General features: G+C 38.5%; 1 protein-coding gene across 1 annotated transcript; it reads left to right on the forward strand.

The window, feature by feature from the left end:
- Positions 1 to 39910: 39910 nt before the first annotated feature.
- LOC107779238 (uncharacterized) lies at positions 39911 to 41229 on the forward strand. The gene is made up of 3 exons (XM_016599615.1): positions 39911 to 40095; positions 40169 to 40262; positions 40789 to 41229. The coding sequence occupies exons 1-3, from the start codon at positions 39911 to 39913 to the stop codon at positions 41227 to 41229; spliced, it is 720 nt and encodes a 239-aa protein (XP_016455101.1).
- The last annotated feature ends 19719 nt before the right edge of the window (positions 41230 to 60948 follow it).

The following is a 60948-nucleotide window of genomic DNA, read 5'->3' on the forward strand; positions in this document are numbered from 1 at the left end:
CTTCTTTCTGAGTCTTCTAAATTTATGGTGCACACGTGCGCGTGGCCCACCTTTCTGTTAAAGGTCATACCAAATAAGACGAAGTTGGGACAAGTAACTAGACCGGGTAGACTTTCGTGCTCCCGGTACGTTGCCTCCACTTCGGCTCAAACTGTCCGTTTGGGTGAGCCAGGTTTAGAACAATATGCCTCAGGTTTTTCACCTAGAATAACTCAGTCATGTACCGGATCCCTAGTAGGAACGTCTATTTGCATCATGTACATTTGGCCTTGGAGACTCAACACAGGGGTTGGGTCTATCTAGGACAGGTGAACCCAAAATGAAAAGACTATCCTGATGCATCCTACTTGCTACCTGTGCATTCATTTGCCTCGGATTTGCTTGTTGACCAGTTTAGTTGAAATCATTGTGAGAGTCGAGGAATAAAATGGGTTGTTTTAGAAAATTCCCAAAAATAGTTTTAAATCTTGAAAAAAAAAGTGTTAAATAAATAAAAATGATTTTTTTGTGTGTATATTTTCAAAATGAGTCTTGATTTTGTTAAAATTAAATTTCAGATACAAAATGAGCACCACACAAAACCCCCCGTCCACGAATACAGAAGAGTTTCTATTTCAGCTTCAAATGTGGTGGTATGAGTTAGGCGAAGATAGTAAAAAATGGGTCATTAAGCATTTGGGAAATATCACAGATATTATGAAAGTTAAACCACGTGATGATCTGATTGCGGCGTTAGTAATTTTTTGGGACCCTGTTCAAAATGTCTTTTGTTTCTCTGATTTTGAGCTTACTCCTACATTAGAAGAGATAGCTGGATATGCTGGTTTTGATGGAAGTCTAAGAAATCAAAACCTGATATTCACAAAGGCTCCCTCGGTACATCGATTCTTCGGTCTTCTGAACATCAGTAATCAAATCAGGAAAAGCAATGTCATCAACGGATGTTGTTCTTTCAACTTCTTGTATTCAAGGTTCGGAAAGCCAGATGGATTTGAAATTCATGAGAAAGGCCTTACTAACAAGCAAAACAAAGACACCTGGCAGATTCACCGTCGCTTCGCCTTCATGGTGGCTTTTCTAGGAATCATGGTCTTCCCAAACAAAGAGCGAACAATTGATATTCGCACAACGAAAGTTGTACAGGTCCTCACCACCAAGGAAAATCACACCCTTGTCCCTATCATTCTCTCAGACATTTATCGGGCGTTGACTTTATGTAAATCAGGGGCAAAAGTCTTCGAAGGATGCAAAATTTTGTTGCAAATGTGGGTGATTGAACATCTCCAACATCAGCCCAAGATCATACAGTATGGGCCAAGCAATGATAATTTCATCGAGAGTTATGAGGAAAGAATAAAAGATTATAAGTCCCCAGAAGGGATAGAAGCCTGGGTATCTCATCTAAGGGCTTTAACGGCGAATCAAATTGAGTGGACTTTGGGATGGCTCCCGATGAGGGAAGTGATACACATGTCAACCTAAAATAGTTATTTGCTACTATTGGGATTGAGAAGCATCCAGCCATATGCGCCACTAAGAGTTCTAAGACAACTAGGGAGATACCAAGTAGTTCCTGATGATGAAGATTTGAGTATGCAAGTAATCGAATTACACCCTGAAGCCACTATTCCCGAGGCTCTAATTCAGCAGATGTGGAATGGATGTCGATACTTGAAAAGTGATACTCAAGTCCCAGACACTACAAGGGGCGAGATAAATCCAGGATATGCAAGGTGGTTTGAGAAACGGTCTCGCGTGGATGATGTACCAGAACCCGAGCTAAGAAGGCCAACAAAAAGACCCCATGTTCAAACCTTTAATGATAAAATCCAAGAGTGGTTGATTTGGGGAGAAAAGGAAAAAGGGTACAAAGCAACTATCCATGCCCTAAAGGAAAATCTGAGGAGCCTCAGTCTTGAGAAAGATTTGCAAGAACAAGAAGCCGAAGGCGAGAAGAAGAGTTTAGCTTGTGAGAATGAAAATCTTCACGCTCGATTTCAAAAAATGAAAAAAGCTTCTGAAACACCAATGAGGAGTTGGAAGGATCAAAAAACCATCGCCAATCTTTTTGAAAGAATGCAAGATTATGATTCCATTCTTGCAAAAAACGAAAGGGCGTTGAGCAAAGCTAAAGAAAGAATCCAACAATTAAACGAAGAAGCCAGATCTAATAAGGAACGCCAAGTAAGGCAATCCGAAGAAGACATGGCACAATTCGAGAAGGAAAAAGACCATTGGATACGTTAAGAAGACCAACTTCGTGCACAACTGGAAGAGGCGAGAAGATACAACAGAGAACATCAACATGCGGACATCGACAGAGAAAGGGCACAGGCAAGACTCGATCTGACCAGACTCCGAGCTCAGTTAGAGTCAGCTTTAGATCGTGAGGACCGTATCAGAGATATAGCCACCTCTCGCCAGCAGAAATTGCAGAACCAAGACCAACGTCTCCAAGATTTCAGGGCACAAATCCATGACTTGGCGGTCTACACCTCTCAAAGTTATGTAAACTGTCAAGGAATGGATTATGAAAGGTTTACAGAGCATGCACCTATTTTTGCCCGTCATCTGGCAATGGAGTTAGAAAGGATGTATCGTACGCTGGGAGGTCGTCCAGGTCAAGCCCCACATTAAGCAGATAATCCGATGATTGACAACAAAAGTGGAAAGTGGAGCATGATAAGAGATGTTAAGAGTTGTGTCTTTTATTTTGATTTGGGTGTGTGTGTTTCAAACCATTTTCTTATAAGGTTTTCAAATGTAATGTCTGTTCTATCTTTGTATTATTTTCAAGAATAAATAAAAGTGTTTGCCTTACGTCCGAACTACGTAAGGCCTGATTCATGCGGGGGCATGATACGTAGGCAATCTCTATAAGATTCGACCACAATAAAAAATATATATAAGAAAATAAAATAAAATAAGAGTGAACAACAATAAAAGACCAAGAAAAGCTGGGATGACACAAGCAGCCAAGGAAATGCATAATAGAAATGGGTTATTTGTCTAGGAGCATTGCATCTCAACGTGTAATTATATATGTGTTAAAACTAACAAGTTTGCTCATTTCCAGAATTCAAGCAGTTAGTTTCTCTAAAGAGTATACTGGCATATTATCATTATCACACGAGATCAAAAGGACCAATACCCGAAAGTATGTCTATCCCAGATGTTGACACAGGTATTGAGATAGAGGAGATGGATGTCGGGAAAATGAAAGAAGAGATGTTTAAACTCAAGCAGCAAATGGCTGAGATGTACCAGGCCTGGTCTACAGGGCAGTCACCCCCATCTTACCCAACTAACCCTGCTCCATCAATGGCCCAAACTCAGGATAATCTTACCACTGAATTATCCCCAAATTTCCCCATCTACCAACACTACCGAGGCACCACCTCTCAGACACCGCAGTCTCCCCCTCCTAAACCAGTTCCATACTTTCCTCCACCTGTAACTCCTGTCTTTGTGACACCTCCCACAGCTACACTCCACAAATCTCCTAGTGAGCCTACATTCCAGGCCCAGGACAACCAATATTACCCCCCGGAACCCACCCTCAAAGCCTCTGAAATCCATTCAACTACTCCTCGTTTTGACCTCCCAACCGAAATTGACAAGCCAGCCAGAAATACTGAACAAGAAGAGATGTTCAGGAAGGTCAAAAGCCTAGAACAATCGTTCCGTGACATGCGAGGGTTAGGTGGTCAAGTCAGTGTAGCATACAAAGATTTGTGCTTATTCCCAAATGTACAATTACCAGTTGGCTTCAAGATGCCTAAATTTGACCTATACAATGGGCACGGCGACCCAGTAGCCCACTTAAGAGGTTTCTGCAGCAAGATGCGAGGAGCTGGGGGAAAGGACGAATTATTGATGGCTTACTTCAGTCAAAGTTTAAGCGGATCAGCTTTGGAGTGGTATACACGCCAGGACCATGGGAGATGGTACACCTGGGATGACCTGGCACAGGCATTTGCATACCATTTCCAATACAATCTGGAAATCATCCCAGATCGACTATCTTTGACAAAATTTGAGAAAAAACACAATGAAAGTTTCAGAGAGTATGGCTTCCGGTGGAGAGAACATGCAGCAAGAGTGGATCCTCCTATGAAAGAGAGTGAAATGGTAGACTACTTCCTTCAAGCCTTGGAACCAACTTACTATGCCCATTTGGTTTCAGCGGTAGGAAAATCATTCAACGAAGTAGTGAAGATGGGAGGTATGGTGGAAGAAGGCCTCAAGACAAATAAAATTATGAGCTATTCGGCTATTAAGGCGACTACTCAAGCTATTCAAGGCGGGGTAGGAGGAATCGGAAGAAATAAGAGGGAGGAAGCAGCGGTAGTTGATTCAGGAACTTGGTCGGGATCCAGAGGTTCACCTCCTTACTATAATCAACATCGACCTGACCAATCAACTCACCACTACAATTCACCTCAACACTACTATCACCCTTCGGAACCTCATTTTTCCATCAACCATGCACAAGCATACAATCATCCACCTGCTCACGCTAATTGGCGTGCTCCTGTCATACCAAGTACCTACCCTTATCCGCGAGCCCACTCCGGACCAGGTTTCAGACCTAGTCCAGTATTCAGGGGTGAAAGGGGGCAGAAAAAGAAAACCTACACTCCGTTGGGAGAATCCTACACCAGTCTGTTCCACAGGCTGAGACAGTTGGACATGCTAAGACCAATACAATCTAAGTTACCCAATCCTCCTCCAAAGAATCTGGACTACACCATTAGCTGTGAGTATTGTTCCGGTACACCAGGCCATGATACGGAAAAATGCTGGCATTTAAAAAATGCAATACAAGAGTTGATTGATACTAATAAAATCGAGGTTCAAACCCCCGAAGCTCCCAATATCAACAAAAATCCAATGCCAGCCCATCAGGAGGCTAATATGATAGAAATAGTACAGGTTGATGGGGAGACAAAGAAGCCGTCACAAACTGTCATGATGATTAGGTCTCATGAAGCCAAGCCAGATAAGCAGTTAACAGAGGAGAAGCCGGTACCTAAGCAGAACAGAAATGGTGATGAACCATCTGTGGTAGTCGAGAAGGGGTCTTCGAGCAAAGTTGCCACAAAGCAAGAAAGGTCGAAAGTGATAGTACCAGGGGTTGCCAGCAAACCCATTGTATTCGTGGAAGGAGCCCGTATAGATCGAGTTGTTATCAAACCTGTAACCCAGCTACTAGTGATCAATAACAAGGCCATTCCATGGAACTATGAACGGGTGACTGTAATGTACAAGGGAAAAGAAGTCAAGGAAGAAGTCTGTGAGGTGCAAGGCTTGACTCGTTGGGGAAGATGTTTTACTCCCGAAGAGTTAAGAAAAACTAAAAATAATCCAACACCAATAAAGAAAGCTGTGACGGAAGAAGAAGCGGAAGAGTTTTTAAGAAAAATGAAGCTCCATGACTATTCTGTTGTGGATCAACTGAAGAAGATGCCCGCTCAAATTTCATTATTGTCATTACTAATCCATTCAGAGGAGCACCGTCTGGCTTTGATGAAAATCCTGAATGAGGCTCACGTTCCTGATAAAATCTCTATAAATCATTTGGGAAGAATAGCCAACAGAATCTTTGAGGCGAATAGAATTACATTTTCTGATGATGAATTGCCTGTGGAAGGGACTGAGCACAACAGAGCTCTTTACCTCACCGTGGAATGTGAAAACTCCGTAGTAACCCGGGTATTGGTTGACAACGGGTCGAGTGCAAACATCTGCCCTCTCTCCACTTTAAGAAAATTGAAAATCAAAGAGGAGAGGATCCAGAAGAATAGCATTTGCGTACGGGGGTTTGACGGTGGAAGCAGAGATTCATTTGGCGACATAGTGTTGGAACTCACAATAGGGCCAGTTGAATTCACGATGGAGTTTCAAGTACTGGACATAACTGTTTCTTATAATTTGTTGTTGGGTCGACCATGGATCCATGCCGCTAAAGCAGTCCCGTCAACACTACACCAGGCGGTCAAGTTTGAATGGGATCATCAAGAAATAGTTGTGCATGAGGAAGAAAGTTTAAATGCTCACAGCAGTGCCATTGTACCGGTCGAGGGAATAGAAAATGACCAGGGACCATGGGTATACCAAGTATCCGACACAGTGTCGGTAGAGAAAATTCCAGAGGGGAAGTACCTTCCGAATCCAAAGATAACCTCGGCATCAGTCATGGTAGCCTATGAAATGTTAAAAAATGGTTTTATACCCGGCAAAGGTTTGGGCTCATCTTTGCAAGGAATTATACAACCAGTATCTCTCCCCGAGAACTTGGGAACATTTGGTTTGGGATTCATACCCACTGTCACCGACGTGAGAAAGGCCAGAAAGCTGAAACAAAAGGCATGGGTTCTTCCAAAACCAGTCCCACATCTATCACAGTCTTTTGTCAAGACCGGTGCTAAAAATCGCCCGATAACAACAATTCTTAAATCCATGGTCAATCTTGAGAAGGAATTAATTGAAAGATTCGAGAAATTGTTTGACGATGTGAATATGGTGGAAAGCGGGGAAGGTTGTAGCAACGCAGAAGTTCAATTTGTTGGGCCAGAAACAAAGCTTAATAATTGGAAAGCCACTCCTCTCCCCATTCGAAAGGAGTCTTGGTAGTTTATTTTTGATTTTCCTTCAGTTTGTTTGGGTTACCTCAGGGTTGTAATCCCAATGCTTATCTTACAGTTTGTTTGAAGTGTGCAAACCTTGTTATCTTTCATCATCCAATAAAATACAGTTTCCTTTTTCATTATCATTCCTGATAGTTTTCTTTTCCTTTTCTTCTTTTTCTGTACAGTTCTTTTTACGCTGGCTCTAGTGATATGGCATGCATGAGGAATCCTCAGCCCAGTCTTAAAAATCAATCTGGTTCCGAAATAATAATTCAAGAAATATATTGTGATTATGAATCAGAATATGATGAAGATGAGGCTTTTGAAGAGATTAGTAAAGAGTTAATTCACTTTGAGGAAAAAACCAAACCTAACCTGAGTGATACTGAAGACATCAACATAGGGGACACGAATAATATCCGGGAAACTAAAATAAGTGTCCATCTCGAACCAAGGATCCGAGAAGAGTTAATTAAAGCACTCATAGTATTCAAAGATGTTTTTGCATGGTCATATGACGACATGCCGGGCTTGAGCACTGATTTAGTGGTTTACAAATTGCCCACCGATCCCATGGTGCCTCCTGTCAAGCAAAGGTTGAGAAAATTCAAGCCTGATATGAGTGTGAGAATTAAGGAAGAAATCACCAAACAGTTGGAAGCAAAGGTCATTCGAGTCACTCGATATCCTGTTTGGTTAGCTAATATCATTCCTGTACCAAAGAAAGACGACAAAATTAGAGTATGCGTCGACTACCGCAATCTCAACAAAGCAAGTCCAAAGGATAATTTCCCATTACCCAATATCCATATTTTGATCGATAATTACGCCAAGCATGAGATAGGATCTTTCGTGGATTGTTATGCCGGGTATCATCAAATTCTAATGGATGAAGAAGATGCAGAAAAGACAGCATTCATCACATCATGGGGAACTTATTGCTACCGGGTAATGCCATTCGGTTTAAAGAACGTCGGGGCAACTTACATGAGAGCAATGACCACAGTATTTCATGATATGATACACAAGGAGATTGAGGTATACGTGGACGATGTGATCATAAAATCAAAGCATCAGGCCGACCACGTTGGGGATTTGAGGAAATTCTTCTTAAGACTTCGCAGGTACAACCTCAAGCTTAACCCTGCCAAATGCGCATTTGGAGTTCCATCTGGAAAGTTGCTGGGATTCATAGTCAGTCGGCGAGGCATCGAGCTAGACCCATCAAAAATCAAAGCCATCCAAGAATTGCCACCTCCAAGGAACAAAACTGAAGTAATGAGTTTGTTGGGAAGGTTGAATTACATCAGCAGGTTTATTGCTCAGCTTACGACAACCTGTGAGCCTATTTTCAAATTGTTGAAAAAGGATGCTGCGGTCAAATGGACCGATGAGTGTCAAGAGGCGTTTGATAAGATAAAAGGATACCTGTCGAACCCACCCGTGCTGGTCCCGCCGGAGCCAGGAAGACCTCTGATTCTTTACTTAACGGTCTTGGAAAATTCATTTGGTTGTGTATTGGGGCAACATGACCTCACCGGTAGAAAAGAACAGGCCATCTACTACCTTAGCAAGAAATTCACAGCTTATGAGGTTAAGTATACTCATCTGGAGAAGACATGTTGCGCCTTAACGTGGGTAGCTCAGAAGTTGAAACACTATTTGTCGTCCTACACTACTTACCTCATTTCGCGTCTGGATCCATTGAAATATATTTTTCAAAATCCTATGCCAACAGGGAGACTTGCAAAGTGGCAGATATTGCTTACAAAATTTGACATTATCTATGTGACTCGGACTGCAATGAAAGCCCAAGCGTTGGCCGATCATTTAGCTGAAAACCCGGTCGATGAAGAGTACGAGCCATTGAAAACCTATTTTCCCGATGAAGGAATAATGCATATCGATGAGATGGAGCAAATTGAAAAACCTGGCTGGAAACTTTTCTTTGATGGGGCCGCTAACATGAAAGGAGTCGGGATAGGAGCTGTAATCATTTCTGAAACAGGGCATCACTATCCTGTTACGGCTCAACTACGATTTTATTGCACCAATAATATGGCTGAATATGAAGCTTGTATTTTGGGGTTAAGGCTAGCCGCAGACATGGGTATCCAGGAAATCTTAGTCATGGGAGATTCAGATCTTCTGGTACATCAAATTCAAGGAGAATGGGAACCCCGAGACTTGAAGCTCATACCATACCGACAATGTCTACATGATCTTTGTCAGCGGTTTCAATCAGTGGAGTTCCGACATATTCCAAGGATCCATAATGAGGTTGTCGATGCATTGGCTACCCTGGCATCAATGTTGCACCATCCGGACAAAGCTTACGTGGATCCACTACATATTCAAGTCCACGATCAGCACGCTTACTACAATATGGTTGAAGAGGAATTTGACGGTGAACCATGGTTCCACGACATCAAGGAATATATCAAAATGGGGATATATCCAGCACAAGCCACAGGGGATCAAAAGAGAACCATTAGGCGATTGGCAAATGGATTCTTCTTGAGCGGAGGAGTTTTGTATAAAAGAACACCAGACCTTGGATTATTAAGATGCATAGATGCCCAACAAGCTACGGCTGTCATGTCTGAAGTACATTCGGGAGTTTGCGGACCCCACATGAGTGGATATGTGTTGGCAAAGAAAATCCTCCGAGCTGGTTACTATTGGCTTACCATGGAGCGAGATTGTATCAGTTTTGTGCGCAAGTGTCATCAATGCCAGATATACAGAGATTTGATTCATTCTCCACCATCCGAGTTTCACACAATGTCGGCACCATGGCCCTTCGTCGCCTGGGGCATAGATGTGATTGGACCAATTGAGCCGGCAACATCCAATGGGCACATGTTCATTCTAGTAGCCATTGATTATTTTACCAAATGGGTTGAGGCCAAAACATTCAACTCAGTGACCAAGAAAGTTGTGGTCGATTTTGTCCACTCAAATATCATATGTCGATTCGGAATCCCAAAGGTGATCATCACAGATAACGGTGCTAATCTTAACAGTAACTTAATGATGGAAGTATGTCAACAGTTTAAGATTATACATCGCAACTCTACCCCATATCGGCCCAAGGCGAATGGAGCAGTCGAGGCAGCCAACAAAAACATAAAGAAAATACTTCGGAAAATGGTAGAAGGTTCAAGGCAATGGCACGAAAAATTACCATTTGCGTTGTTGGGATATCGCACTACTGTTCGCACTTCAGTAGGAGCAACTCCTTATTTGTTGGTATATGGCACTGAGGCAGTAATTCCTGCAGAAGTTGAAATTCCTTCCCTTCGGATCATCGCCGAAGCTAAGATTGATGATGATGAATGGGTCAAAACCCATCTGGAACAGTTAAACTTGATTGATGAAAAACGATTGGCCGCAGTATGTCATGGCCAATTGTATCAAAGAAGAATAACAAGAGCATACAACAAAAAGGTGCGTCCCCGAAAGTTTGAAGTGGGTCAACATGTGCTGAAACGTATTCTTCCACATCAGGTTGAGGCAAAAGGCAAATTTGCCCCGAATTGGCATGGACCATTCATTGTGACCAGAGTATTATCGAATGGTGCACTATGTTTAACAGATATCGAAGGAAAATGCATAGACATGGCTATCAATTCTGATGCGGTAAAGAGATATTATGCATAACTTTTTGAATGTTTGTATTTGGCATTATTTCGAAGATTGGAATGACAAAGGAAATTTGTTCTGCTATCCAAACACTATACCCTTTGCTTCCCCTTTGAGCCACATTTGTTTTTTTTTCCTACCCTCTCTTGGAATCAATGAAAATCAAATATGAAAAATAAAAGGGAGAAAAATAGAAAATCACTATTATTGTAGTGAACTACGTTTGACCTGATTCCTCAAAGAAGGATACGTAGGCGCCTCACGGCTCGGTCATAGGGTGTACGATATGCATAATGTGCACAAAAAGAAACATCAAGAGACCCCAATCAAGAAACTGGGGCAGGAATTGTATTGGTAATAAGAAAAAGATTCCAAGAGTTGTAATTTTAAACCCATATCAAAACTGTTTAACTTTTGATACCTTTCCATTCCAACCACATACCAAAAAGACCTTTCGATCAATCTTAGAAAAATGCCGAATCGAGCAAATGAAGATGGTTCATAACACTCTGGTCCAAACAAGAAAAGAAAGTAAAATGAGAGAGTCTTATTGGTGAAAACCTTCGTGGGCACCATAAGGCGAAAAGGGATGAAGAAATAAACAAATGAGGAAGGTTTGCCGGTGAAAACTCTTTTAGATACAGCAACCCAAATAAGGTTTGTAAATTGGCAAAAGAAAATTGGGTTATGGAAATTTTGGGAAAACAAAATGAAACAATTGAAAAGAGATTGATTAAAAGACTGGGTTGATTAATCCAAAATGCATACCATAATCATTGGTGCCAGTGACTCCAATGAGATAAGTCCTTTATTCTTTCTCCAACAGTCATCCAAATTTGGATTTTTCTTTTCATTTTAGATTGTCGAAATTGTCATGTTTTCGTCACTAATAATCTTACTTCTAAAGCTTTTGAGATGAGTTTTATTCCAAACAAATAAGAAGGAATGTCAAGGTATACTACCAAAATTCAGGATTGCATAGGACAAAAATATGGCCATGATGGACAGGAGGTAATAGGATAAAAATAAGATATGGGTGTAAGAAGAGTGGAATCAAAAGTGGTTCAGCAATGTCAAGAGAGACATATGATTACGGTTGAAAGGGTTTGAAGTGAAAACAACAGTTGGGGATCCCATAGTCAAGGATCAATTACAAGGATAAAACAGTCTTCTCAACCATTCCAAGGCAATAAAACAAGACGAAGAGAAACCCCACCGTCGGCAAGAATGCCCCAGTTAACCACCCTGCTTTAAACTAACAAAATTTTCTTTGATTTAAAACAGGGGCAAAAACAATATTTGTGTCAGGCGTCCACCTGAAGAATAAGGATGAAGAATTAAAGAAGAAATTAGGCGTCCACCTGGAGAATGGGGATGAAGAATTTAAGAAGAAAATCAGGCGTCCACCTGGAGAATGAGGATGAAGAATTAAAGAAGAAATCAGGCATCCACCTGGAGAATGAGGATGAAGAATTTAAGAAGAAAATCAGGCGTCCACCTGGAGAATGAGGATGAATAATTAAAGAAGAAATCAGGCGTCCACCTGGAGAATGAGGATGAAGAATTTAAGAAGAAGTCAGGCGTCCACCTGGAGAATGAGGATGAAGAATTAAAGAAGAAGTCAGGCGTCCACCTGGAGAATGAGGATGAAGAATTAAAGAAGAAATCAGGCGTCCACCTGGAGAATGAGGATGAAGAATTAAAGAAGAAATCAGGCGTCCACCTGGAGAATGAGGATGAAGAATTAAAGAAGAAATCAGGCGTCCACCTGGAGAATGAGGATGAAAAATTTAAGAAGAAGTCAGGCGTCCACCTGGAGAATGAGGATGAAGAATTTAAGAAGAAGTCAGGCGTCCACCTGGAGAATGAGGATGAAGAATTAAAGAAGAAATCAGGCGTCCACCTGGAGAATGAGGATGAAGAATTTAAGAAGAAGTCAGGCGTCCACCTGGAGAATGAGGATGAAAAATTTAAGAAGAAGTCAGGCGTCCACCTGGAGAATGAGGATGAGGAATTAAAGAAGAAATCAGGCGTCCACCTGGAGAATGAGGATGAAGAATTTAAGAAGAAAATTAGGCGTCCACCTGGAGAATGAGGATGAAGAATTAAAGAAGAAATCAGGCGTCCACCTGGAGAATGAGGATGAAGAATTTAAGAAGAAGTCAGGCGTCCACCTGGAGAATGAGGATGAATAAATGGAAGAAGAAATCAGGCGTCCACCTAGAAAATGAGGATGAAGAATTGAAGAAGAAATCAGGCGTCCACCTGGAGAATGAGGATGAAGAATCGAAGAGGCAATCAGGCGTCCACCTGGAGAATAAGGGAATACAATTGAAGGATCACCAGTCAGGCGCCCACCTGAAGAATGAGGATGAAGAATTTAAGAAGAAGTCAGGCGTCCACCTGAAGAATGAGGATGAAAAATTTAAGAAGAAGTCAGGCGTCCACCTGGAGAATGAGGATGAAGAATTTAAGAAGAAGTCAGGCGTCCACCTGGAGAATGAGGATGAAAAATTTAAGAAGAAGTCAGGCGTCCACCTGGAGAATAAGGATGAAGAATTTAAGAAGAAGTCAGGCGTCCACCTGGAGAATGAGGATGAAGAATTTAAGAAGAAATCAGGCGTCCACCTGGAGAATGAGGATGAAGATTAAAGAAGAAGTCAGGCGTCCACCTGGAGAATAAGGATGAAGAATTTAAGAAGAAGTCAGGCGTCCACCTGGAGAATAAGGATGAAGAATTTAAGAAGAAGTCAGGCGTCCACCTGGAGAATGAGGATGAAAAATTTAAGAAGAAGTCAGGCGTCCACCTGGAGAATGAGGATGAAAAATTTAAGAAGAAGTCAGGCGTCCACCTGGAGAATGAGGATGAAGAATTAAAGAAGAAATCAGGCGTCCACCTGGAGAATGAGGATGAAGAATTTAAGAAGAAATCAGGCGTCCACCTGGAGAATGAGGATGAAGAATTAAAGAAGAAATCAGGCGTCCACCTGGAGAATGAGGATGAAGAATTTATGAAGAAGTCAGGCGTCCACCTGGAGAATGAGGATGAATAAATGGAAGAAGAAATCAGGCGTCCACCTAGAAAATGAGGATGAAGAATTGAAGAAGAAATCAGGCGTCCACCTGGAGAATGAGGATGAAGAATCGAAGAGGCAATCAGGCGTCCACCTGGAGAATAAGGGAATACAATTGAAGGATCACCAGTCAGGCGCCCACCTGAAGAACAGAATGGCAATGTAGTTTGACATTACGGGTTGAAGTCAAAAGCCCGCCCATATGAGAAAGGAGCACACGTAAAGTCAATAAAGCAGAGGAATCCAACCAAATCCCCAGCAAGAAACAACAAGAGTCCCAAACAAATAAAGGAAATACGAGGCACAATGAAAGGAAATGCGGAACAAGTCAGAAGCAAAAGATGCCCGAGAGTCACTGAGACATCAAGACAACAAGAAACGCAAGAGCATCATCTAGATAAGATCTTGTAATTCATATACCATAGTCTAGTTTAGCTTTTGTTTTACCTTTAAAGCAGGGGGTAATAAGGAGGTCAGCAAGCAGTAAAAGCAGCACGAAACAGCAGTAGCATCACAGTCCCATGGTAGTCCCAGCTACCCAAAACTTCCCGAACTACATTGACCTGATTCCTTTATAGCCAAGGATATGTAGGAAACCTTTGAAGCAGAGGTTCGGTCAAATCTTTCAAAAAATGCTTCCCACAGAGTATTTGAACAGGCAAAAAATCGCTCGTATCCGCTCACTTTATCTTTGCACGCAAACTCTTCGAGTTTTCGCACAAAGAGGGGCAGCTGTGAGCACGTAATTTTGGCCTCACGAAAACTACTTTAAAATAAATCAAAAATAAAAATTCTCTTAATATGCAGTTTTTAGAATTTATGTGGCGTATTAATTATTTGTGTTTTGTTCGTAAATGTTTAATTTGTTATAGTTAAATAATAATAAATAAAACAAAAAATACATGCATTTAAAAGATAATTAAAAGAAAATCACAAAAATATGCATTTACCTTATTTTGGTCATTTAATTATGTCATTGTGTGATTAATGTTTTGTCTATGTGTTAACATTTGTTAAAAAGTAATTAATATTTTGTAAGAGTAATTTTGTTTTTATAATTTTAATTAGGATTTTAATAATTAAGGAATAAAATTGGAAATTGAGAAGAGTTAATTAAATAGGCAAAACAGATCTGGGCCAAAATCTTAAACAAAATCAGGCCCAAACAAATCAAACCCCTCAGCCCAATCCAAACCCCCATGTCCGGTCCAATTTAATCAAACCAAACGACGGCGTTTCGTCGCGTTTCATCAAGGACCGTTGGATCAAATCCATCCAACGGCTGAGATCTCACACCTCTTACCCGTAACCCTTACCCGACCCACTGCCCCGATCTAGCCTGACCCCAACATTTAACCAAACGACATCGTTTGGTTAAATGAATTAATCTCAACCGTACATCTTAATTGATCCAACGGATGTGATCAATCCACCCCATCCCTATATAAATCCAAATCCCTACCCCGGCCCCCTAACTAAACACCCCCCCTCCTCTCTACTGTTCATCGTCCTCTTTGAAATCACACCCCTAACCCTAGCCGCCTTAACTCTCCATCGCCTGAAACCCGGCGGCAACAACGCCGTCGGTCACCACCTGAACACCCTCGACTCCTCACAACCCCCTCTTCACGGATCTGGTGTCAGTTTCCTTCGAATCAGGCCCCAACTCTTCGAATCTTAAATCGAAGGTTGGTCTGAAAACCCAACCTTCTCCGATGACTTCCTAACTAAAACCATAGCACCTCTTAACCTGCCTCGTTATGGATCTGGTGTTTGTTTGGCTCGAATCACCTCAGAGTTCTTCGAATCTTCTTTTGAAGGTTCGAGCCAAACATGAACTCACTCAGATTCGTTCCAAACTAACACCAAATGACCCCTAGGCCTCCCTCACCCTTGTGTCATCTTTGGTTCCCTTCGAATCTGCCCAGAATTGGTTGAACCCTAAATCAAAGAATCTGAAACCCTAAAAAATTTCCAATCGTGGAATTTTTCCAATTCAAGTGAAGGATTGAGGTCTAAGAGACTTTAATCGAGGTATTCTCAATTGAGAATACTTCGAATAAAGTCTGTTCAGCCTCAAAAGGGTCCGAATCCAAGTTGAGTCTGAGTCCGGGTAAAATTAAAGATTCAGAGGTATTTTTCCTATTTCTTTTGTTTCCTACATATATTGTTGCCTATTTTAGTTGTCTTTGTAATTTTTCATATTTTTGTTTGTTTAATTCTGCGATTCTGTCGCATACCCGCTTACTTGATCAAAATGTGAATTGTTTTTGCTGGTTATGTTTGTTTACAATGTGTGTAATCGACTCGATTAAGTTCGTCGATTAGTTATATTATAAAATTCTGTTTCTGAAAATGCTGATTGAAACAATCTGTTTACCTATTGTTTGTTGACAATTGTTGTAGATAATCAGTTTGATTAATACTCGTCAATTAAATCATCCTTGTTTATAGTTCAATAAGTTCATCAAAAGGATGCTGTGTGTGTGTGTGTTGATTTCTGAGCATTAAGTTTCAGGACATTGTTAGTATATTGACAATGCTCCTGCATTTGTTGCTCTTTGTTCAGTTTTGAATTTAAGTTGAAATGATCTGTTGAGTTCTGTACAGTGTTAACATGTTTATATGCAAGTTCAGTGTTCAATCTGAATTTAGCTTTTGTCCAGTAGCTATTAGACATTGGGTTTGTTAGATCAATTAGCTATCAGTGAAAGGACAGAATGTTTGTTTGATTTAGGAATTGGTTATTAACTGCTAAACAGTTTAATTCAGATAATTTTGTTAAGGTTTAGGCAGTTTTGGTCTGGGGCAGTAATAACAGTAATACTAAAGGATTTTCAGGGGTATTTCTGGAATGAAACAGTGGAGGGTAATATGATAATAGTTGTGTGCTGATAGTGGAGTGTTAATGGCTCTTATTTAATGTAATAATGGGAAACAAAGGGTAATGGGAATGCTGAAAATCAGGAAAAGATCACTTAATGGTATTTAAAGTAGTAAAAGCAGATTTTAATGGGATTTTATGATTTTTAAAAGAAGAAGGGGGTCCAGGCAGCACTAAAAAGAAAAGGGGCAGACCTGTATAAGATAGAAGGGATTGGGACTGATTGAAGGATCCAGTTTAATACACACAGATATAGACATTAAGAGATACACAGAAAGAGACAGAGAGAAATTCTGGAGAGAAATTAAGAGAGGAAAAACACACAGAAGCAGAAACAGAAATCTGAAAAGAAAGAAGAAAAAATAGAAAAAGAAACAGAAAATAGAGCACTCATATATACATAGAGTCTGAAACAGATAATAGAAAAGGAAAAGGAAAATCTGAAACATTGTTTTCTGGAATCTGTCCGGGTCTGTTTGTTGATACTGCTTGGTTTTAAAATCTGAAATTCTTTAAGAAGCTTTGCTCCTGTGCATCTGGGTTCCTCGGGTCCTGTTTGTTGCTCAAATCTGTGGAAATACTGGTATATTTTGCTATTTTGTTGCTGCTGTCACTGCTGAAATTTACTTCTTCTACCCTTATTTCCAGGTACATATTTTTAAGACTCATGTTGTGAAAAGAACATTGGAAGAAAATGAAGTTTGGGATTATAATTATGTCTTTTACTCGTTTAAAGCTATTAGTTTAAATTTCAGTTTTGTTTTAGTTATTTAACATGGTAGTATGCTTGACATAACGACTATAGTTAATCATTCCCATTGGAAGTTCGCATAAGTGTTGTAATAATGTTATATATTTCAGAATTTCATTATGTATAGTTGTGATTGAATTATCAAAAAATAGGAAATATGGTATAAAATTGGCCATTAATTAAGTCTTGTGGCATTGTTAGTTAAGTAAAGAGTAGTATGGAAATGGCAAAAACTATATCGCTAGCCTATTTTGTCAACCATCCGATTTAGTTGTAGATCAGATGATGTTAGTTTTATTCTGTTCATATATGGCACAATAATGGTTATGTTTATAATCAATAGTTGAAAGATGCATTAGTACAATCCGCCGTTATGTTCATAATGTTGAAATATGGTGAATAATGTTATATATAATGTCATCTTATTAAGTCAACAAGTAGATTTATTCTCTTTCTTAATAACAAATGGACTAGGAATTTATACAATGCGAAAGTTAGTGTTTAGCATTAGCTCACATAGATTGAGAATCAAATTGGTTTGATTATATATATATATATATATACCAAACTCAATTATAAGCAGAATTAATCAAAAATAATTTCGCCTATTGGATTAAGAATAAACGATGTAGAAGTAGATTAGATTTATAATGTGTAACAATTTTAAGAGTGCAAAAAATAGTATTCGTTACAAATAGAATAATGAAAATTCTTCAAAAATAGCACCCCCTGTCATGAGTCGATTTTTAGTTTCATATACATTCGCATTTGAATATACATATACCGTATTTACGAGAAAAATGGTAGTATTAATCATCACGTTGTTTATTTTATTCTTTAAATTAGAAGGGCTTGGAGGAATATAATTTATACGCGAAAAAAAATATATAATTTGCGATCAACGAGGAATTTAGAGACTAGAAAAAAAAAATATTGATTTCTCATGACTTTCACATAAAAATACATGGACGTAATAAACAATTTTGTGGAAAATCTATACTACTATTAAGAATATTTTGCGTGATTAGGGATGCATTCGCGTAACCTGATTATATTTCTAAAAGCAATTCGGATTATGCGTTCGCGCAACTTCGAGCAAATATTTAATAAAAAGGGATTTTTCGGAAAATATCAAATTAATTTCATAAAAACCCGAGATGTGCGGTTCACTATTTAATCAATACAAGAGCGACAAACGTCCTTAATTTTATTCTAAGCACGATTTCAAACATATGATTTTTATAATAAAAATATAAAAAAATATATATTGTCAACCTTATTGTGTACACGTATGCGTGGCACGATGCTCTACATTTATAAAAAGTACATAATATGAATATACGTACGCGTGATTCGTTTATATAATTGTAAACAATCTAAATAAAAAGCGGTAATAAAATCAAGCAACAAGAAAAAGGTATTTAGTGAATCAAGATAATTAAGCCAAATATAGAAATGGTTAAGCGACCGTGCTAGAACCACAGAATTCGGGAATGCCTAACACCTTCTCCCGAATTAACAGAATTCCTTACTCAGGATTTCTGGTTCGCAGAATAACAAACAGAGTCATATTCTCCTCGATTCAGGGATTAAAATCGGTGACTTGGGACGCCTTAAAATTCCCAGGTGGCGACTCTGAAACAAACAAACAAATCCCGTTTCGACTGTCCTTTAATTGGAGAAAACTCCCACGCGCCCCCGCGTTCGCGGTAAAAAGGAGGTGTGACACCCCCCAAACCCTCTTATTTCTCACCGGTAGCCGCCCCTGGATTCCCCCCCCCCCAAATTCTCTCTCATAAACCCCAGTTGTCTCCCTCTATTTTCACCCTAAAACCACCGGAATCTATGGCTTCCAAGGTAACTGAAGTCTTATACCGACCTCCTATAACTCCTACACGCTGGGTTATTGAAGATTCAAGGCCTGACCACGAAGAAGCTTGGTCCAAGCTTCATTTGATTCGAATTCTATGGACATCTCCGGCCTTGCTCCGGCAAGCCATGGCTGTTCGAACCTGATCTCGACTTCTCCTGCTCAGATCAACAACTTTCCAAGCCTTTCTCACCATTTGGGTTCCTTTGAAACCCTAGCTTTTGAGGTTTTTCTTGATTTCTTTAGATCCGTTTTAGATCCATGTTTTCCTTGAGATTTTAAATGGTTTCTCGAGATTTCTTTCAAAAACTATGCTTTCAAACCTTTATCTTTCCGATTTAGGGTTTTATCGAGATGCTTCTCTGATTTTCATTAAGTTCTTGTGTGTTTATTTTACTATTAGTTTCTTCTACTGTGTTTCTCTCCTACTGTGTTCTTACGAGTTCTTCTACTGTGTTTCCTATGTGTTTCTTCTACCAGTTCTTATGAATTCTTCTACTGTATTTCGCATGTTGTTCTCTTACTATGTTTCTCATGAGTTTCTTTTACTGGAAGATGCATGTTAAAGGTGTCAGTTCCTTTCTAAGATTTCTGAACTTATTTCATTAGTATTTCTGCCTGATTTACTTGTTTTCGTCTCTACACTAGATTAATGGTAAAACCCCTAGAATTTGGGGGTTCATCCGAGTTTTGAGACCTTTGGCTATGTATTTACCCCTAATTTCCTACTTTGCACAAGATGCTTATTTGATTTCTTTCCTTAAATAACTTTTGCTCATTACCATTTAAGTATGAATTCCTTAATTAAAGGAAGTCTGATACTAATTGATTTTAATTGATACCCAGTTCCTTAATTATTTTCTTACCTTCTTTTCGCCTATTTTCACACAATAAATACTTGCTCTTCGTTGACACAGAAAAAACACTCGTAGCTTTTTCTGAACTCACACTCACACTTAAAAGTATTCTCTCTTGTTACTTGTGGCCTGTTTGCAAATCCTGCTGCTTGCTTCTCTCTCTATTTGTTTTCTTTAAATTGGTATGTTCTAATTAAGATTCAGCGCAACAACAATGTGTTTGTTTTACATTTTTCCTCCTGTCTGCTTAGTGCTTGTGTTTAGTTCAATACTTATTTAGCATTCTCTTTCTGTCTGTGCTGCCTCTACTATGTATTCTAAGTGTGTTTGACAATGATGGTTGTTTGAGGCATGACAACATTAAAATATTGTTGTCAATGACTCAAACTTGATCCCCTAAGATCATAACCTCATGCTACCATTGTATGTTAAATATTCTGTTGGCATAACAGCATTTCCTATTATTGCGTATGCCCAGAATCAATTAATGCCCAGGCACAAGGGCCCTCTGCAATCTGTTCCCAAACCCTGAATCCCTTTTGTGTGAAGTTATTATTTCTGTAGCACTCCTTTCCCTTTTCCCTTTACTCCCCTAGTTCTTCAAGTTCTGTTTCTGCACTTGCACTCTCTCTTAGCCTTTAAGTTCTGCCCCCTTTTGTGAGCCTTTCCTTGGGACCCATTGAGCTCCCTCTGAACTTGGACACTTGAGGGCTGGCCCTTCCACACTGCACTGACCTCCATTCTAATAATGCAATTTGGGTATGAGCATTACCCGAGTCCCATTGAGGCTCTTAGGGAACTTTGACACACTCAAATGGGAGAAAGGCTTTGGATCATGGTCTCTTTGAGTTGGTCTATCTCATAACTCAGAGAGGAAGTCAAGAAGCAGGCTTCCTCTGGTTGTATTGTTCTTTATAGTTTCTGATGTAATTTTATTTCTTCTGGGCTGTAATAATTTGTAATAAACTCTTGGGGATGGTTAGTGAAAAGAGTGGGTAACTATGTATGCAAAGGGTAGATACCATGTCTATAGGTATTTTGAATTCTGCATACTCAAATGCATATAGAAATCATGCCTATAGGTCATTTTGAATTCTGCATATCCCAATCTCACGTAGATACCATGTCTATAGGTATTTTGAATTCTGCATACTCAAACTCACATAGAAAATATACCTATAGGATGTTCTGAATTCTGCATGTTCAAACTTCACTTTGAAATCATGTTTATAGGGTTCTGCATATTTAACTTCATATAGAAATTATGCTTATAGGATTGTCCAATTCTGTATATTCCATTACATCTAGATGCCATGCTCATAGGTTTAAAAACAAATTCTGCATCTAGATACCATGTCTATAAGGTTTGAAAAATCAGCAATGTATAGAAAGCATGCCTATAGGGGTTTCTAATAAAAAATCTGATTCACCCAGTAATAATGGCTGCTATCAGCCACAGGACTTCTAATCAATTCATCATATCCTTCCTCTCTTTTAACAATCTGATTCTATCACTTAGCAAGTTTTACGAGTATGCATTCAAAACAGTTTACTTCGAGCCTTGTTGTTTCATTGTTTTCTGAATCCAGTAGATACCATGCCTATAGGATCCTTGTCCAACACTTAGGCAAGCCTTAGGCTGATAATTATAAGTCGAATCTGTTTCTGTTAATGATTACAACCAGCATGCAGGCCTAATTCGGACTTCTTATCTAAGTTATGTGATAAGCTAAAACTGTCTCAACAATTTCCTCTCCCTCGTCTTTAATATTTTTTTCAGACCTAAAAGAGTATGTGTATGTCATGTTAATTATGTGCTTCTTTGTTCAAGGAGGTATATCTGAGCCTCTGCTTGTTATGTTCTTTCCCCAACTTGCAATACGTGTTTTGTATGTCGCCTTAGAGTTTTTACCTTTGAAACTACAAATAAGCCCAATATCCCTCCCTTTTAGGATTAGTAGTCCTACATGCCTTCGGGACTGGTAAGATTGAGACAGGTAATAGTATGCAATAAGTAAACGAGACCAACCCGTGCTTTAAATACCTTAATGGGGAGGGAAGGGTAGATATGGATATGATGACCATGCGATAACGTCACATGTAGACCCTCATTGAGGAGTGATTACCGGACGTTGTGTGGGGTGATCCATATTTTTAGTAAACCTAGGACCCCCCCTTTCCTTTATTCTTATTTCTTTAACATTTTCATTCTAGAATCCGCTTCCTCAAATTGCTCTTTTAAACTTTGTCTATTTTCAAATCCTTATATGTGAAATCCCCTCCTATTTGAGCTTTATTTGTCTATATGTTAATTGTACCCTAAACTCACAATAATTGTCTGGCCGGGAACCACACTAGTGGATTTTGAGGGGTGCCTAACACCTTTCCCTTGGAATAATTTTAAGCCCTTACCCAATATCTGGTTACTCAAATCAAACCCTATTGGTGTCCTAATGCACCCTAATCATTAGGTGGCTACTCTTCAAATTCAAACCCAATTCCCAAAAGGAATGAGTTGTCCCTCCAAATGCCATAAACCCGATTTCGTGAGGAAAAATAGGGTGCGACAACATGGTGACTCTGCTGGGGATTTTTAGGCTTTTAACATTTCAGACTATTATTGTGAATTTATGCTTCTTTATGTGCAATTATCTGTTTATTTCTTTCAAGCATTCAATTTTCTTTTCGATTGCAAAACTGACTTGTCTTTTTGTTTCTTTGCTTTATTACTTTCCTTTACTGCTTTCCTTTACTACCACTTTAAGTTATGAAATTTTTTTATATTTACTGCTTTCCTAACATGAAAATATGTGACAACCTGCTTTAATTGTTGCATAAGCATGCTCAACATCATATTTTTGTCGTACCAAACAAAATATCATAGCAACGCTTATAATGAGTGGTTGCGCTCTTCCGATATTATCACCTCCTAAATCCGAAAAAGGCGTATTTACGGTAAAACTAGTCGATCAACGGTGTAGTCGACGGTTCTGTGACTTTCCCCCTTGAGTTGTCCGCTCAAGTGTACCAGCCGAGTCAGTTATGTTGTCCGCATAATGACTCTTTAAGATAGCTTTGTCCAAAGTTCACTGGGTTCCCCCAAAACCCAAACGGACACTACCACGTTCTGTGCATTTATTTGGAGAACTAAAGGCTTTATGCTTATTGTTGATGTTAAATTGTCTAGTCTGGCGGGGTAAGGGCCTAACCTTGTTTGTCTTGCAGAAAATGAAGAGCAAGGTCCCCAGTTTCGGTATGGTTAGCACGTCCACACTCTTGCTAGAATGGTGGATGAGTCTTCCATCAGATGACCAAATCAACGAGTGGAAAGAGAGGGCCGCCAGAGCTAGCGAAAAGTTGGAATATCTGGAATACAGTCTGCTGGAATTAGAAGGAAAAGTGAGGAAGAAAGTCACTGACTGCCAGAACGCTGAGGGAAACGAAGGAGAATACCTGGCAAAGGCATTTTTACTGGTGAACCTACGCGAACTGGAGGATTTGATCAATGAGAGCATTCAACCTGAGGAAGGTCCTTCTGGGACCAAATAGATAGGAGTTTTTCTCTTGCTTTAAGAAATGTAATAAGGCCAATGGCCACTAGTGACTTTTATTTCCTATTATTTAGTGTCGATTTGGGATTCGTCTATTTTTCATCAATGAAATGAGGCATTTAGCATTCCAAGTTCTCCAAATCAACTTGCCGCTAGGCCTACCTCGGGCACAAAGAGGTTCCCAAATAGGGCACGATTTACATTCTTGCACTACGTGTTTAATATCGCAACATTTTCTTATAATCCTCACTAACTTGTTACCTATTGTTTTTACTTTTTTATTTATTCCCCCTCCCCAAAGGTTAGTTCGTGCACTCTGGCAACATCATCTTATTCCACGAGATCCAGGGGCCCTCCACCCACTCCTCCTCTTAGTCCTGTCAGAAACAAGAACAAAGGGAAGATGGAAGATCTGAACAACACCGGAAAGGAGAATTCAACTGAATGGGTAGAGGTCACTCATGCCCATGGTACTCAGGTTTCCAAAGAAAATGCATCCCGACTGGAACAAAAGCTGTTGAAGTTCCAAGAGGAACTTGATCAGGTTCGGAATCTCGCAAATCTGTCATTTTCCCTCACCACTCCAGATGTCAACTTCCCAAATGCTCAAAATCTCATACCTCCACAAAATATCCCAAAGCCACAAAACCATCACACTCCTCACCACCACTGCAACACCTGCCACACTTCCAACAATACTCCGCTGCTCATCCTGGAACCCTAAAACTCCACAAATAACGACTTTCACACCCATCATAACACCCCCATCTACGTGGAGATCATGCCACACTCCACCCAACCCATCTCAAGCGCACCATAGTCTGATGATAAAAAATTGCTCATCGGGAATCTGGCTGAAGAACTCAAGAAATTGACTAGCCAGATTCAAGGCATCGAAGGAAGCAAAGGAATTGAGGGGCTGAACTATGAAGATATTTGCATACAGCTCGACGTCGAACTGCCTGAGGTATACAAACCTCCTAAGTTCGAGAAGTTTGATGGTATAGGGGATCCGAGGGTCCATTTGAGAACATACTGTAAAAGTTTGTCGGAGTAGGGAAAGACGAGAGAATCCGCATGAAGCTGTTTATGAGGAGTCTGAAATGAGATGCTCTATCTTGGTACATTAGCCAAGATCCGAAGAAGTGGTCAAGTTGGGTAAGCATGACGTCCGATTTTATGGACAGGTTCAAGTTCAACACGGAGAATGCGCCGAATGTGTTCTACATTCAGAACCTAAAGAAGAAGCCCACGAAAACATTCCGCGAGTATGCTATTCGCTAGAGATCAGAAGCTACAAATGAACAAGTTTTTCATTCGGACTCAGGACCTGCAATATTATAAAGGGCTGATGTTGATTGAGAATCATAAATTTTCGGACATTATCAAGCTGGGTGAAAGGATTGAAGAGGGCATCAAAAGCGGTATGGTTACAAACTTCGAGGTCATGCAAGCCACAAATAAGGCCTTACAGTCCGGGGGGTGTCCAAGAAACGGGACGTATGAGCCGTCATAGTGGCACAGAGAACCAAATCTCCCATCAAATACCAAACCTACCCAATGCCTCCACTCACATACCAGCCTACTCCAAACTACCAAGCACCCTCACCCTCTTACCAAACCCCATCACCCACTTATCAATCACGTCCACCTCCCATATATCAGCCTACTTCACCCAGATATTCCTAACCCGCACATGTTTACCAAGCCTACAATGCTCAACCATCCAACTATCAATCACCTCCTGCATGCCAAAACTTCCTTAGACCTCGACCAAATTTTGACCGTAGACCTCCTAAACAGTATACAGCCATTGCCGAATTCATCGGCCAGTTATACAAGAGACTTAAAGTCGCTGATTATATCACCCCTATCCCTACCATAACCCTTGAGAACCCTTCTCAATGGGTCAATCCAAACAAATTCTGTGCATACCATTCCGGCATGAAGGGACATACCATCGACGAATGTCGTTCCCTGAAAGACAAGATCCAGGCTTTGATTGACAACAAGATTATTGTGGCAAAGGAGCCCGCTCCGAATGTTCGCAATAACCCTCTGCCAGACCATAAGGGTGAGACGTTCACATGATTGAAATAGAGGATGATTGAGATCCCGAGGGATCGATCAGTTTGATCACAAAAGGTGATGACCCAAAGAAACCAATAGTTACTCTTAACCCGATCGTTGTCCAGATTCAGCCCTCTAGGGACGCTGAGGTAAATATGTCAGTAACACTGGAATTTGAAACAATGTCATCTGCAAAGACACTAGCGCCAATTGAGGTTGAATTTGTGTCTCCAGCAAATGCACCTGTACTATTCAAAGTTGCAGTTTTACCATCCAAGGAACATGCTCCGTTCGGAGTGAAGATAGCCATGCCGATCCCAGTGGCGATGTTGGCCATGACACCATTCCATACAAAAGCTATACCATTGGACTATACAGCTGATGTAAAGAGGAAAGGCAAGGTTAGGACCGAGGAAACTGTTGCCGCACAGGTATGACAAGAACTGGTAGAGTTTATACCCCAGAACATCTAGTCGAGTCAAGCAAGCAGGCCTCCAATCGGTCACCCATTATTGAGATAGGTCCAGACGACCTTTGGAGAAAGATATAGTGATACGCTCAAATTACACTTTAGTAAATAGTGTAAGGCGGTCGATGTCAAATATAATAAGCCAACAAGGTTGGGGTCAAATCCCACGGGGAATAGGTGTGAAAAGGTTACTCAAGTAGTGTGTTGCTCGACTAAAGTCGTAATTCTATCCGGTTAACAGTAATAAGAGTATGTGTTAATGGTAATAAGAATATGAATTGAGTTCGGTTTGAAGTGATAGCTAATTTAAATGTTGAGAATGTAAATAACTTAATTAAAGAAACCAATGTTGTGTCCCCTTTAATATAGTGTAATGCTATCGGTGTTAATATGATATATTTCTAATGGAAGGTCCTTTTGATATGCAAATAATGTCTAAATAACTACCCAATATTTTCTAATAGTTGGGTAGTATTTCCTCTTTATGATTTTTTCAAATATAAAAGAGTTGCAATTAAGAATAATCAATATATATGCCAAATAAAACTCATTTATTCCTAAGCGATTTTGATATTTACTTCTTCCAAATTCCAACCCACTTTTCCAAGCAAAGATAGGATTCGATGGCACTTGTTAATGTTTGCAACCACCAACAATCAATGAAGAATGAGAAGTAAATAAATATCAACCAACCATTATATATATATTCAATGTTAAACACCCATTAACATAACACCCATTTAGGGTCCACAACCTTAGTATATAAAGTTAGCTACTCATACTAAAATACAAAAGCAAGAGAATATTAAATGCTATAAAGCTTACAAAGTGAAAGATTCTTGACACAAAAGCTTCAAAAAGAGAAGAATATTTAAGTCTTGTATTGTAGCTCCCAAAATTGGACCAGTTACTGCTCACAAATCCCAATAAATCTATTTATAGAGGGCCAAAATTTGGGACAAAGAACGGACAAAAATACCCTTTCCGGTCAAATATGCGACCGTATTTCTGTCGCATAACAAACATGCGGTCCGCATTCTCGTCAAGCCCATCGCACTTCAGAACCCTAGTTTCCAGGCCTCCACCGCATTCGTGGTTTGCGGTCCGCATTATGGGAATGCTATCGCATTTTGCATCACATTTTCTTCCTTCAGCAGCCTTCATGGTTAGTTTGCGGTCCATTCTGCGGCTCGCAAACAGGTTGTGCAATCGCAAACTGGACCGCATTCTTGACGTTGAACTTTACCCAGAAATCTGTTTTGATCTGCAATCTCAGTGTGGATTATGCGGCTCGTATGTGGATTTTGCGATAGCATATCCACATTTGCTGCCGTTTTGCTCTTTTCTTGTCTTTTTGTGGCTTTTTGAACTTTTTTCCATGCTCTTATGTCCTTAAGCCTCATACACTGCAAAACACTAATATTACATAAGTACAAAAGGAAATTGCATTTAAAACAAGCTAAAATCTAAGCAATTAGTATCAAATTGTGCCGAAATTCTCCGGCACATCATACGGGCCAAGGAATAATCGGTCATCGATTAGTTGAACAAAACACCGGCGCAGATCTCCATACTTGCTTTGCTACAAAATTTTGAGGCGCACAAAAATGCTCTATTGAGGGTGCTAAGTGGAGCGTACGTGCCAAGCAACATCACTGGTAGGGAAATGGCCAACATGGTCGGACAGGTATTGGAAAGTCACAAAATTACTTTTCATGAGGATGAGCTACCACCTGAAGGGTTGGGTCACAACAAAGCACTGCACATCACTGTGCAATGCGAGGACTACTTTATCACTAGGATCTTGATCGACGGGGGTTCCAGTCTCAACATTTGTCCACAGGTAACGCTAAAGAAATTGGGCAAAGGATTGCACGAGATAAAGGACGGAGCTATCAATGTGAAAGCCTTCGACGGCTCCCAAAGATCCACCATTGGGGAGATTAGTCTGTGTTTGCAGATGGGGCCAACTTGGTTCGATGTTGACTTCCAAGGGATAGACGTACCGGCATCTTACAATCTACTCCTGGGACGCCCATGGATTCATGCTGCTGGGGCTGTGGCATCGACACTACATCAGGTAGTGAAATTCGAATGGAACCATTAAGAGGTAATCATTCACGGCGACGGAAGCAATCCTATATACAGTCGCCAGACCATTCCATCAATCGAAGGAAGAAGGAAGCTAGGAGGGGAAACTTACCATCACATCGAAATGGTGAACGCTGTTGACAAAGATAAATGGTGGGATAACAAGATCGAGAGATTGAATTGGTGTGGGTATGAACCTGGCAAAAGGCTCGGCAAGAATCTCCAAGGAATCGCTAAGCCCATAAAGCTCAAGAAGCATGGCACTACTTTCGGTCTGGGATATGAGTACACCTGGGAGGAATTCAACCACTGGTCGCCACCATGGCACGGTCCTTACTATCTGCTGGAGCAGCCAACACCACACTTGGAGTGAACTTTCCAACTGGTCGGTGTTATCTATGGGTTAGAAGAAGAAGAAGCACTTGCAGCCGTGAGGAATTTGTTCCTAGAAGATAATGACATGGACTGTTATGTTGTTCTCGAGGAGGAGGGGGAGGAAGAACCTTCCATATAGGCCGTAAGCAGAGGGGCACACCTCAATAACTGGACCATCAGGACAACCAGAGCCCGACGAGTCTCGGGGTAGCAAGGCTAAAACAAGCATCATGCACTGTTTTTATTTACTAAATGATTTTCCTTTCGCATTTTAATTCCCACAATAAGATCTCCAATGTTCAAAATGATTATGCAATTTATCAAATCATTTTTGGCTTTCTTTATGAATCAACACTTATTACTATTATTTTCTCTCATTACTTTACTTATACATCATTACTATTACCTATCTTGATGAACCAATGATTGTGACATGCAATGAGACAACGCAATAAACGGATACAAATTCAGAGGAAGATGAAATACCAGAAGAGGTTGTTAAGGAAGTTGAGAATTTTGAGAACAGACCTAAGTCCAACCTGGACGAGACCAAGATTGTTAACCTGGGAGATGCAGAGAACGTCAAAGAAACGAGAATCAGTGTCCACTTATCGCCATCAGAAAAGAAGGAATACACAGGATTTCTAAGGGAATATGAAGACATATCCACTTGGTCGTATGATGACATGACTGGTTTGAGTATATCTATTGTGGCTCACAAACTGCCAACCGATCCAACATATCCGCCGGTAAAGCAAAAGCTTAGAAAGTTTAAGCCTGACATGAGTCTGAAAATCAAGGAAGAAGTCACTAAGCAAGTCAAAGCCAAGGTTCTCAGGGTAGTAGAATACCCAACATGGTTAGCCAACATTGTGCCAGTACCAAAGGATGGGAAGGTCAGAGTTTGTGTCGACTACCGAGATCTCAACCGGGCCAGTTTGAAAGATGACTTCCCCTTGCCAAACATACACATCCTGATTGACAATTGCGCCAAACATGAATTGCAGTCATTTGTGGATTGTTTCACTGGGTATCATCAGATCTGGATGGATGAAGAAGATGCTGAGAAAACGGCTTTCATTACGCCATGGGGAATGTACTGTTATAAGATGATGTCGTTCAACCTGAAGAATCCAGGAGCCTTCTCTCCCAACTAGAAGGGTCCATACATGGTTCACCGGGCTCTAACAAGAGGAGCCCTCATACTTGCAGAAATGGACGGAGAAGTCTGGACAAAGCCGATCAATTCAGATGCAGTCAAGCATTACTATGTGTAATCTTTATGCTTTCCTATATGATGTAAATTGAACTACGCCTAACCTGATTCCCGTTTAAGAGGGGATACGTAGGCAGCCCTATGGGTTCGGTCACAATTCAATAAAACTTTTATTTTCCCCCGCAATTAGAAACTGGGGCAGAATTTTGAGGAGGACCCTCAAAATTCCGAAGCTAATTTTAGCCAATCATCGCTAACAGCAGTCGAAAGCATCAATCCATTAAACTAGGGCAGAATTTTGAGGAGGACCCTTAAAATTCTGTAACAAGAAGGGTTGCAATGTCTTGAATCACGTCGCAGTCATTGGTTCATCAAAAGAAAACTATTCTTAATTATGTATTTATGTACGCCTTTACTAAATCATGCATGTCTATTTCTGAAATTGCCTTGTTTGGCAACGCTACCCCAAAGATATATGCAGTATCATCAGATCAAAGCTAAGCAGGTCAAGCAGAGCCAGCGGGAATACGAACTAACCTTCCCCCTTACAAAACTCACGATTTTTCTTTGGATGCAGGCACTTGAGTTGCAAAATCATCAAATATACTATACACTCACGAGACTCACATTGCTCAAAAATACAACTCTCAGAACCGTTGCACTTACTCATAACTGCTATCCACACATAGTGTCCCCAGTAGACACAGTATCCCCAGCAGACATAGTATCCCCAACAGTCGCAACATTGCAATCCGCTATCAGCTAAGAAATCTATTATCATTTGCCCTTTTACTTCTTGCATAAGGCTACTATTCTGCCTTCCGAGGTTAAACTCTACCTCCATCTGCATTTCTGCATTGCATAAAGTGACCATTCTGCCTTCCGAGACTAAGCTCTGTCTCCATCTGCGTTTCTGCATTGCATAAGGCTACCATTCTGCCTTCCGAGGTTAAGCTCTACCTCCATCTGCATTTTTGCATTGCATAAGGCTACCATTCTGCCTTCCGAGGTTAAACACTACCTCCATCTGCATTTTCTGTATTGCATAAGGCTACCATTCTGCCTTCCGAGGTTAAAATCTACCTCCATCTGCATTTTCTGCATTGCATAAGGCTACCATTCTGCCTTCCGAGGTTAAGCTCTACCTCCATTTGCATTTCTGCATTGTATAAGTCTACCATTCTGCCTTCCGAGACTAAACTCTATCTCCATCTGCATTTCTGCATTGCATAAGGCTACCATTCTGCCTTCCGAGGTTAAGCTCTACCTCCATCTGCATGGCTGAAAGATCGCCACCTTATTTACATTTGCATGGCTAAGATCGCCACCTTTATTATTTGCATGGCTAAAAGATCGCCACATTTACATTCGCATTGGCTGAAAGATCGTCACTTTTATTATTTGCATGGCTGAAAGATCGCCACCTTTACATTTGCAACTGCTGAAAGATTGTCACCTTATCTACATTCGCATCGACTGAAAGATCGCCACCTTTACATTTGCATGGCTGAAAGATCTCCACCTTATTTACATTTGCATGGCTGAAAGATTGCCACATACTGCATTTGCATGGCTGAAAGATCGCCACTTTATCATTTGCATGGCTGAAAGATCGCCACCTTTTGCATTTCATGGGCTGAAAGATTGCCACCTACTACATATCATGGGCTGAAAGATCGCCAATCATCCGAAGGCATCATCGTTCGGAGGCACCATTTTCATAGCCCGAGAACACCATACCATGGCCTGAGGACCCCTTTTAATCTTTTGCATATCATTATTCAAAGGCATCATAGTTCGGAGGCATCATTCTCATAGCCCGAGAGCATTATTTCATGGGTTGCGGATCCTCTATCATATGCTTCATGGCCCAGGATGTCATGGTCTGAGGACGTCATCCTAACCGTCCAAAGATAGCATTCATGGTCCGACGGGAACTTGCATCATGTTTAAATTTCCGCACAATATACACTTGTATTGCTTATTTGCAGGTAAACCGGCGAGAAATGGTCATCCCAGCAGGAGCGATCCCGCTCCAGTTCCCGCAGCTCTATTAGACCTTAACCATTCATCCCAACCTGAATATTGCGTCCTTTCTTGAAAGGTCTCCATCAGCGTACTCTGTCGACGAATCCTGAACTACATATGGCCTGATTCCTGTAAGACCAAGGATATGTAGGCAACTCAAGAACCAGAGAACAGTCAAACCTCTTCAAACCATTTTATTCGGTCAAAATTGGTCATCATATCTTTACCCGACAACTCTTTCATCCTTTCCGGGTAAAGAGGGGCAGCTGTTGATACCTAATTTTTCCATGTATATTTTTAATATGCAAAATAACTTTCTTAGTATATTTATGCATATATAAGTATGCCCAAGAGTTTTCTTACTTTTTTTAATTTTTTTTAAGATTTTTAAATCAATTTATTGTCCTATTTTATCAAGAAAAGCCCAATAATTATTCCCAAAATTTTCATTTTGGCAATTCACTTATTATATTCTCATATTTATACTAAAATATAGCTAACATAATTTTTGCATATTTTTACAAATTTATTTAGTATTTTTTTTAAGCTAAATTGCATATAATTGCAATATTAGCCTATTTTAAGGTTTAATTGTGTTTATAATTATAAATTTGACTCCAGTATTTTTATTTTCATAATTATATATTATTAATCATTTTAGTACCTTTAATTTACTGCCAGAAATTATTTTACTATTTTTTATAAATTAAAAAAGGGAAAAGTGACTATTTAAATGTTAGCCCATTTCATTTCACTTCTGGCCGGATTTGGCACCCCAATTAAACCCAATTTCAGATCTCGTTACCTGGCCCAATTCCTAAAACTACCCGACCCACGACCCTTTAAAATAACCCACCCGGCCCCCCTTTTTAATCCCAACCGTAGATCTAACAGATCAACGGCTCACACTCTTCCTTTCCTTTTTAATTCCCTAATAAACCCCAAACCCTATTCATTTTTCACCGGTAGCCGCCCCTGGATTCCCCCTCTCCCAAATTCTCTCTCAGAAACCCTAGCCGTCTCCCTCTATTTCCACTCTAAAACCACTGGAATCTATGGCTTCCAAGGCAACTAAAGTCTTATACCGACCTCCTATAACTCCTACACCCCGGGTTATTGAAGATTCAAGTCCTAACCACGAAGAAGCTTGGTCCAGGCTTTGTTTGATTCGAGTTCTATGGTCGTCTTCGGCCTTGCTCCGACAAGCCATGGCTGTTCGAACCTGATCTCGACTTCTCCTGCTCAGATCAACGACTTTCCAAGCCTTTCTCACCATTTGGGTTCCTCTAAAACCCTAGCTTTTGAGGTTCTTCTAATTTCTTTAGATCTGTTCTAGATCCGTATTTTTCCTGAGCTTTTAAACGGTTTCTCAAGATTTCTTTCAAAAACTATGCTTTCAAACCTTTATCTTTCCGATTTAGGGTTTTATCGAGATGCTTCTCTGATTTTCGTTAAGTTCTTGTGTGTTTCTTTTACTATTAGTTTCTTCTACTGTGTTTCTCTCCTACTGTGTTCTTATGAGTTCTTCTACTGTGTTTCCTATGTGTTTCTTCTACCATATTCTTATGAGTTCTTCTACTGTGTTTCGCATGTTGTTCTTTTACTATGTTTCTCATGAGTTTCTTTTACTGGAAGATGCATGTTAAAGGTGTCAGTTCCTTTTTGAGATTTCTGAACTTATTTCATTAGTATTTCTGCCTGATTTACTTGTTTTTGTCTCTACACTCGATTAATGGTAAAACCCCTAGAATTTGGGGGTTCATTCGAGTTTTGAGACCATTGGCTATGTGATTTGCTTGTTCTTCATCTCTGAACTTGTTTGATTTCAAAAACCCTAACTTTCTTTGGACCTATTTCAAGTTTCTGAAGATTGTTTCATCTGTTGCTCAAACTGAGTCTTGAAATCTTTGTTTAAACCTTGGTTTCTTTATATGATTCTGATTCCCTGCTAAAATTTTCTAAGGTCCTTCTACTGGACCCTTTGTATGCTATTTGATACTCTCTCTTCTCCATTGTTGAGTTACCCTGTGATTACCATGTTCCTATAGTCTACTACTTACTGATTGTGCAATTGCATGACACTTTTTCTTCGTCCTAACTTCAGCCTCGCATGCCTAATACTTGTGTACTCTTTATATGTGTTGAACTTCCCCTCTAAATGGCTTTCAATTTTTTGAATGATTTCAGACTTCCTTTTGTGTAAGTCCGATTGATTTCTTTCCTTGTTTGTTGATTGCCCTGTTACTTTATTTGAGTCGAAAGCTTTCCTTAGCCTTTATGACTTGGTTTATTCATGGACCAGTAGTTACAAATCTCTAATTCCTTGATTTACTGTGTACTAATTGATTCTTACCTTATTTATTTTAACCGTATATTTCACAACTCTGCCCTTAATTAAACTCTTATGTATTTACCCCTAATTGCCTACTTTGCACAAGATGCTTATTTGATTTCTTTCCTTAAATAACTTTTGCTCATTACCGTTTAAGTCTGAATTCCTTAATTAAAGGAAGTCTGATACTAATTGATTTTAATTGATACCCAGTTCCTTAATAATTTTCTTACCTTCTTTCCGCCTGTTTTCACACTATAAATACTTGCTTTTCATTGAAATAGAAAAAACACTCATAGCTTTTTCTGAACTCACACTCACACTTAAAAGTATTCTCTCTTGTTACTTGTGGCCTGTTTGCAAATCCCGATGTCTGTTTCTCTCTCTATTTGTTTTCTTTAAATTGGTATGTTCTAATTAAGATTCAACATCGCAATAATGTGTTTGTTTAACATTTTTTCCTCCTGTCTGCCTACTGCTTGTGTATAGTTCAATACTTATTTAGCATTCTCTTTCTGTCTGTGTTGCATCTACTGTGTATTCTAAGTGTGTTTGACAATGATGGTTGTTTGAGGCATGACAACATTAAAATATTGTTGTCAATGACTCAAACTTGATCCCCTAAGATCATAACCTCATGCTACCATTGTATATTATATATTTTGTTGGCATGACATCATTCCCTATTGTTGCGTATGCCCAGAATCAATTAATGCCCAGGCACAAGGGCCCTCTGCAATTTGTTCCCAACCCCTAAATCCCTTTTGTGTGAAGTTATTATTTCTGTATCACTCCTTTCCCTTTTCCCTTTTCCCTTTACTCCCCTAGTTATTCAAGTTCTGTTTTTGCACTTGCACTCTCTCTTAGCCTTTAAGTTCTGCCCCCTCTTGTGAGCCTTGCCTTTGGGACTCATTGAGCTCCCCCTGAACTTGGACACTTGAGGGCTGGCCCTTCCACACTGCACTAACCTCATTCTGATAATGCAATTTGGGTGTGAGCATTGCCCGGAGTCCCATTGAGGCTCTTAGGGAACTTCAACACACTCAAATGGGAGAAAGGCTTTGGATCATGGTCTCTTTGAGTTGGTATATCTCATAACTCAAAGAGGAAGTCAAGAATTAGGCTTCCTCTGGTTGCATTTTTCTTTATAGTTTCTGATGTAATTTTATTTATTCCGGGCTATAATAATTTGTAATAAATTCTTGGGGATGGATAGTGAAAAGGGTGGGTAACTATGTATGCAAAGGGTAGATACCATGTCTATAGGTATTTTGAATTCTGCATACTCAAATGCATATAGAAATCATGCCTATAGGTCATTTTGAATTCTGCATATCCCAATCTCACATAGATATCATGTCTATAGGTATTTTGAATTCTGCATACTCAAATGCATATAGAAATCATGCCTATAGCATGTTTTGAATTCTACATGTTCAAACTTCACTTAGAAATCATGTCTACAGGGTTCTGCATATTTAACTTCATATAGAAATTATGCTTATAGTATTGTCCAATTCTGTATATTCCATTACATCTAGATGCCATGCTCATAGGTTTAAAAACAAATTCTGCATCTAGATACCATGTCTATAAGGATTGAAAAATTAGCAATGTATAGAAAGCATGCCTATAGGGGTTTCTAATAAAAAATCTGATTCACCCAGTAATAATGGCTACTATCAACCGCAGGACTTCTAATCAATTCGTCAAATCCTGCCTCTCTTTTAACAATCTGATTCTATCACTTAGAAAGTTTCACGAGTATGCATTCAAAACAGCTTACTTCGAGCCTTGTTGTTTCATTATTTTCTGAATCCAGTAGATACCATGCCTATAGGATCCTTGTCCAACACTTAGGCAAGCCTTAGGCTGATAATTATAAGCCGAATCTATTTCTGTTAATGATTACAACCAGCAGGCATGCCTGATTCGGACTTCTTATCTAAGTTATGTGATAAGCTGAAACTGTCTCAACAATTTCCTCTCCCTCGTCTTTAATATTTTTTTCAGACCTAAAACAGTATGTGTAAGTCATGTTAATTATGTGCTTCTTTGTTCAAGGAGGTATATCTGAGCCTCTGCTTGTTATGTGCTTTCCCCAACTTGCAATACGTGTTTTGTATGTCGCCTTAGAGTTTTTACCTTTGAAACTACAAATAAGCCCAATATCCCTCCCTTTTAGTATTAGTAGTCCTAAATGCCTCTGGGACTGATAGGATTGAGACGGGTAATAGAATGCAATAAGTAAACGAGACCAACCCGCACTTTAAATACCTTAACGGGGTGGGAAGGGTAGATATGGATATGATGACCATGCGATAACGTCACGTTTAGCCTCTCATTTTCGGACGTTGTATGGGGTGATCCATATTTTTAGTAAACCTAGGACCCCCCCCCCCCTTCCTTTCCTTTATTCTTATTTCTTTAACATTTTGATTCTAGAATCCGCTTCTTCAAATTGCTCTTTTAAACTTTGTCTATTTTCAAACCTTTATATGTGAAATACACTCCTATTTGAGCTTTATTTGTCTATATTTTAATTGTACCCTAAACTCATAATAATTGTCTGGCCAGGAACCACATTAGTGGATTCTGAGGGGTGCCTAACACCTTCCCCTTGGAATAATTTCAAGCCCTTACCCAATCTCTAGTTACTCAAATCAAACCCTCTTGGTGTCCTAATGTACCCTAATCATTAGGTGGTGACTCTTCAAATTCAAACCCAATTCTCAAAAGGAATGAGTTCTCCCTCCAAATATCATAACCCTGATTCCGCGAGGAAAAAGGGGGCGCGACATATATAACATATTCTTTTACAATGTTAGCACGTGATAAAAATTATGTGTACAATTAATGAGTAACACAAATTATGGGATCAGTTTTATCCTTATTTATCTTTTTACATTCTCTCTCCTACAATTTTCTATTCTATTTTAGTTGCTTGATTTAGCATTCAAATCTCTCTTCTTCTTTTTTATTCTAAATTTCTTTCCTTTAATTTAGCATGCAAATATTCTTTGAATATTTATAGTACTTTGAATATTTATATGAGTAGTATAAATAAAATATGTCATATATATTGTTTATACATATATTATACCATATATATATATATATATATATATATATATATATATATATATATATATATATATATATATATATAAAAGAAATACCATGTATATATTTAGTTATCTACTATTATTCCATAAAACACAATATATACATATAATGGCTGAAGGATTCACTATACTCTGTATATTAATATACTAAAAATACCATTGTAATGTATAAACTATTTAATATCAACATTATACTGTGTAAAAATTTATTTTGACATATAATTAAAAATAAAACTTTATACCAATAGTATATAAGAGTATAATTTTACTATTTAATTCGATATTGTTTGACAAAAACTTGTGCAGTCGTATTAATCTGAACAAGTAAGAAACATAAAAAAAATCGAAAATAAATGTACAATATGTTTTCAAAATGTATTAGAGTCCATTAATCTCATATATACACGTAGCAACAGAAAATGCATTAATCTCTTCATTATTGTTCGGCGATAATTTAGGAAGTGTATTCACTTAAGGAGAATCAGAACTGCTTTGGAATTTTTTAGGAATTGAATGCTTTGAATTTTTTGAAACGTGATTCTAGGCACATATTTATAGCTTGCTGCTAAGAATATAAAAGAGAAATTTTCATAAAGCACTATATTTTAGTAGTAATTAGTCATCTATAGATACCATTTGCTATATTACATTTTATAGATACATTTTACATGGTTATAAGATGTATTTGATGTATGTAACCTAATGTATTCATGAATACAGTAGCAAAAATAGGCGTGAATCAGGGAAGTTCAGCTAATCTTTAGATGTATTCAACTGTATTTACGAGGTGTATTAAAAAATACAGCAACATTTTTAGCGTAAAATATGGAACTTTCAACTGGTTTAAAATGGAAAGGAAATCAATTTACCTGATATTCTCCTAATATAACTCAATTAACACAAACTATTGCACCATAAATCTGTATTCCTCCATTCACGAAAGTTTTTCAATCAGAAAAAATAACTAAAGCAGAGCAACATCTGGATTTTAAGTTCTCCCTTATTTCTATAGTTCCAGTACGTACCCAGTTATCTTTTCAACAACGAAAAATTACGATTGATACAAGTGTATACATATGGCAAGTTTAATAGTGTTGTTGCAGCATTCTGGCAAGTGGAACAGTGAGAGCAATTACGTCGATTATTCAATTGAGGGAATACTGATAAAGGAGTATGCGTCGTATAATGATTTGGTTGCGTCAATCTCTAATCAACTGGGCATAGATTTGAGCTCAAAGTCCATTAAAATTCAATGCAAAGTAGAAGAAAATTGCACGCCAATGGAAATACACAATGATATGGATTACAGGGTGTATGTAGAGTTGAAAAAAAGAACAGAGAACTCAGGATGTATCCTTTGTGCATAACAACGATTGAAAAAGAACTTGTATCCGGAGGTAGTTTAATTCAAGACGACATTGTGCAAATAAATGAAGCAGTTCAAAGGTATGATTCCGATACAGATGATACACTTGCTCTAGATTTTGTCAATTTAGGACAAGCCATTGGGGTGTTCGAACTGGACAAGGATTTGATAATTTCAAAAACTAATCAAAGGGAGGTTATGGCTGGACAAGTATATAAGGATAAGACTACATTGAAAGAGGTGATGGAGCATTATGCTATATCTCAAAGGTTTCAATTCGGGGTTGATAGATCTAATTCTGTTAGGTTTGAGTGTATTTTATTATTCTTTATTTTTGTCGTATTTTGTATTTATGGTTGGAGTTGTAAGTTATATGTTGATGTGTTTATGCATATTTGTAATACAATTGATCTTCACTGATGTGGTTAACTATTTTTTATGGTCTTCAAATACATGTATTCTTGTGTATTTTAATTGTATAAACTTATTACAGTGGCTCTCATTATTTTCCTCTTTGGTTTACTAGTTGTATACAAATGTATGCATATAACTATAAGTGTATTCAGTTGTATTATTTGCACAAATAACTATAGTCGTATTTGTATTCATGTGTATATGAGTGATTTTTTTGTAAGCATTTATGCTAATCATATGTATAATGATAAATTCTTTGCAGCTATGCATTATTATGTATATCAGAAGATTGTGAATGGAGGTTTAAGGCTTCGAGCATTAACAAATCAGAACTATTCAAAGTGAGAGAGTTCATTGATAAGCATACATGTCCATTGAAGGACAAGATGTATGAGCAGCGACAGGCAAGTAGCAGCCTTATAGGCGGTAGGATTCGGCCCAAGCTTACTAATCATAAGAGGAAATACACCCCAAAGGATATAATTGATGATGTGAAATTAGATTTAAGTGTAGATGTTAGCTAAATGTTGGCGTGGCGGGCAAAAAAAAAGGCAATGAATTTTTTGAGGGGTGAACCGGCTGATTAATACAACAAATTACCAGGATACTTATATACAATGGATAAGACATATCCGGGTTCGCACATTAGAATGGTAAAATCGCCCAAAAATGAGTTCATGTATGTGTACATATCTTTGTATGCCTTTATAAAGGGGTTTGATCATTGTAGACCCACTGTGGTTGTGGATGGAAGTCACCTAAAATCTTACTACACCGGGACATTCGTCTCGGCCAGCATGTTGGATGGTGCAGGTGAGTATGTGAATTATAATAAATTTTATTAATATTGTAAAGATTGAAATACATATTTTAAAAATATGTATACAATTGTCTTTACAGGTCATATATTACCACTAGCATATGATGTTATTGATTCAGAGAACGATACTGCTTGGACGTGATTCTTTGAGCAATTCAAGATAGCATACGGTGACAGGGAAAACATGTGCATCGTTTCAGATAGAAATGAGAGTATCATTAAATCTGTATCGAGAGTGTATCCAGATGTACCGCATTTTGCATGTATATGGCATCTATGGAACAACATATATAAGAAATTCTAAAAGAGCCATGCAAAGTTGAGCGAGATATACTTTTCGATGGCAAAAGCATACACACAAGCTGAATTTGACAGTCTGATGGAGAAGGTGGAGAAGGTAGATATTAGGGTGAAAGAATACTTGGAGTTAGCTGGATACGAAAAGTGGGCTAGGTTGTATGCACCTGTTAATAGGGGATGGACCATGACGTCAAATATTGCTGAGTCAATCAATGTCGCACTAGTGTCAGCAAGAGAAATTGCCAATATACAACTTCCTCGAAGAAGTTAGGAAGATGTTTGGACGTTGAAATTGCAGTAACCGCAAAGAAGCTACACAAACTTACACAATGCTTGGAAACAAATACCAGGAGATGCTGACATTGAATGAGGCAATGTCTACACGCATGACTGTAAGTTTTATTTTAATATCATTGTATCATATATTTAGCTCTTTATTTAGCTAGCTTAATTTTTTTTGAAATAATTTATACCTTTTTTTAGATAGATGTATTCAGTTGTATTATCATATAAAGTCTTATAATGTTTTTGTTTCTTTTCAACTGCCTAAAGTTAACCAGATTTTAGATGTATAATAGTGTATTCATAAGCTAAGATGTAATTATAGTTTATAGTCGGCCGGTCTACATAAATGATGTATTCTTCTGTATTCAAACATTTCAGTTGTATTTAACTGAATAATTCTGCATTATACATACAGAAATTCATTTGTTTAACTGAAATAATTATGCATTATGCATATATGATGCATTATTTAACTTAATAATTCTGCATTATACATACATAAATATGTTTGTATTCAATACATATTTGATTTAATTCATACTGTTGCATATTTAATACGTCTATTCTATGGTATATAAATAAAAAAAATAGTTTATATGTGCGCAAAACTTATACGTCTATGTTTAAATGTAGGTGGTACCATCAACTGAATACTTACATACAGTTACTGATGAAGAGAGGAATTACACCGTCTGCCTGTTAAAGAGAAAATACGTTTGCGGGAGGTTCCAAGTTGATGAGTTACCATGCCCACATGCTTGGTCTGTATTGAAGAGCAAGTTTCTAATGCCAGAAGATTATTACTCTAACTATTACAAACCAAATTCTGTTTTAATGACATACAATGTTCCTGTGTACCCGCTACCGGATAGAAATGAATGGAATATACAAGTACATGTTGCAGAGGAAGTTGTATTACCACCCAAATGGAAAAGACCTCTTGAAAGGCCAAAGAAGAAGCGCGATAAACCTTTCAGTGAATTGATGCAGCCGAAAAATCAACATTCATGTAGCATATATGGGCAGGGAGGACATAATAAGCGAACGTGTAGAAATGCTCCACGTAGGATTTAGTTAACACTCTGACATGTATTAGTGCTCCAACGATTTGTCATTACTTCCGATGACATTGTGAAATAATACATTTTGAACCTTTTCGTGAATAGATTCTGGATATAGTTAGTTGTAGTATTGTATTGAATACATTCGATCACAACCTTTCAATAGATACTTAGACAATCTATTATAGACAGTGGATGAGTTGTATATATATAACCAACCACAATACATCTGAATACAACTATATACTTAGTTATAATATAACAATTTCAATAAATACATATACAATCTGCTGAATATATAATTATAGCAATTGTATTATTCAGTCTCTAATTTGGATATACAATACACACGTGAGGAGCTGATTATATACTAATATACAATGTTGAATACATACAAAAATATAAATTGTCTTATACATTGTGTCTGCCTTGACTATACAAATCAAACCAAATGAATACAATTACTTATAGATTTGTATATGTATGAATATAACCTGCTTAAGTAAAATAAATACATCAAGTTGAGTACATACATATAAACCTGTAACATACAGTTTCTGACTTTGATATACAAGCAAAGTGACTGAATTTTGATACCTACTTATACGCCCTGTTATTACATATGAATATATCCAGTAAGATACATATGAATAGAAACTGTAGACTAAGCATGAATATTTATGAACAAAACAATGAAACATAGATTGAAAAGTTGTAATGGTCATATATGAACACTGTTGATAAAGTGATTAAAACATGGTTTTTTCTAACTGAATACCATCTTCACCAAAAAACTATTCAAAAAATAGTATTCACCTAAAACAACCTTCCAAAACTACATCCACCTAAAGCTACTCTAACACTATCTGCAACTTTGAATCTGACTCTGTGATTTTCCTAGCAATCTTTGTGGGTGCTTCATTCTCGCTTATGGCATAAATGTCTATCTTCCGCATAGCATAGTCCCAGAGGAGAGCACCATATCTTTGACGGAGTAGATTGGAATCAAATGTTATTTGTGGAACCTCACCAAGAGTGCTCAGAAACTCTGTGTATGCCGCAACATGCACCCCACAATCCCTGAAAAATGTTGATTGAAACAATTAAAAATAATTCATACAATTAGAGTTTTAAAATGATACAAGCATGATGATTGAATACATACATGCACCCAGCTTTTTGTTGAGGCAGATTTGATATGAAAACAACTTCAAAAGGATCAGTATGTGACTTGTCAATGTATGCTGAGTAAGTAGACCAATCTATGCCTTGACTATCTCTGTAAAAGCCACTGATGATACATATAGAGGTACAAGCTTAGCAAGCTTATCTATCTCAGAAGCTACATAGGCATCATGATGTGCCGATCTGTACGAGTCATACACTTTGATACATCTCTCCTTGAATGAGACCACAGCCAATATCCAGTGTAGTTTGTCCTTCAAGTTGACTGGTATCAAGACATTATCAATAGTGTCACACCTCCTTTTTACCGCACCCGTGAGGATACAGGAGTTTTTCCAATTAAAGGACAATCGAAACGGGATTTATTTATTTATTTCAGAGTCGCCACTTGGGAGATTTTAGGGTGTCCCAAGTCACCAATTTAATCCCGAATCGAGGAAAAGAATGACTCTGTATTACAGTCCGCGAACCAGAAATCCGGATAAGGAATTCTGTTAACACGGGATAAGGTGTTAGGCATTTCCGAGTTCCGTGGTTCTAGCACGGTCGCTCAACTGTCATATTCGGCTTGTTTATCTAATTTTTTATACAATTATGAGCTTATGTGCAAATTTTAACTCTTTACCGCTTTCATTATTATTATTATTATTATTTTACAGGGAATTGCAACGTTGTGAAAATGTATTTCGAACCGCGTCACAATCAATGTACCCGTGATCGTCGACACATTTTGACTGTTGAGATTTGGATTTGGGTCACATAAATGTGCACCCGAGTTTAAGAAGATTAAATTATTAAAGGCGCGCCTAAAGCAACTAGCGTATCATTTACTTTGGGTAGGGCCGTGAAATTTTGCTAAACGGTCCATCCCGAAGTCTAAGCAATTTTAAAGCAAATATTTACTGAGGGCCCCGCAAATTTGTATTTTTTATTCGGCGAGGCTCATCTCATTCTTATTTTTTAAAAGGAATTTGCAATGTCATGGACACGCATCTCGAACCACGTCACAATCAATGTACCCGTGATTAGAGACACATTTCGACTCCGCTGAGATTTGGATTTGGGTCACATAAATGTGCACCCGAGTTTAAGAAAGTAAGATTAATTAAGACGCGTCCTAAAGAAACTAGCGTGTTGTTATTTTGGGTAAGGCCGTGGAGTTCGCTAAGCGGCCTATCCCGAGTTCTAAGTAATTAACACATACATTTTGTGAGGGCCCCGCAATTTGCATTTTTATTTGGCGAGGCTCGTCTCATTATTTTTTATTTTTAAAAAAAAAGATAATCTTAGAATGACTACATTTTTTCTATTAAGTTAGTATCTAAAATAAAGAAAGAAAATCCTAATTAATTACGAGCTTTTTTATTTAAGAAAGCATGGCATGCTAATTGCTAGATTAATACAAATATTGATGAAAAAGAATTTTACTAAAAAATTCAAAATTATAAATAAAATAAAAATTCGACAACTAATATTCAAAAGAATCAAATATAGCTAGATTAAAACTCGCATTGTTATAAAAAAACTATTGAGATTAATTATTCACAACCATTTGAAACTAGATTTAACCATAATTACTAAAGCTTATTAGAAAGTTTATTAAACTTAAACGTTCTTCTAATCTTGTTTGAACTCAAATCATGCATTAATGCCTAGTTTACGAAATTTAGTTTAAATTCATGCCTTAGCTAAATTTAGCTACTTGTTCACGATTAACCTACTGTTGATAATCTTAAAACCTTCATAACTAGTGAATTAACCCGTTTTGCCAAACCGATTCATTAAAGACTAACTTATGTTATTTTCTCTTATTCCAATTATTATTCAGTAATACATGAAAGAGCCTAAATACAATCAATAAAAGGAACAAAGAAAAAGCGAAATTAAAACTTCAAAATTCCATTCTTCATATGTATTCATGCTTCGAAATTATTAGCTTGCAATAGCTAGTATTACAGTCGTGTACCTAGTATTGGAAACAAGAGAAGATGAAGATGAGAATCAGCAACAGTAGTAACAATACAGCACAGCAACAAGAGTCCAACAACAGTAATATACCAATATCAGAGTTTACAAACCGGTGGAGTAGTAACCCCAAGAAAGAAGCTTCAAGCTTCGATGAAACAATAACAATTAATGCTGATTTCAAATAATGAAGGAAAGTAGAAGATTTTTTTTCCAGTTTTGTTCTCTTTCTTGCTGTCTTCTTTTTTTTCTATATCTTTTTTCTGTCCCCCCCCCCCCCCTTAAATCTGATCAAGTCTATCTTATTTATCTCACATCCCCAATCCTTTAATCAATTAATAAAACAACCACTTTCTCTTACCAAATCGACTACTACATAAAAAAACAATTATAATTTATTTAAACAACTTTTCTTGAGCCCCGCAATCCCACTATGTCTTGTTCCCCACTTTTGATTAAACAAGTACATTATCCTTCCCCCATTATTAATATTATTAAAAATATTATTTAATCTTAATGGGCAGAGCACTAAAATAAACAATTATTCAGAATTTTAATTCCAAAAATACCCCTCTAACCTTACTGAAATTACCATTTTGACCCAGAAAACACTGTAATTTACCAATCTACCCCGTCAGCTATAACAAGTTCAGCTAATCAATTCTAACCAAAATATAGCAGCTATAACCAATTCCTAATCAGATTTTATGAACAAACTCAAACTAAATGATGAACAACAAAGAAATAACTTGAATTATTTTGACTGAACAATGTTTTTTAAACATCAAACCTAATTTTTTTTCAGATTCACCAACAATAACAAACAAATACATTCAAAGCATGAGCTCAAATTCAAATTAAACTTAAACAAAATAAATAAACAGATTCAAATCACTAAACTCAAATAATCAATTGATCTTCAAATTAAATCCAACAATTTTACCACAAAGATACATGATTCAAACTAAATCAAAAAATTAAAAACCAAAACATTAACTCACATTAAATCATTGGATTAACATGAACTTCAAACAAAAATGAACATGAATTATCATGTCTCAATTAAACAACAAACATGACGGATTCAAACGATTTAAACTAACACTCTTCTATATTAAAATTAAATCCTTTTAAATTAATAAAACAAACTGAAAAATAATTAATTGAGCTTCAAGTTAAATCTAACAACATTATAATTAAACTAACAATTTCTACATAAAAATAAACAAGAAAAATGAAACAAACTGGAGAAAATAACAAAACGATAAACATGAACTTAATATCGAACATATCTAATTTCAGATCCAAAAATATCAAACAAATTACGGACAATAAATGAAACTTAAACCAACTAACTGGATCGGAACGACGATGAACTCGAACGAAGACTGCCAATGACCTAACGGATCTCAACTTCAACGACAACCCACCTTCTCTTTTAACCTCGACGAACTTAGAACGACAAGCGACGAATAACAATGGACTCCAACTGAAGATCGACGGGCAGCAGGTTTTTCTTTTTTTTTTTTTTGGTTGAGCAGCGGCAGCCATGACGACTCCTCCTGAGCTCGACGTGAGGTGAAGAAGAAGAAGCAGCGGTGAAGGCAGTAGCAGTTGCTACTGCTGAGCATGAAGGAGAGCAGTCATGGGTAGCAGCGACGGAGATCTGGAAAAACCAGCAGCGACAGTGAAGCAGCAACATCGACGAGCGACGAAGATCGACGAAGAGGAAACAACAGGCAGCAGCAACACGGACGTAGAAGAAGCAGCAAAAACAACAGCCATGGGGTTCGTTTGGACATGAACTGAGTGGTCGTTTGGTTGGTTATGGCGACGTGGGTATGGTTGGTTGCTGCTGGGCTGTCATGAGGAAGATGAGGGAGCAGGGATGGCTATGGAGTCAGCTGGTCTGTTGAAGACGAAGCAGAAGGGTAAGGTGCTAGGGTCTCGAGGGTGATGGAGAAGATGAAGCTGAAAGGGAGGTCGTTCATGGCTTGGGCTTCGTGGGTGTTGGAGGACGGTGGTGGACTGCTGGTGGATGATGGGTGAGGAGGGCAGAAGCAACAAGGGAAGCCATGGGAGGGGAGCTTGGGGTGTTTTTTTTTAGAGAAGAAGAAGATGAGGAGGGGGGCGGATAGTTAGGGTTTTTTAGGTTAGGGAAATGAAAAATGAGAAAATGAAGAAAAGGGGTTGGGCGGATAGTTTAGTTATGGGGCGGACCGGGTCGACCCGTGTTGAAATGGACCGGGTCATGGGGAAGGTTGGGTATTTTTTTGGGCCTGTGGTTTGAAATTTGGAGAAGAGGCCCAATTTCGATTTTCTTTATATTTTTTGCTCTATTTTCTTCTACATTCTAATTAATAAAACTAAAGTTCTAAATTAAGTTATAAACTAAATTAAATTATCAAAAATACTAACTAATTCCTAGCAACATTTATCATACATAATTAAACACCCATTAAAACAAAATTGCACAATTTGACATTGAATGCTAAAAATGCAAACGATGCATATTTTTTGTAATTTTTATTCTGGTAAAACAAACTTAATTACTCCTAATTGTAGAATTAAATCCTAAATGCAAATGTGACATATTTTTTATATTTTTATCAATTTAACAACTAAACATGCACAGACAAAAATACCAATAATTATCCAAAAATGCCACGAAAATTCAAAAAGTGCACACAAAGGAAAATCGTTTTATTTTGAATTTTTTGGGAGTAATTCTTTCATATGGCAAAAATCACGTGCTTACAAATAGTATGCCAAGGTACATTAGCTAGCAATTTGTAGCCCTTAAGTACTCACATACCACATCCTCTTCTTTGGCTACATTTGCATTACTATCTGTATCAGCATACCTGTCGAAGATTTCTGCGATTCTTGTCTTGAATATACAATCAATAGTTGTATACTTGAAGTTGGTTGTTTGGTTGTACTTTCCCTTCTTTCTCAGATAGTAGAATATGACGTCAATATGTTATATACAAATTTAATAACATAGTGTTAGTACAATGAATGAAATTAAGGAGAAGAAAATGAATATAATAAGTGAATACTTAGTTAAATACATCATACAGATACTGTTAAATAAATCTGCTATTAAAGCTAATGAGTATTGTTAAAATACATCTGAATATAGTTAAATACATTTGTTATTCAAGACAAATGAGGCCATTAAATACATCATACATATTCAGTTAAATACATCTGTTATTTACAACTACTAAGTACTGTTAAAATACATCTGAATACAGTTAAATATATCTGTTATTAAAGCTATTGAATACAGTTAAACACATCTATTATTAAAGGTACTGAATACAGTTAAATACATCTGTTATTAAAGCTACTAAGTACTGTTAAAATACATCTGAATACAGTTAAATACATTTTTTATTCAAGACAAATGAGGCCATTAAATACATCATACAGATTCAGTTAAATACATATGTTATTTACAACTAATAAGTACTGTTAAAAATACATCTGAATACAGTTAAATACATCAGATGTAAAAGATACATCTGAGTACAAATTTGTGTAAGAGCTCAATTTATGAATTAAACAATTAGAAAACCAATCCTAAAGAAATGAATTATAGTGGAGTTGGTAGGGTTAAAACTTACATTTTCATCCCATAATTTATCGTCAAACGATAGAAGGTGTCACGACCCTAACCTGGTCATGATGGCGCCTCTCGTGAAGACAAGGCCAGCCGACACTTCCCAATTCAATTTTTAAGTAACTAAATAATAAGATTCAAGTCTAAAGCGTGATAAAATAACCCAAGGTTTAAGCAGTCAACCGTACAAATATGCGGAAGAATAACCCAACATAGCCCGATACCGGGGTGTCACTAGTCATGAGCATCTACAAGTTCTAATACAAGTCTGCGAAGTCTATAAACTATTACAAACTATCTGATAAATAGATAGATATGATAAGGGGGAGAAACACGGGACTGCGGACGCCAAGCAGCTACCTTGTGGACTCCGAAATATGTCGGGAGCTCTCAACTCGCACTGGCAGGATCCGCAATGCATGAATCTGCACACGGGGTGCAGGGAGTAAAGTGAGTACTCCAACTCAGTGAGTAATAATCATAAATAAAGACTGAAAGCAGAAAATCACGTAAGGCACATTACAAGCTATAATGAAGCAGTAAAAGCCAGTAAAAACAGTAAATCAGTGAAGATATGTAAAGTCATTTAGTTCAGTTGAACTTCAGGAAATACCTTTTCAACAATTAAACAGATAAATGACAGACAAATAAGACAGATAAGTACATAAAGGTTTTTGCCCCTCGGGCACAATGTCAACAATACCAGCCCCTCGGGCTATCTCTTACATCACAATGGGTACCCGCGCTCACTGGGGGTGTGCATACTCCTGAAGGGGCCCCTTACGGCCCAAGCACAATATCAATCCATCTCGTGGCGCCATCACTAAGCTCTCAGCCTCATATCAACAAGCCACCTTGTGGCGTATATATCTCAGTCCCTCGGCCTCATAATCAATATCAAATGTTTCCTCACAACATAGGCCCTCGACCTTACTCAGTCAAAATCCTCATAAGCCACTCAAGCAATAGTAAAACACGATTCTTAGCCCAACATATCATTTAAAAGATCATTTAAGTGTTAAAACAGAGTAGACGTGGCTGAGTACGAAAATAGTGAAATATAACATGACTGAGTTCAAGTATATAGTTAAAACAATGAGGAAATATCAATAAAAGTCCCCCAAGGGTTCAAATAGTTGGCACGAAACCCAAATATGGCATTCAGCCCAAATGATGGTGATAGAAAATAGATTTTAGTCAAATACGCGGTAAAATAGTCATTCGGGACGGACTAAGTCATAATCCCTAACGGTGCACGACCCCACGTTCGTCATCAAGCGTGTGCGTCACCTCAATATAGCACAACGATATGCAAATTCGGGGTTCCATACCCTCAGAATATTAATTACAATCATTACTCACCTCAACCCGGACAAATCTCTAGCCCGCGATGCCTTTGCCCCTCGAATCGGCCTCCACTCACGTCGAATCTATCCAAAATCAGAATCACGGTGTCAAAATATGCTACGGGAACGAAGCCCAAGCGAAAATAATCAATATACGACACAAACCCCGAAATTACCAAAATCCGACCTCCGGACCCACATCTAGAAATTCGATGATTTTTACATCAATAGATTCCTTATCTCCCCACGAGTTCATACATATCAAAAGTACCAAAATCCGACCACAAATGGTCCTTCAAATCCTCAATCAAAGGTCTAAGTTTTCAAGCCCTAGTTTTCCCCACACTTTGATCCTTAAATTCCATTAATTACTAGCCTAATCCGTGAAATAATACCATAGGAATGAGTTTTAAGTCCAAAATCCTTACCTCAATGAAGTTCCTTTGAAATCCCTCTTCAAAATCGTCCAAAGAGCTCTAAAGCCGACTCAAAATGGTGAAATAGCTCAAAAATCGTGAAGGACACAATTTATACCTTCTGGCCCAGGCATTTTTTGCATCTGCGGCCAATTTATCGCTTCTGCGGTACCGTATTTGCAGTCAAACAACCGCTTCTGCAGTTTTTCACTTAACTTCTCATTTACCGCATATGCGGTCCCATATCCGCATTGCGACATCGCAAGTGCGGTCCTCCTAACCGCTTCTGCAGTTTCCTGCCTACTTCCCAGCTTCCGCTTCTGCAGCCATTTTCTAGCATATGCGGCGTCGCACCTGCGGTCCGCAATCCGAAGGTGCGAAAATACTAAAGCAGAAATGTCACGACCCAATTTCTCAACCCGGTCGTGATGGCGCCTCTCGTGGGGACAAGGCCAGCCAACAACAAAACAATACATCTCTTTATAATTACTTAGCAGGAATAAGTCTAATTCGCAAATAATATAATCACAAGTGCGAAGTAAACATGATAGAATAATGGAAACCATCCCGACTCAGCCCGAAATTGGGGTGTCACAAGCCACGAGCATCTAAAGATATAAATACTAATACAAGACCAGCAATATACAGAATGGAATTTAGAATCAATGAAGAAATACGGTGCCGTGAACGCTGACGGTCACCTTGCTCAGCTACAATAGTATACCTTCAGTCCGCTAATAACCTCGCTACCGGGTGAACAGTACCTGCAACTGCACGCGAGGTGCAGGGAGTAAAGTGAGTACTTCCAACTCAGTGGTAATAAGAGTAAATAATAACTGAGCGATAAGAAATCACGTAAGAACACTTCATCATGCTATCTAAGACGGTACAACCCTTTTTGAAAACAGTAATTCCATGAAAATCCTTTATAAAATATCTGACTCAGTTTTAAACCTCTTTTGAAAATAATCTTTTTAACAGTTGCAAAATAATTCCAGCCATCAGTGTCACTATGCACAGAAACCTGCCCCTCAGGCAATATCTTCGTTCCTGGTCAGCCACTCGGGCCCCAACACTCAAGGATCAGATAGCACCAGCAAAAGCATATAAATATCTCCAGAAATATAACAACAACAAATAATGAACAAATGCATGAATGCAATGCAATGCATATGATGGTACATTCCAGTACCCACTGCGGCGTGCAGCCCGAGCCATCCATATTTATTTATCGTCGACGGCGCTCACTGGGGGTGTGTACAGACTCCGGAGGGGCTCCTACAGCCCAAGCGCAATATCTTGGTCAGTCATTGTTACCTGACCGGTCAGCCATTGTTACCTGACCAATTTATATCATACAGTGCCATTGTTACCACTGTTTCAAGTCACATCATAAAGTGCCATTGTTACCACTGTTTCAAGTCACATCATACAGTGTCATTGTTACCACTGTTCAAGTTACATCACAAAGTGTCATTGTTATCACTGTTTCAAGTTACATCATACAGTGTCATTGTTACCACTGTTCAAGTTACATCACACAGTGTCATTGTTATCACTGTTTCAAATTTCTGCTCGGTCCATAAAAATAATATAAGCCCCTTGGGCATTTATAAAACAGTTGTCCTCAGCCCGAAACAACACTAAAAATATCTTTTGAGTTTTCAAAACTTAGAGATATGGCTGAGTTCGCAAAACAGTATTCAAAACCTTGGTCTGAGACCGTATGATATGCAAATTATGCTAAAACAGTAATATCAATCCCCGAAGGATTCTACAAGTCGGCACAAGGACCCAAACATGGCAATCAACCGAAATTATGATGATAACAAGTAATTTCAGTTAAATACGCAGTAAAATCAACAACCGGGATGGACCAAGTCACAATCCCCAATGGTGCTCTACCCCACACTCATATCCGGCGTGCAAGTCACCTCAATACAGCACTATGATGTGCAAATTCGGGGTTTCAAACCCTCAGGATATCATTTACAAGTATTACTCACCTCTAGCTCGTTAAGCCCTTGCCTCTCAAATTGGCCTCCTCGTGTGACAAATCTGCCAAAAATACACAAACATCGATGAAGTTCAATTTCTAAAAGACGGGGTTTTAACCCTACATATCTGAAATTCGCCCCTTAATGATACTATAATGATCCCATACAGTTATGTAACTTCAATCTACAATACCACACTCAATAGGGCCAATATTAAGTACTAGATCCCATAAATTATGCCATTTAGGCATATTATCAAACATCTTGTAAGCATAAATATTTACACCTCTTAACTATAGCATTGGTTCCTCCAACTATCACCATCAACCAACAATTTATCCCACTATTATTCTTTAACAATTTATACTCCTAACATCACATGTGTGATCAACCATTCACCCCAAACCAACAAAAATTACATCCAATAAACACCTTTAAATCCCTACCATGTTCATGTATTTAAATTGGGAATTTATGGCTTCCAACCACCATACAATAAGTTGTAATACTTGATTCATACTCATATTCCCATAATATATCCATATATGTGAGTCTAAGGTGTAGGATTTACCTTTTGGAAGAAATCTTGCAAAACCCTTCTTTGAGTTCTTGAAGGAATTTCTTGAAAATCTAAGGATTTTCAAGATCAATCCATGTTAATATAAGTGTTTAGGAGTAGTAATCAACTCAAAGTACTCCAAAAATCTTACCTTGGATCATAGAAATGAAGAGTGGGACGAAATCCCCTTGAGAGAGCAAGCCCTTGCTCCAAACATGGCTTGGGAACTCTCTATTCCCGGTCTTGGGGTATTTAGGGGTCTGCTACTAGCGCGGCCGCGCATCTGGGCGCGCTAGTTTGCCCAGTGTTCTGTCTTGGGCGCGCATCTGGGCGCGCTAGTGACACATGCCTAGTAAAATGGTCATAACTTTCTGTATGCACCTCTAAATGACGAACGGTTTGTTGCATTAGAAACTAGACTCAAAGGGCTTTAATTTGATAGGTTTTGGGTCACACAACTTTTTATATAACGGGATATGTGATCGTCCAAAGTGAGGTCTTACGTGCACTCATTTACAACTTTCGTCTATTATGAAATTTTTCCAACTTCAAAAGTTTCCATTAGCCATCCAAAATCACTCCGAAGCCCCCAGGACCTCAATCAAACACGCCAACATATCCCATACATTATTCAAACTTGTTCCAATCAACAAAACACCTAAAACAACATCAAAACCATCAATTTACATCGAATTCAAGCCTAAGGTTTTTCCAAAAACTTTCGAAACAAGCATTGGATCAAAAACTCAACCAAACCACCTCCGAATGAAATGAAATTTTGCACACTCATCCCAAATCACATAACGAAGCTACAGCAACTCTCGGAATTCCATTCCGACTCCCGAATCAAAATATCACCTATCAACCGGAAATCACCAAAATACTAACTTTGTCAATTCAAGCATAATTCTACACCGGACCTCCAAAACCACTTCCGATCACGCTCCTAAGTCACAATTCATCTCCCGGAGCTAACGGAGCCATCAAAATTTACATCTGAACCCTCTAACTCATAAGTCAATGCCCGGTTGAGTTTTCCAACTTAAGTCTTCTTAAAAGAGAATAAATGTCTCATTTCTTATCAAAATTGCTCCAAATAAATTCTAATGCATCCAATACCAATAATGAAACATGAGGAAGCAGAAAATAGGAAGAACGGGGCAGTAACTCACGAGACGACGGGTCGGGTCATTACATTCTCCCCAACTTAAACAAATGCTCGTCCTCGAGCGTACCTAGAGTTGTCCTAGAAGCCAACCAAAAGCTGAATGACCTTATCAAGCATAAACCCAGGGATGATCCCACGTCACCCTATCTCACATGGGTCCGATAACGCGTTGTAACTAAGATCACATAATCTAGTCTAGCCCATAAATCATAGAGCCACATTTCACCTTTTCGAAATCATACACAAGATCAGAACCTCAAACCTATATTTAGGATAAGTCTGAACCAGCTGTAATAGACCATGCCTGCAACCTTAGGTGCAATTATATGATATATCAATAACTCAAACAAATGCAGCGATAACTTCCATTCACAGCAGCTGCCCACAACAACTAAATCCCGATAGAAATCTCTTATTAGCCAATGTCTCATTCCAACACTCTCATATACTGCCAATGATAATTGAAACATGCAATAAATCATAACCATTTCTCAGATCAACCATTCATGAGGCCATTTCTCCTCTAGCAATTATCGTAATATTGTTTTTTTTAACCGAACCTCGATATTTACCCATCAAACATGCTGAAATCAAATCTATTCGTATTCATCAATGACCCCATTGATCACCTCGAATCAAACACACCACTCTGGTGATATGACACCTCAATACAGGCCTAAGCCACAACTTTTATAATATGCGCACCAATAAGAAATGGCCTGAACATACTCAAGTCATGAAAAATGGCTCAAACGAAAGAGCCGCACCTCAAGCTCATCAGTACCATCAGCGGACCCAACAAGAACATGCTGCAATACTACCGAAATATCATTAATTTAATAACATTACCTTTATGAGACATATACTCTGGTCAAATCACTTTCAATTAGCAATATTATTTCCCCAATCATTTGAAGATCATTCGCCCTAATTATCTGAAGATCTTTTCTCTAATCACCTAGAAGAAAATCATTACACATCCCATGTTCTACATGATATACATAGGTATTGTTCTAACTCTTACAATATTGACATGACGGACAAGATCTGTATAAATTCACAACACTGTCGAATCAATAATTCATTGGGTCTATACTTCTGGCAAAAATTATCACCTCATTCTGAACCAAACAATAGTCTTAGCCCCTTAATTTACTTTATATACTCAGATTGCACTGATCTCGAATTCAATGATCTTGTCTCACCCATTACGAACTGCCCAGGCAATAAGCCACCTCAGATATAATCAAAAGTTGCATATGATGCCCCAATATGCCAATAGGATACTAATTCGAACGTGTCACAAAAGGAAAACGAACTCTGGAAGGAATTACCAATCCCACGCACTAATACGGACTTTCCTTAGAAAATAGGAAGCAAGGCATACAAAATAGCATATAGAAAACTATACTCAGTATCACACTGTTACGGCGTGCAACCCGATCTAGATAACATACCCATGGCGGCGTGCCACCCGATCCATACATAGATCTCACATAAGGAGATGCACATCAAGCCAAATTTGCTCATTACAACAAAATACCGAGTATCGATTATAAGCATGCTAAGTGCATAATAATATCTCTGAGGGACATATAGTGTTATAAGCTACAAAACTCAAGCACAACTGAGGTGCGATGTACAATCTAAATTTCAAGAGCCAAGATGCTCATATAACGTCATTCCTACATAGATTCTCAACACATAGCAATTTCTCAAGTCGTCTCACAACTCACACGGTGCAATGCATCACTACGCCAAATATCTGACAATGAAACATCTACCTAACTACTCCTCAATGAGGACCGCGTTACTAAAATGCACACATCAGGCCTGATATAGAGCCATTATTCACATTAAATCTATCCATCGACTTCAAGTCGATTCTGATCACACTGAACTAGCCTGATAACCTTTCAAAGGTCCATACTAACTCCCATTTGATAACACATAAGAACAACCATCACAAATTTCCTACTTGCTTTACATCTTTATTCAATCAAGTGATCACATGGCATACTTATAAAATCTTCCAGTGGGTCACACTCCCACACCATACCACAAAATATCTGGAGCGTACCTCCAAAACACCGATCGCACTAACGTTGTAGAGCAATAGAGAATCATTAACCAGGACGTAAAACCCTTTTTACAAGACACCGATCTTAGGTGACGCTGAAGACAATGCCAACTTACCGTAAATATCGAAACTTATCTCCTGCTCATCCGAGCTCATGACATCTTGTCAAAAAATTTCCTTCACTCGTGCCATTCTCGACCCAATTTCCACAACCAGAACTGATTCACCCGCATACATCAATCAAAACTAACATAGTACATAACCGCACAATCTGCTAACCAATAGCAAGCTCCCCAACTTGGCTCAAAGCCATATATCACAACACACTATACGCATAATGTATATACTCCATTGCTATCATAATACCATAGTGAGATTAAACTCACTCCTTCATAAGCTTGTAGAAACACAATCCATCTGAAATTTTAACTCTTCCGCATTTTCTTGCATTCACTCACATAATAGTTAAGCCTACTTTTTAGGCGACCAAATTTTTACTAAGTCCCAAATTTTTCAAAAATTTCGGCAGAGTCTCCTTTGTAATTGGGCCTATCCACCTGCCAGAGAATCACCAAAACCATCCTAACAACACATCCACAATTTAACAAAGCATCACAACGTATATCAATTACATTAATATCAATATTACCTGTATTATACTATCAAAATTGATACATGGACATGTGTTGCACCTATTTGAATCATAACACATAGAAAATACCTTTCAATCCTCCATTATTGGGCTATTCAACCGAGTAAGAACATATTCTTTCTTTAGTGTTTTAGACCTTCAAGGTGGTCTCCTTGACTTAACAATTTCGTCATAATACATTTACAGAAGCGATCTCAGCTCCCAGACTTATCTAACTAGTATGACAAATAGCTTCCCCTCATAAGCCCATTACCCACTAGCTTTACCTTTAGTTAATATTTTTGTATACTTTCCACTGCCATACACATTACACCATCACTTAATCTTCTTGAGTCTAAACTCATACCGTAACATGAAATTTACTTCTCTTCAAATAGGAGACATAAAAAGATCCTTCACACACGCATTACTTGGGACTACACATCTTATCAAAATGGAAATCATACATTCAATAGTTCATATATCATCCAGTAGACCTTCCTCATCACTTTCAAGTCATATAGATACATATCGCAGTACTATCATACTCCTCACATAGCTATCCAGCCATGATTCCCACTAATAGAGGCAATACCGAACATATAAGTTCAAAATACTTGCTCACACAATAAGCACCTCGGTGCAAAAGCCATTGGCAAAGATCTGGCCTCAAGTCCTCCAAACTGGCCTAACATCAAACTCAAAACGACCACGTCTCGCCCTTCGATCGGGGAATTACAAGCCATCAAGGCACATCTAATACTGAGCATTCGTTCACGCATACGAATACGTGGAAGGAATTGTAAAAGTTACTTTTTCAAGCTGAATCAAGGACGCAAGATAAGAATTCAAGAATATGAAGTTTTTCCTAAAGGTTCTACAGCCTCTCGAGGATAAATACAGACGTCTCCGTACCGATCCGCGAGACTATACTAAACCTGCTTATGACTCGTGAGACCTATATAACCTAGGCTCTGATACCAACTTGTCACGACCCAATTTCCCAACCCGGTCGTGATGGCGCCTCTCGTGGGGACAAGGCCAGCCAACAACAAAACAATACATCTCTTTATAATTACTTAGCAGGAATAAGTCTAATTCGCAAATAATATAATCAAAAGTGCGAAGTAAACATGATAGAATAATGGAAACCATCCCGACTCAACCCGAAATCGGGGTGTCACAAGCCACGAGCATCTAAAGATATAAATACTAATACAAGACTAGCAATATACAGAATGGAATTTAGAATCAATGAAGAAATACGGTGCGGTGAACGCTGACGGTCACCTTGCTCAGCTATAATAGTATACCTTCAGTCTGCTAATAACCCGCTACCGGGTGAACAGTACCTACAACTGCACGCGAGGTGCAGGGAGTAAAGTGAGTACTTCCAACTCAGTGGTAATAAGAGTATATAATAACTGAGCGATAAGAAATCACGTAAGAACACTTCATCATGTTATCTAAGACGGTACAACCCTTTTTGAAAACAGTAATTCCATGAAAATCCTTTATAAAATATCTGACTCAGTTTTAAACCTCTTTTGAAAATAATCTTTTTAACAGTTGCAAAATAATTCCAGCCATCAGTGTCACTATGCACAGAAACCTGCCCCTCAGGCAATATCTTCGTTCCTGGTCAGCCACTCGGGCCCCAACACTCAAGGATCAGATAGCACCAGCAAAAGCAGATAAATATCTCCAGAAATATCACAACAACAAATAATGAACAAATGCATGAATGCAATGCAATGCATATGATGGTACATTCCAGTACCCACTGCGGCGTGCAGCCCGAGCCATCCATATTTATTTATCGTCGACGGCGCTCACTGGGGGTGTGTACAGACTCCGGAGGGGCTCCTACAGCCCAAGCGCAATATCTTGGTCAGTCATTGTTACCTGACCGGTCAGCCATTGTTACCTGACCAATTTACATCATACAGTGCCATTGTTACCACTGTTCAAGTTATATCACACAGTGTCATTGTTATCACTGCTTCAAGTTACATCATATAGTGTCATTGTTACCACTGTTCAAGTTACATCACACAGTGTCATTGTTATCACTGTTTCAAATTTCTGCTCGGTCCAGAAAAACAATATAAGCCCCTTGGGCATTTATAAAACAGTTGTCCTCAGCCCGAAACAACACTAAAAATATCTTTTGAGTTTTCAAAACTTAGAGATATGGCTGAGTTCGCAAAACAGTATTCAAAACCTTGGTCTGAGACCGTATGATATGCAAATTATGCTAAAACAGTAATATCAATCCCTGAAGGATTCTACAAGTCGGCACAAGGACCCAAACATGGCAATCAACCGAAATTATGATGATAACAAGTAATTTCAGTTAAATACGCAGTAAAATCAACAACCGGGACGGACCAAGTCACAATCCCCAATGGTGCTCTACCCCACGCTCATATCCGACGTGCAAGTCACCTCAATACAGCAATATGATGTGCAAATTCGGGGTTTCAAACCCTCAGGATATCATTTACAAGTATTACTCACCTCTAGCTCGCTAAGCCCTTGTCTCTCAAATTGGCCTCCTCGTGTGACGAATCTGCCAAAAATACACAAACATCGATGAAGTTCGATTTCTAAAAGACGGGGTTTTAACCCTACATATCTGAAATTCGCCCCTTAATGATACTATAATGATCCCATACAGTTATGTAACTTCAATATACAATACCACACTCAATAGGGCCAATATTAGTACTAGATCCCATAAATTATGCCATTTAGGCATATTATCAAACATCTTGTAAGCATAAATATTTACACCTCTTAACTATAGCATTGGTTCCTCCAACTATCACCAGCAACCAACAATTCATCCCACTATTATTCTTTAAAAATTTATACTCCTAACATCACATGTGTGATCAACCATTCACCCCAAACCAACAAAAATTACATCCAATAAACACCTTTAAATCCCTACCATGTTCATGTATTTAAATTGAGAATTTATGGCTTCCAACCACCATACAATAAGTTGTAATACTTGATTCATACTCATATTCCCTTAATATATCCATATATGTGAGTCTAAGGTGTAGGATTTACCTTTTGGAAGAAATCTTGCAAAACCCTTCTTTGAGTTCTTGAAGGAATTTCTTTAAAATCTAAGGATTTTCAAGATCAATCCATGTTAATATAAGTGTTTAGGAGTAGTAATCAACTCAAAGTACTCCAAAAATCTTACCTTGGATCATAGAAATGAAGAGTGGGACGAAATCCCCTTGAGAGAGCAAGCCCTTGCTCCAAACATGGCTTGGGAACTCTCTATTCCCGGTCTTGGGGTATTTAGGGGCCTTCTACTAGCGCGGCCGCGCATCTGGGCGCGCTAGTTTGCCCAGTGTTCTGTCTTGGGCGCGCATATTTTAGCGCGGGCGCGCATCTGGGCGCGCTAGTGACACATGCCCAGTAAAATGGTCATAACTTTCTGTATACACCTCCAAATGACGAACGGTTTGTTGCGTTAGAAACTAGACTCAAAGAGATTTAATTTGATAGGTTGTGGGTCACACAACTCCTCATATAACGGGATATATGATCGTCCAAATTGAGGTCTTACGTGCACTCATTTACAACTTTCGTCTATTATGAAATTTTTCCAACTTCAAAAGTTTCCATTAGCCATCCGAAATCACTCCGAAGCCCCCGGGACCTTAATCAAACACACCAACATACCCCATACATTATTCAAACTTGTTCCAATCAACAAAACACCTAAAACAACATCAAAACCATTAATTCACATCGAATTCAAGCCTAAGGTTTTTCCAAAAACTTTCGAAACACGCATTGGATCAAAAACTCAACCAAACCACCTCCGAATGAAATTAAATTTTGTACACACATCCCAAATCACATAACGAAGCTACAGCAACTCTCGGAATTCCATTCCGACTCCCGAATCAAAATATCACCTATCAACCGAAAATCGCCAAAATACTAACTTTGTCAATTCAAGCCTAATTCTATACCAGACCTCCAAAACCACTTCCGATCACGCTCCTAAGTCACAATTCATCTTTCGGAGCTAACAGAGCCATCAAAATTTACATCTGAACCCTCTAACTCATAAGTCAATGCTCGGTTGAGTTTTCCAACTTAAGTCTTCTTAAAAGAGACTAAATGTCTCATTTCTTATCAAAATTGCTCCAAATAAATTCTAATGCATCCAATACCAATAATGAAACATGAGGAAGCATAAAATGGGAAGAACGGGGCAGTAACTCACGAGACGATGGGTCGGGTCATTACAAGAAAAATCTACAACTTCACAAAATCTCAAACTCCTCCGTCAACCATCCGAAATCACCCCGAGGCCCTCGGGACCCCACCAAAAGCACAAACATAACCCATAACCTTATTCAAACTTGTACCAATCTTCAAAATACCTCAAACAACATCAAATCAACCAAAACACATCGGATTCAAGCCTAAGTTTTCAAAAATCTTCTGAACTTTGCTTTCGATCAAAAACCCAACCAAAACACGTCCAATGACCTTATATTTTGCACACACATCCCAAATGATACAACGGAACTACTGCAACTCTCGGAATTCCATTCTGACCCCTATATCAAAATCTTGCCTACCAACCGGAAATCGCCAAAATCTCAACTTCGTCAATTCAAGCCTAAATTTACTCCGAACCTCCAAAACTCATTACGATCATGCTCTTAAGTCCCAAATCACCTCCCAAAGCTATCTGAACCATCGGAACTCACATC

This window comes from Nicotiana tabacum, chromosome 8 (genome assembly GCF_000715075.1).
Source record: "Nicotiana tabacum cultivar K326 chromosome 8, ASM71507v2, whole genome shotgun sequence".
NCBI classification, from domain to species: Eukaryota; Viridiplantae; Streptophyta; class Magnoliopsida; order Solanales; family Solanaceae; genus Nicotiana; species Nicotiana tabacum.

What these genes read in the sequence shown, in the direction of transcription:
- LOC107779238 (XM_016599615.1), top strand. Translation starts at nt 39,911, where the DNA reads ATGGCAAAAGCATACACACAAGCTGAATTTGACAGTCTGATGGAGAAG. An exon ending in TCAATCAATGTCGCACTAGT is followed by an intron (nt 40,096 to 40,168) that starts GTCAGCAAGAGA and finishes TTGAAATTGCAG; the next exon opens with TAACCGCAAAGAAGCTACAC. An exon ending in CAATGTCTACACGCATGACT is followed by an intron (nt 40,263 to 40,788) that starts GTAAGTTTTATT and finishes GTTTAAATGTAG; the next exon opens with GTGGTACCATCAACTGAATA.